We start from the raw sequence: 72,089 nt of genomic DNA, 5'->3' as shown, positions 1-72,089 counted from the left end.
CATCTGGATAAAAATCTCTGCAAAAGGAATTTTAGCTTATAGGATTCTCCCTCTGCTACCGAGAAGGAATTCTGGTTTCTCTTCCTGACTCAGCCACAGCATGCCTTAAATTGTGATATCCTCACATCTCTGCACTCTACAGTTGTTCACACAATGCCTGATACATAGCAGGTGCTCTTAATTCTGGTAAAGTAGTCAAAGCTTTGAATATTTTCACTGACATTTAATTGTTTTTTTTAACACAGAAAGACCTTAATTGACTACTAATGATGACTTTATTTGCTTTGAAAAGAAATTTTTCTATATTACCATTTTTATTTCTATTATTTTATATTTATTTAGTAAGAAAAAATAAATGCTTCTTGATGGGGTGTGTCTATACAGCGCCTAAGGAGATTCGGCCTGAGCGGCCTACGGCCTAAGGCAAAACTTTAAGTAAAGTAATTCAGCAAAAAAGGGGCAAAGATGGCGCCTGGAGGAAGCTAGGAAGGCGTGGTTTCCCCATTCACTATGGGTGGGGAGACTGAGTGGTTTTTCCCTTTCTACCTTTAAAGGAGCTTTCCGCACACATGAATGGCTCATGTACTGGCCTGGGATTGGCTGTAAAGTACGTGCTAGTGATCTTTATCCCGGATAGGCTAGGCTATTTCTCATGGAAATTCCCCTCGTGGCTTGGTGCTATATAAAGGACTGCTTGGAGAGAAATAAATGAGATCTCGCTTGACTTGACTCCCGGCTCGTGGGTTTGTGTTCGAGTCGTTGGTACTCATCATCTCGCCAAGCCCCGCCAGCTGTCGGGCTGGATTCCTGATAGCTTCTTTTTTTGCTTTTTTTTTTTTTTTTTTTTTGGTGGTACTGGGGTTCCTGGAAGCCCTTCTACCTCCGGGCTACATTCCCAGACCTATTTTATATTTTTGAAACAGGGTCTCTTATGCCAGCAAGGCTGGCTTCGAACCTGTGTGATCCTCATGTCTCTGCCTCCCAAGCGCAGGGATTACAAGTGTGCACCACCATGCCCGGCGATTTTTTTTTTTTTTTTTTGCCAGCACTAAGGTTAGAACCCAGGGGCATTTTACCTTAGAGCTCTGCCCCAGCCCTATTTTTTATTCTTTATTTTGAAACAGGGTCTCACTGAGTTGCAACTGGACTCACTAAGTAGCTGAGGCTGTCTGAGAACCCAGATCCTCCTGTCTCAGCCTCTCAAGTACTGGGATTACAAGCATGCACCACTACGCCCAACTAAAATGCTTCTCATTTTTAAAAGATATCTTTCTATATTATTGTGTCAAGAGGTCAGATGCAAAAAATTATAGTAAAGTTATGGTTGTTTAGGTGCCTTTGTCTGAAATTATATTATATACATAGATTGTGTTTATTTACTAAAATTTCTGGAAAATTAAAAAAATTGTAATGTTTAAGTAAACAATGGAATAGTTTTGAAATTGTTTTTAAAATGTTTTACAGTTTGAGGTATTATTAGAAATATTAATACTGCTTCTATAATACATGCTTTTACATATTTAAGTGCAACAGAACTCTTAAATAATTTAAAAAAGCATTACACATCTTTTTTTTTACTGTTAGAAATATAGAGAACATCTTCTAAGAGTAAGATTCTATTTTCTATGTGGTCTACTCTTTTGATTATAGTTTGTATTGATACCTTCACTTCAATGACTGCCTCTTTTATTTTCTTCAGAGCTTCTTTCTGGTTCCTGTTCAGGGTGTCAGATTCTTTATTTGTTTTTTTTATTATTCTCAGGCTCTTTCTAATATTTTTTCAGAAATCCTGTATTATTTCCACTGTTAAATTTATTATTTGTTTCTCTAGAGATCTTTACAATTCTGTGTAGGCAGGTTCTGTTTTTGTAGGGTTGTGGAAGGTCAATGCTTCTTTGTGCTTCCTTCTCATGATTTCAGGTTTCTTAAGTTTGTGTCTTTGTCATTTTTGATAGCTTTCTTTCACTCTGTACAGCAAGTTGTGTTATATTTGATGGTAAAGGTTTAGTGAGGAGAAATGTAATAAATTAGTAAATGCAAGAATAAGGTAAAAGAGAAGATAAGATAAAAAATAAGAGTTTGATATTATTAATATATAGTAGAAATTAAATATAATGACTATGTGGGAGAATTCTAAGAACCAATGTATTTAGTATAGTAATATGAAGTAGATTTACTAGAAGACAAAGAAAAAAAGAAAAGAAATGGGGAGAAGAGTGTATATATGAACAAGGTAAGAAGCTTGTAAAAAATGGAAAAAAGATCAGAGAGACAAGCACACACACAAAAATTTTTTTTAAATAAAAAAATTTAAAAAACCCTACAAATATATGAATAATGAGAATACTTGGCCTCTTTGGTCCTTCTGAGTCTGCATGGATTTTTTCAGCCATTTAAGGTTCACATTATATAATAGGTTCTAGAGCATGTTCCAAAATGAATGTATAGTGTATATATATATATATATATATATATATATATATATATATATTTTTTTTTTTTTTTTTTTAAATTGGCAACATGAATTGAACTTCAAAGAAATATAGGCCCATCTTAGAAGAGCTAACTTAAGAATAATAGGCATAGAAAAGGAAACAAAAATTGATACCAAAGGGATTAGAAATTTTTTTAAAGAAGCATTCTCAGAAAAATTTCCAAATATAAAAAGAGGTTGATACAAAGGTACAGAAAATTTATAGAACCCCATTGAAACAAGATCAGAGAAAAAGCTCACCATACCACATAATAGTCAAAGTGATTAACATAGACACTAAGGAGAGAATCTTAAAGGATAAATAAAGCAAAAGGATCAAGTGACATTCAGGGATTAACCAATTAGAATCACTTTAGACTTTCCATTCCAACTCATGAAATCCAGAAGGACTGAAGCAACATATTCCAAACTTTGAAAGAAAGCAGTTTGCATCCAAAACTTCCTACCCAGCAAATCAATCTCTCAAATTTATAGGAAAATCTTCCACAAAAACAGAAGCAAAAAGAATGTATATCTTCCAAACCAGCACTAAAGAAAATACTCAGAGATTAATTATGAATGAAAAATAAGTAATAAATGCCAGAACCAGAGAAACAATGTTTGATCAAATAAATAACTAAGCAAAAAAAAAAAAATTACCTCAAACAGAAGTTAAAACTCAAATTGCGGAAATTAAAAATCATTCCTCAATAATTATGCTGAACATAAATGGCCTCAACTCCCCAATAAAAGGATATTAGGTGGCTACATGGATTAAAACCCAAAATTTATTTATATGCTGCCTGCAAAATACACAACTTACAAGTCAAGATAGTTGCAAACTAAAGGTAAAGGGCTAGAGCAAGGTAATCCATGCTAACAGACCTTGAAGAGAAGCAGGAGTAGCAAGTATGCTAACAAACATGTTAGACTTCAAACCAAAATTTATCAGAAGAGATAAAGCAGGTCATTTTCACAAGTAAAATGAAAAACTCTTCAAGAGGAAATAATGATAGTCAACATTTATGCCCCAACCATAGGTACAACTACTTTCATAAAACAAACTCTTTGTGATATTATGTCACATATAGATTCCAATACAATAATCCTGGGAGACTTTAACACTCTTTTCAACCAACTAGACTTATTTTTCTAGAGAAAAGATAAGTAAAGATGCCTCAAACCTAAAATACATCATAAACCAAATGGATCTATTATAAACATATGGAATATTCCACCCAACTACAGCAGAGTTCACATTTTTCTCTGCTGCTCATAGAACCTTCTTCAAAATAGAAGTGAGCCATAAAGTGAGTACTAGCAAATTAAAAATATGTCGCATACTTTTTTTAGATCACAATAAAATAAAACTAGAAATCAGCTATAAGATGACCATGTGGAGACTGAACACCACACTGCTAAACAAGGAATGGATCATAGAAGTAAGGGGTGAAAGTAAAAAATTCCTAGAAACAAATGAAAATAGAGACACAACAGATAAAAACCTCTAGGACACTTTGAAGTCAATACTGAGAGGAAAATTCATAGCACTGAGTGCTCACATAAGAAGAACTGAAAATCACCAAATATATAACATAATGAAACCCCTCAAAGACCTTTAAAAACAGGAAAAGTCTAACCCCAGAACCATTAGAAGACAAATTATTAAAATCAAAGCAAAAATCAATGGGGTAGAGAATAAAAAGCAATACAGGAAATTAACAAAACCAAAAGTTATTTTCTCAAAAAAATAAACAAGATAGATAAAGCACTAGTAAACCTAACCAAGAGAAAAAAGAAAATCAATTCAAATTACTAAATAAGAGATTAAAAAGTAGATTTAATCTCCAACAGTATAACATAGGATTACTACTTTGAAAAGCTATACTACAAAAACTTAAAAAAACAGAAGAAATTGAAAATGTAAAGACACATACAACCTTTCTAAATTGAACCAAGAAGATATAGAATTTTTAAATTGAACAAAAGCAGGTAATTACCATCAAACAAAAGCCCAGGACCAGATGTATTCCCAAGTGAAGTTTATAAAACCTTTATAGAAGAGTCAATCCCAATACTTCTCAATCTATTTTATAAAATAATAAGAAACAAGGTATTCTGATTTTATTCTTCAAAGTCAACATCACATTAATACTAAATCCAAATATAGACAACTGTAAAAAAGAAAACTATAGTCTTATATTGTTGATGAACTTAGACACAAATTGGTATGCAAAATCTAGCAACATAGATTCAAAAAGCACATCAAAAAATTATGCATGATCAAATAGGATTCATTAAAGGATCCAAACCTGGTTGAACATATAAAAAATAATACATATAAATTAACCCCCCCCAAAAAAAAACAAAGATGGAAATTTCATGATTATTTCAACAGATACTAAAAATGTATTTGAGAAAATCCATCACCAATTTATGCTAAAAGCACTGCAAAAAATTGGAATAAAAGAAACATACCTCAACATCATAAGGACAATATACAAAAGGCCCACAGCCAACATCATATTAAACAGAGAAAATTACAAGAATTCATTCTAAAACAGGAACAAAGTAAGGATGTCCATTATCACCACTTTTTTTCAATATAGTATTTGAAATGCTAGCCAAGAGAAGGAAATTTAAAACATACAAATGGGAAAAGAACTAAAACTTCCTATTTGCAGATGACATGATAATATTCTTAGAAAATTCGAGAAACTCAACCAAAAAGCTTATAAAACTGATGAACAAATTCAGCAATGTGTTTAGCTATAAAATCAGTTTTTAACATGTAGAAGCTTTTCTCTATGTCAACCATAAATCCAGTGAAGAAGAAATCTAGGAAACACTTCCACTTAAGATATTCCACACAAAAGAAATATACTTAGAAATAAACCTAACCAAGGAGGTAAAAGAGTTCTACAAAGACAATTATAAATTATTGAAAAAAGAAATCAAAGAAGAATAGGAGATGGAAAGATTTTCCATTTTTTTGGATAGGTAGAATAAAATGAGCATTCTTTCCAAAGTGATCTACAGATTCAACCTACTACCCATTAAGTTACCAAGGTCATTCCTCACAGACATTGGGAAAAACCCAGAATAGTCAAAATAGTTATCAGCAAAAAGAACCGTGCAGGAGGCATCACAATACCTGACTTCAAACTATACTACAAAGCCATAGTAACAAAAACAGCATGGTATTGGCATAAAAACAGACACGTAGACCAATGAAACATAATTTAAAAAGCTTAGAAACAAATCTGCACACTTATAGTAAATTGATTTTTGACAAAGGGGCTAAAAACAAACACTGAAAAAAATAGCCTCTTCAACAAATGGTGTTGGCAAAACTGGTTAAACATGTACAGAAAAATGGAAATAAATCTCACTTTCTCATCCTGTACAAGAGTCCGTTCAATATGGATCAAAGACTTGGAAATTAGACTAGAGACATTGAGGCTCTTTGAAGAGGACATAGGTCCAACAATGCAACATGCAGGCACAGGTTAAAACTTTCTCAACAAAACCCCAAAGGCACAAGAAATTAAAAGAAGAATCAATACATGGGATTTCATGCAACCAAAGGGCAGCAAAGAAAATTATCAAGAACCTCAAACAAAGAGCCTACAGAATAGAAGAATTTTTTTGCCAACTATTCCTCTGATAGAAGACTAACATCTAGAATATACAAAGACTCAAAAAACTTGCATCTAAGAAAATAGATAACCCAATCAAAATATGGGCATGTGACTAGACACTTCACTAAAGAAGACATTCAAATAAATAATTTTTTGAAGAAATAAATATTTGTCTTATATTTCTAGCTAGGTTTTCAAGTACTATATTGAAAAGAAGTGGTGATAATGGTCAATAAATGTATAAAAAAAGTTCAACATCATTTAGCAACCAGAGATATGCAAATAAAAACTACCCTTATATTTCACCTAACTTCAATTAGAATGACAATCACTAAAAACAAATACTGGTGAAGATATAAAGAAGCAGGAACTCTAATTCATTGTTTATGAGATTGCAAATTAGTGAAACCACTTTGGATAACAGTATAGGGGATCCTCAGAAGAATGGGAATGAACCTACCATATGATCCAGCAATACTATTTCTAGGTATTTATTTAAAAGAATGGAAACAAAACTAACAAACGAATGCATATGTATCTATATTCATAGCTACACAATTCACAATTACCAAACTATGGAACCAACCAAGATGTCCATCAACAGATGAATGGATTTCTAAAACTATACAGTATATATACAATTGAATTTTAGTCAGCCATAAAGAAAAACACAATTATGTCATTTACAAGGAAATGGATGGAACTGGAGAACATTATGTTAAGTGAGATTAATCAGTCACAAAATATAAGAATTCATATGCTTTACCTAATATGTGGAAGCTATGAAGGAAAAAGGTCATAGGAGGAACTATAGATGAAGAGGAATAAATCTTAGATGAACAAATAAGACGACCTATCTGATGGGGTTGAAGGGGGAAGAAGAAACTTTTCTAATGTCCATGATGTACATTGACAAACATATCAACTACTAAGCCAAACAAAAGGAGACTGAAAGAGAGAGGGAATGAGGTGGGAGTTGGAAAAGTGCTCAATGAGTGATGTGTGCATGCATGCTCCTACCATCTTGTACTCCATTAAGTCTGACTACAGTGCACCAATTAAAAGAAGAGCAATATAGAGAACACAAAAATACATTTTATTTCCTGTCTATAAAGAAAGTTAAAGCCTAATCGAATTGCCAAAATAGACACCATTACTAAGCAAGTACAAATTAAAAAAAGAAGATAAAATTAACTCTGCATATATATACAAAAATCATATAAAGATAATAAAAGATCTTTTAGTTATTGTTTAGTTATTTCATAGGGTTTCTTTTTTCAAATGTCTATATTGCTAATTGCATATAAAATCAGAAACTCTTGATGATCTTTTTATTTAAACATTAGTTGGTTCCTCTCTTTATGTATATGATCAAATGTATTGACTGTGACAGTTGCAGTGATTACTAAAATTAGCTTTAAGATACCTGCCAATGCAATAAAGCAAGTAAAAGAAAAAATAATAAATTTTAAAAAATAAAATTATTTATGGTCATGGTTATGAAGAAAACATCCAAAAGTAATAACAGACTATTAAAATTAATATGATAATATTACCAAAGCACTAGATGAAAGTAAATGTTTATATTTAATAATATAAAATTGATATTTTCACAGGTTCAAAAAATAGATATTGGGTATTTTACATAGTTCAATTCAATATACTACTCAATTTATTTCTGTATAACAAAAGCAACATATAGAAAATAAAATTTACGAGAATACACTGTTCATTAGTACATCAGAAAACACAACTGCTCATTAATAAATTAATAAAACATATGAAATGTGCTTAACAAAAATGTATATATTTATGTACTTATAAATAATATAATATTGTTTTATTACAAATATATAAACATATGTCTATATACATTTGTTTCTATGTATATAGACAGAAAAATAGAAAAATATAGTGATATTTATAATAAGATAAAAATCATTTAGATCTCTAAGTAAATGAGCAATAAGCCATACCTTTTAATAAACAGAGATATGGGTGATGTTAACTAGTTGGAAGATACAGTATTATAAATAAAACAGTTGTTTCCTCATTGGTCTTCATATTTGTTGTAATCTCAATCAATTTCTGTACATGTGTGTGGAAGTTATTAAGATGATATGAATTAAATTGTAAAGGTCCAATAGTGTCTAACACAACTTTGAAGAATCCAAACACTGAAGAACTTAAACTATCCAACATCAATACTGTACTGCCTTAGAATAAAACTCTGACTTACTACAAAATTGAACTGGCAGAAGGCTAGACAAATAGAGCAATGGCCCATATTTACATATACAAGATTACTTCAGTTGAATAATAAATGAAAAGCCATTTGAGACTTCTAGAGCTAATAAATTAGTAATGTATCTGGATAAAAAACATCTTACAAAAATTATTAGCGTTCTATATACCAATCATGAGTACAATGAAAGAAATGTGGAAAAAATCCCATTAACAATAGCCTCAAAAAGAATAAAACACTAAGGTATAAACCTAACCAAAAAAAAAAAAAACTATCTCCATGATGAAAATTATAGAACATTGAGGAAACATTGAGGAAGGAAATTAAAGAGTACCTTAAAAGATGGAAAGACCTCCCATGTTTTTGGATAGCAGAATAAACATCTTGATCTAAAGCATCTACAGATATAATGCAATCCCTATAAAAATATCAATGACATTCTTCACAGAGCTAGAAAAAAAGTGGTAAAAATTCCATATAGAAGAACAAAAGACCAGAATAGCCAAAACAATTCTGAACAATAAGAACCATGTTGGAGACATTACAATATCTGATTTCAAATGATATCACAGAGCTATAGTAAAACAAACAAAACCAGCATAGTATTGACACAGAAACAGACACATAGACCAATGGAATAGAATAGAAGATACAGAAAGAAGATACTTATAGCCAGTTGATTTTTGATAAAGGAGTCAAAAACATATGCTGGAGAAAAAAACAGCATCTCAACAAATGGTGCTGGGAAAACTGAATATCACATTTAGAAGAATTAAATTAGATTTTTTTCTCTTACCCTGAACAAATGATAACTGAAGATTAATCAAAGCTAGAAATTAGATCAATCTGGGCGTGGTGGTGCACACTTGTAATCCCAGCATTCAGGAGGCTGAGACCAGAGGACTGCAGTTCTTGGACAGCCTCAGCTGCTAAGTGAGACCCTTTGCAACTCAGTGAGATTCTGTTTCCAAAAAAAAAAAAAAAAATCATTAATAGGGCTGGGGGTGTAGCTCAGAGGTGGAATGTCCCTGGTTTATAACCCAGTGCCACACACACACACACACACACACACACACACACACACACACACACAAAAAAAAAAAAAAAAAAAATAGACCAGAAACTATGCAATTACTAGAAAAAAGCTTAGGATCAACTCTCCAACATATGAGCACTTGTAGAGACATTCCCAATAAGGCCTCCAAAGATCAGAAAATATAAGAGAGAATCCATAAATGGGGTGGCATCAAATTTAAAAGCTTTTTTGCAGCAAAGAAAAAAAATAAAGTGTCTGAAAAGAGAGTCTACAGAAGAAATTTTTGACAGCTATTTACTGATAGAGGATTAATATCTAGGATATATAAGAACTAAGAAAAGAGAAGAAATAATAAACAGACTGAGATTTCAAATCCCACCTAACTCCAGTTAGAATGACAAACACCAACAATACAAACAACAAATGCTGGTGAGGAAATAGGAACCATAACAAAGTGGAATTTAGCTTTGGAATGTAAGATTGCTTCAATACATACAAATTGACAAATATGATATACCACATAAACAGAACAAAGTAGAAAAATACGTGATCATCTCAAAATTATTTGACAGAACTCAATATCCTTTGTATTAAAAGTCCTTTCAAACTAATCATACATAGAAGGAATGCACAGTGATATAATAATGGTCATATATGAAAATCCCATGGTTGTCATCATATTCAAGATTGAAAAATTGAATGCTTATTCTTTAAGATCATGAACACACAAAACAAAGGAGCCCAGCATATCACTTCTATGTACATACGACTAGAAATCCTCAATTGAACATTTAGGCAAGAAGACAAAAATAAAAGTTATACAAATTGAGAAGGAACAAGTTACAGTTTTCTGTTTGCAGAGGATATGGTTGTATATGTAAAAAAAAAAAAAAAACTTAAAGAAACCCTTAGAAAACCTCAAATTTCTATCAGAAAATTGAACAAATAAAGAAATTCAATACCTTACAGAATCAAAGGTGACATTAAATCAGTGGTAGTCCATGCAGTAATAATGAGCTATACAAATAAAATTTTAAGAAAATAATCCCATTTATCATATAATAACATATTTTAGTCCTCTTTATAAGTTTATATGTAGTCAGGAACTTTAGAAAAACTAACAAACTGCCTTATTTATCCCAGTGCAAAAAAAAAAAAAAAAAAAACCAAAAAACTTAAAGAGACATAGATGAAAACAATAAATTTATTTAGACATATTCCAGAAGAACTGAGAATGTTCTCTGTGTTTTTTATATTATAATATGTCACTGGTATTTCCCATAGTAATACAACTTACACTCAAAAGGTTACTAACTGTTGCTATACTACAAACCTGTTTCTAACTTGTAAAATAAATTTTCACCAAAAAAATTAGCATATTGGTAAACAGACAAAAAGCAAATCTGTGAAAACTGCATATGGCATAACACTTAAATTTTAACCCTAAACAGTGGGGTTTTAATTATATAGTATTTGTATTATATGCACTTACATATAATATCTGTATATATAAATAAAACAATATTTATTAATTTTATTTATATAAATAAAACAAAAGATCTGGAAAATATACCTCAAATTTCTCAGAAGGCTCATCTCTGTTCAGAGAACTAAGAGCCTGGGTCTGGGGTTGGTGCTCAGAAGGGTCATGTTGTTTCTCTGTTCTTTGAAATGTTTGAACTAAGTGTTAAAGGATTTATTGTTTGTTACTAATCATAATACGTTTAATAGAGGGTCATTTTGGGACCCCATACCCTACTTTACCAGAAGAGAACAAGTCATAACCTGCATCAACATAGAAAGCTTGAGCCATTGAAGTTTGTCTTGGGAAATCTATTCATATTCTATAAAGTCTCCCTGAAAATTTTCAAGTAACATGTGAGCCTTAGACCAGCAGCATCAGTTCATCTGTGAATTGTTAATTATGAAAATTCTTAGACCCCTTATCCCACAGCTCCATGATCAGAACCCTGGAAGGAGGGTACAGAATTTTAATAACCTGTGTTTTAATAATCTCTCTAGGTGCTTCCAATGCACAATAAACTTTGAAAATCACTGCTCTAATGACTTAGAATTCGATATTATAAATACCTTTTCTTGGAAAAAATCTGTACAATAAATCAGGGACATAATTCAATATATTACAATTTAACTATACAATTAAAAGAAGGTGTAGAAATAAATACTAAATCAGCGGGCCACTGCAGTACATAGCAGTTGTTAACCCAAACTCCACTGCTTCTTACTAAGGAGAATTCCAACTGATTCTCAGTCCCACTAATCAGGGTGGCAGTGTAAGCCAGCTCCGGCCAAAGGAAAACCAACAGATTCAAGCATTTCAGAAGGATGAAGCCTTAGCTGACATCCAGTCATTTTAGAAGCATGAGGAAGAAGGTCATATACTAAAGGTAGAGAGCGAAAGTTGCAGCTGGCTGGGACATCTTTGACATAGTGGGCCTAGAACCATTTCACCAGGACCAGAAGGGTTCATCTCCATACTTCAAAAGCAGACTCCTATTTAGTGAAGCTATTGTTATGTCATACATTTAGATATAATTCTAACTGAAATAGAAAATTATGCAGAAATTTCAATTTGGGTCAAATGAATTGAGTGAAATAAAATCAGATATGAAAAAGAAGTGAGAGATATGAGATGTATATAGGGCAAAGGAGTCTTGCTTGGCAAAGATCAATGAGAAATGGCATTCTATTCCATCTATTCTTAAGATGCTCTAAATTTAGATCTGAGTTTTTCTTACCACTCTATTATAAATGTGCCTGCCATATCTGGCTCTGTGCTTGTCCAGAAATTGCCTTCATATTTCTATTATCTAGGACACCATCTGACAGCATATATATATATATATATATATATATATATATATATATATATATATATATATTTTTCCCCCCCCCCCCAGGCAAATTCCCCAAATAGACGTGTGCTTCTTGTTTAGAACACAGCCACACTTGCAGACACATAGAACGTTTTAGAAAGATAAGTAACAGGGCTTCATTGTGGTTTACAATGAACTCTTTTGGATCTTTAGTAGGCTTCTAGCCAAACCCAGTAGCCTCTTTGTACACTTGCTTACAGAATTTGAAAAGAGGATGGCAAGTCCTTTGATATTTTAGTCTCATGATTCTATCCCAATTCTTTTGCTAGGAAAATGACTCTCCTCGGCACCCCCTGGCTCTGCTCTCCAGTAAGTGACAGGAACTGCTCTTTAGATAGACAGCTATCATTCTCTCACACTTGGAGTTCTTGATCTTAGATAGAGCCGAAGCCCAGAGCTGAACAGTACTTTCCCACCTGGCTTCTTACCTCTGATTTACAAAGGTGGGCTCATTTACCATGCTCTCTTTGTGTAGCCCTGTCCATTGAAGGCACTGGTGATCTTCCATCTGCCCTGGAGCCAGCAGTGTATTCATTTCCAAAGAAAGCTTTGCCACTTGTTTTGCCTTTTCTTATAATTGTGGCAACAATTCCAGCTTCTGGCATAATATAGAAAACATTACTAGCTGTTAGATCTCTGCCAACTTGCTACAGCCTTTTCTGTTGTGCTTCTACCTATGGGACAGTAGAATAAATAAATAGCTTTCAGTAACACTAATACCCATAGTCTGGGAAGAAAGAATTTCCATCACAACTAAGTATGTGTGGTGGGAATTTTTTGTTGTTCAACAGTATTTGGAAAGTACAAATAAAAAATAACCCATTCAGGTAGCATTTATTAACTTTATTTCCTGACATCTCCAGGACTATAGAACTAAATTATGTTCCATGGATTGTCTAGGGGTACAATCTAACTCCTTCCTTCCTTCCTTCCTTCCTTCCTTCCTTCCTTCCTTCCTTCCTTCCTTCCTTCCTTTCCTTTCCTTCTTCCTTCTTGTGCTACTAAGGATTGAACCCAGGGGTATTCTACCTCTGAACTATACCACCAACCTAGTTTTTTATTTTATTTTAAAACAGGTTCTCACTAAGTGGCTGAGGCTTGCTTTGAACCTTTGATCTTTCTGTTTCGGAATTCCAAATACTGGAAATATAAGTGTGTACCACCACACCCAGAACAATCTACTTTATCTAAACTAAAAATCTGCTAGAACTTTTTTTAGTGACTTCCCTTGATCATTTTATTTAATTCTGGCCCCTGAAATCGGATATGTTCGGAGTAGACCACACAAATGTCTCATCTTTTATTTATGCATTAATTTGCATATATTTCATAATGGTAAAGAAATTTTATACATTACTAATAAAACCCTGTAAGACAACCAATCTCTCATTTATTTCAGTTTTTTTTAAATGAGAAAGTTGAAACAGAAGGAGGATTTGATTTCTGTACCAATGTTTAAAGCTCCCAATGAACACATTTCTTCTCCAACACAGCAAATGGTTATTTTGATCATTATAAATTTCTGCAATTCCAAGAGAATTAGTTTGAAAGGGGGAACAAAAACATGGTTCCCTGAAAGTGGGGACCTGGTTTTTAAGTGTTCTATGCTTTTCTTCTGTTATTAACCATTCAAGCTTTGCTCTTCAATTTCAAGTGAAACTATGCCAGTTCACATGATGCTGAAAACATCTTAGGAAATTTAAACAAGTACTTAGAAATTTAAGATGTTTCTATGAATGATTGTATTCTTAGTGGTGACTTGCTAATCTGTGTAGGTGGCCACTTGATTCACAATGCACTTTGCTCAAGGGTGACCTTTGACAGGCAGTAGCAGCCTTCTTCATTTGAGTGCACATCAGCACAGTATGCTGTGTATCCAGTTCTTTTAGTTCTTCAAAGCATCCGGAGTTCCAGGAATAGCCCTGATATAGTAAAACCATCCCAACATTTGACTTATGCTATGAGGGAGTCTCTAAAAACAGAAAGAAACTGTTGAAAGAATCTTCAAAAATTTAATATTCTTATTGGTACAGTATAGCCTCACCTCACGATGTAGTTTATAGAGATTAGAGTGTGCAAGAAAGCTATATCTAGTAATTTTTACTTCTTTACTGATATTGTCTACTGACACAACTTTTCCCCACCAGGCAAAATATCTGAAACACAACTCTAAGATATTGGAGCACTGGTCTGCTCCTCTGTGCATGCCACTTTGACTTTATTATTATTATTATTATTATTATTATTATTATTATTACAGTTACAAACTTATATTTAGAACATTTTAATATATTTTTATTGGTGCATTATAGTCTCACATCATAAGTTAATAGTGGTAGTGTTTAAAAGCAGTGGTGAAGTCAGGACATAGTGGTGTAATCCCAGTACTCGGAAGGCTGAAACTGGAGAGTCGCAGATTTGAGGCCAGCCTCACAAATTAGTGAATTCCCCACCAACTTAGGGAGGCCTGCCTCAAAATTAAAAGGGATAGAGTTGTAACTCAAATATAAAACACTCCTGGATTCAATCTTTAGTACCAAAAAAAGTTATTGCCTCAGGTTAGCTTGGCTTTTCTCCCCCAGTTTGGAGAATCTACCTTACAAGCTCCATTTTATAAACAGGTGAAAAGTCAATCAGGCCTCATATTTATGGTGATGTCATGTGGGTAGACCCTTTATCCTATGAGGAGTCTGGAGAGAAGAAGAGATACCCACCTCTCACTAATTGCAATCTGGTAGTTGGGGCAGGTGAGAGATGTTGTTGTTCTGCCCATACCCACAATGTCTCATTCTGATGGAGAGACAGGGAAACAGAAGCCCTGTACTCTTGACCACACCAGTCTACAGTGAAGCTTCCATCATACTTAGTTGGATTTGGAGAGAACTGTCAGTTCAAATATCACAGACCTCCTATTATTACTGAATTTTAGTATAATTTCTTCAATAAGCATCTTCATCTGTTATGTTTTTAGGCTATGCCTTGACATAGGAAAGGGGGAAAAGAGCTCACTGCTAATTAGCAACAGAAAAGGGAAAATAATATTAAAAGGAGACAAATGAAGCAACTGTGGCTTTATATCTCAAAACTCCCTGATCATACTTTTCTTGCCATAGTTGGCTAGAATCTCCAACTGGACACTGGGAAGCCACTTTCCAATAGACCAGAATCCCAAGGGACAGGGCTACTCCCAGGCTCTCTCCAGCTTACAGTAGCAGAAAGACCAGCAGACATTCTCTGCCCTTCCAGCATTCAGAACTCCTACTGGCATCATGGAGGCTGAGCACCAGGGGGTATTTGATATTTGGATGCAGTGGGGGCATCGATACACAAAGGAACCAAGCTTAAGCTCACGTCCCTCTGTCCTCTATGATCACTTTTTGCAAAATTTTCTATAAAAGAGCCTTGTCCCCTCCTCCCAGAGATGTCTCTCTGCCAGCCTTTACCCTCCTCTCTTTCTCTTTCTCTTTCTTTATTTTCTGTCTCTTTTTGTCTCATGAGATGGCCCACATTCTTTAAACATTTCTTCCCCTAAATAAACCTATTTGCATCTCTACTCTTGTCTTGAAAATTATTTTCTAGCCCACATCTATGGCAGAACAATATGGACATCAAAATTATTTAGAACATAAGTTGAATATAGCACAAACATTTCAACTTAAAGTTTGTGGTGAACAGCTAAGGCAGTACTCAAAACATTACCAAACTGCAAACATTAGAAAAATTAAATTAAAAAAACCCTGGGAAGGTAGTAATCTAATAAACATACATTTTTAAAATAAGAAAGTAAGAGCCAGACATGATGGCACATACTTGTAATCCCAGTACTTTGGAGGCTGAGACAGAAAGAGCACAGGTTCATGGCCACCTTCAGGAACTTAGGCCCTTCACACAATACTTAATGACACCCTCTTTCAAAATAAAAAATAGGACAGCGGATGTGCCTCAGAGGTAAAATGCCTCTAGGTTCAATCCCCAGTATGAGAGAGAGAGAGAGAGAGAGAGAGAGAGAGAGAGAGAGAGAGAGAGAGAGAGAGAGAGAGAGAGAGAGAAAGGGAGAATAAATAGAAGAGATGAAGTCAGAAATCAACAAAATAGAGGAAAACAATAAAAAGTAACAAAATCAATATTAACAACACCAAAATTAGTTTTTTGAAAGTATAAAAACAAAATCTATGGCAAATAAAGATCAGAAATGAAAGAAAAAGAAGGCAATAATCAAAACAAAGAGAATAGGAGAAACAGTGGCCAACAAAAAAGAAGAAAAAGTAATAACAGGGAGTTCTGAGCCAGGTGTAGTAGCACAGGGTTGTAATCCTAGCATTTGGGAGGCTGAGACAGAAGGATCACAGTTCAAAGACAGCCTCAGCTGCTACTTAGGGAGGCCCTCTGCAACTCAGTGAGACCCTGTTTCAAAATAAAGAATAAAAAATAGGGCAGGGGGTGTAGCTCAGAGGTAGAATGTCCCTGGGAAGTTTTGTTTCTCCTCAGGATATAGAAGGACACAAGAAAACATTGCTGTCATATAACAAAGAAACGAAATCAAGTACTATAAAAAAATGTTACTTTTTGAGCCCAAAGTTTGTCTGAGGTTACAAGGAGACTAAATTCCAAAATATCCAAGTGCTTTTTTTTTTTGTTGTTGTTGTTGTTTTGGTGGTACTGGGGGTGGAACCCAGGGGCTTTCTATGTCTGGGCTATCCTCCCAGACCTATATTATATCTTTACTTGGAAACAGGGTCTCACTAAGTTGCTGAGAGCCTCACTAAGTAGCTAAGACTGGCTTCGAACCTGTGAGATCCTCCTTTCTCAGCTTCCCACGCACAGGGATTACAAGAGTGAGCCATCACACCAGGCAATTTCCAAGTTTTTAAAGATAAGACCAAATAACTTTCACATTTAAAATGAGCTCTGGAAAAAGTGCCAGCCATGAAGAATGGTGAAAAGGAAAAATAAAGCTTTTAACAAATTTTAAAGACCAAGTGTGGGCTAGTGCCTTAGAGGAGAATACCTGAGAGCTCTGACACAGGATGTATCTACTCTGCTCACTGGCTAATTTTACAATGTTCACAGGTTATGTGTGAACTGAAAGAATATGACTGGAAGGCGGTTATCAACCAATTCAATTATAAAAATAGTATAAATAATATGCCAATGATGGCTATAAAATAATTTAAAAATGCTCACAGTAATTTAAAACAAATTCTAAAGCGAATAAAAAGAAAAACAATAACCAGGTACTACAATTAGGAAACAAACCAAAATTAATTTTAAGCCTCATTATAAAACAACACTACTAAATGTAGGTGGTCTTTTTCTAATACTTGTATTATTGCATTATAGTCTTACATCATCATGTAATTTATAATGACAGTGACATAAATGCATATAGCACTTGGTGGGCTTCCCCTGGCTTACTTCCCACTCCTCTCTTTCCCAAGGCAATACCAGATCCTTACTGGTATTCTCACATATGTATACAATGTTAATGGAAGTGATTTCTTCACTGAGCCCCACCCTTCCTTTCCCTAGACTATCTCCCTAACTCCACTGGGGTTTCTCCTTCATCATCTAAAGTCCCTCTGGTATTCCAATTACTCCACATATGAAAGAAAACATATGACCTTTTATATTCTCTGACTAATGTCACTTAACATAATGTTCTATAGCTCTATTCATTTCCTACAAATGACATTCTTTTTCTTTATTGCGGAGTAGAGGCCCATTGTGTGTGTACCTCATAATTTTGTAATCTGTTCATCTCTTGATAGACACCTAGTTTCATCTCATAATTTGGCTATTGTGAATTGTGCTGCTACAAACACAAATATTATTAAGCTGGATCATACAGTAGATCCATTCCCAATTTTATGAGAATATCAACACTGATCTCCACTGCAAGTATATAATTTACAATCTCACAAACAGTGTAAAAGACTTCCTATTTCCCCACATCCTCTTCAGTACTTATTGAAGTCTGATGGTTGCCATTCTGATTAGGATTAAATGGAATCTCAGCATAGTTTTGATATGTATCTCCCTGATTGATAATGATGTTGGACTTTTTAATGTATTTGTTGGCCATTTTTAGCTCTTCTTTTGTGAACTGTCTATTTAGATTAATTGTCCATTTTTAAGTTTGTTTTTAAATTTTGGTATGAAGTCTTTTAAGGTCTTTGCATATTCTAGATATTAGTCCTCTGTCAGAGGAATAGCTGGCAAAGATCTTTTCCCATCTTTTAGGCTGTCTAGACTCTTTGGATGGTCAGAAGCTTTTAAGTTTTTTTTTTTTTTAGATAAGAATATTTATAGTATTTATAATGACAAAAATATACACAAAAGTGTGTCTTCATATCAATTCATAGGAGAATGAATGAGCAAGTGGAAATGCATTTATAAATGGGATACTAGTTAACAGTGAAAAAATCCCATTCAACTGAATGGAGGAATCTGAATACTGACTGAATTGCTTCTTCAACATGAAATTCTGTGGCAGGCAGAAGTGATTAGGAATAGAAAAGAAGCATAGGAGTGAGTGGTTGTTGCAGGGGATGTGAGGGAATGTTTTGGCATGATGGATATGTTTTTTTTTCTCCCCCCCGCCCCCTTTTTCTCCCCCCCTGCCCACCAATGGTTGTCCAGGTTAACCATGTCTTATTCATAATTTTACACATGTTCAGGTGTAGACCCTCATTAATCAAGATCGGCCTTTCTCCTCTCCTATCTTTCCATTAAAACTTAGCTAGTATTTCCCCTCTAATATCTGGGGTCCTACTGGTATCCTTTGTGTTTTCTAGTTTGGGCATATTAGAGGAAACATGTGTATCTTCTCCTTCTGTGCTTGGCTGATCTCACTTAACATGATGCTCTCCAGGCCTTTCCATCTTCTTGCAAATGATATAATTTTGTTCTTCTTTATGGCTGAATAGAATTCCATTGTGTGTATTTCCCACAGTTTTGCTATCCATTCATCTGTTGATGGTGATCTGGGTTGGTTCCATATTTTGGCTATTACAAATTGTGCTGCTATGAACATAGGTATGCATATGTTGCTGTAGTTCTCTGAATTCAACCCCTTTGGAAAGATACCTAGGAGTGGTATAGCTGGATCATATGGTGGATCTATTCCCAACTTTCTCAGGAATCTCCACACAGATCTCCATAGTGGCTGAACTAGTTTGCACTCCCACCAACAGTGTAAAAGAGTTCCTCTTTCCCCACATCCTCGCCAGCATTTGTTGTTGTTTGATTTCTTTATGCTTGCTACTCTGACTGGGGTTAGATGGAATCTCAGTGTAGTTTTGATTTGCATCTCCCTGATGGCCAGTGATGAAGAACATCTTTTCATGTATCTATTAGCCCTTTGTATCTCTTCTTTTGTGAAGTGTCTATTTAGTTCATTTGCCCATTTCTTGATTGGGTTGTTTGTTTTGCTAATGTAGAGCCTTTTGAGCTCTTTGTATACTCTGGATATTAGCCCCCTATCAGAATGGTGGCTGGTAAAGATCCTTTCCCATTCTGTAGGCTTCCTCTTTAGGTTATTGATAGTTTCCTTTGATGAGAAGAAACTTTTTAGTTTGATGTTATCCCACATGTTTATTCTTGCTTTAATTTCCTGAGCTTTGGAGGTTTTGTTGAGAAAGTTACTGCCTGTGCCAATATGTTGTAGTGTTGAACCTATGTTCTCCTCTACTAACTTCACCATCTCAGGTCTAATTTCTAAGTCTTTAATCCATCTTGAGTTGATTCCTGTGTTAGGTGAGATATAGGGGTTTAGATTCATCTTTTTACAAATGGTTAGCCAGTTCTCCCAGCACCACTTGTTGAAAAGGCTGTCTTTTCTCCAGCGTATGTATTTGGCCCCTTTGTCAAAGATTAATTGACTAAAGATGTGTGGGTTTGTTTCTGTATCTTCTATTCTAATCCACTGGTCAGTATATCTTTTTGTGCCAGTACCATGCTGTTTTTACTACTATTGCTCTATAGTATAGTTTGAAATCTGGGATTGTAATGCCTCCTGCGTGTTTCTTGTTATTGAGAATTGCTTTGGCTATTCTAGGTCTTTTCCTTCTCCATATGAAGTTCATGATTGATTTTTCTAGGTCTCTGAAGAATGTCACTGGTATTTTAATGGGAATTGCATTGAACCTATAGATCAGTTTTGGCAGAATGGCCATTTTGATGATATTTATTCTGCCTATCCATGAGCACGGGAGATCTTTCCATCTTCCAAGGTCTTCTTCTATTTCTTTCTTTAATGTTTTATAGTTTTTGTTGTAGAGGTCTTTTACATCTTGGGTTAGGTTTATTCCTAGGTATTTTATTGGTTTTGAGGTTATAGTGAATGGAATTGTTTTTGTTTCCTTCATTGTGGGTTCGTTGTTGGCATAAAGAAAGGCCACTGATTTCTTTAGGTTGATTTTGTAACCTGCGGCTTTGCTGAATTTGTCAATCAGCTCCAGAAGTCTTTTGTTTGAGTTCTTTGGGTCTTCCAGATAAAGGATCATGTCATCTGCGAATAAGGATAGTTTTACTTCCTCTCTTCCTATGTGGATTCCTTTGATTTCCTTCTCTTGTCTGATTGCTGCAGCAAGAGTATCAAGGACTATATTGAAAAGGAGTGGTGATAGTGGGCATCCTTGTCTTGTTCCTGACTGTAGCGGAAATTCTTGCAGTTTTTCACCATTCAATATAATGTTGGCTTTGGGTTTGCAGTATATTGCCTTGATGATATTGAAGTACTTTCCTTCTATCCCAATTTTTTGCAGTGTTTTTAACATAAATGGGTGTTGGATTTTGTCGAATGCTTTTTCAGCATCTATTGCTATGATGATGTGGTTTTTGTTCTTGGTTCTATTTATGTGGTGATTAACATGTATTGATTTGCAGAAGCTTTTAAGTTTAATCCAATGCCATGTGTTAATTATTGTTTTATTTTCCTGAGCCTTGGAGTTCTTACTGAGGAAGTGTCTACCTGTTCATATATATTGTAGTGCTGTAACTATACCATTGTCTAGTAACATCAAAATCCTTCTTCTAATTTCCAAGTCATTCAGCCATCTCAAGTTGAGTCTTGGGCAGGGTGAGAGGTGGAAATTTGATTTTATCATTTTTACAAAAGTATAACCAGTTGTCCTAATACCATTTGTTGAAAAATATATCTTTTTTATCCAATGTTTGTGTTTAACACCTTTGTCAAAAATCTATCAGGTATAAGCATATGGCTTTATTTCTGTATTTTCTATTTTTATCCATTAGTCTCTGTGTTTGTTTTTTGCCAATACCATGCTGCTTTTAGGACTATTGCTATGCAGTATAATTTGGGTGTTTTTTTTTTTTTTTTTTTTGTGTGTGTGTGTGTGTGTGTGTGTGTGTGTGTGTGTGGTACTGGGATTCCTGGAAGCCCATCTACCTCTGGCCTATGCTCCCAGACCTATTTTTTATGTTTTTATTTGGAAACAGGGTCTCTTAAGCCAGCGCGGCTGGCTTTGAACCTGCCCGATCCTCCTGTCTCTGCCCCCCAAGCACTGGGATTACAAGCATGCGCCACCACACCCGGCTCTATGTTGTATAATTTGAACTTAGGAATTGTGATGCCTCCTGCATTGCTTTTTATTGCTGAGAATTATTTTGGCTATTCTGTGTGTTTTGTTTCTTCACATAAAACTTATGCCTATGCTGGGCATGGTGGCACATGCTTGTAATCCCAGCATTCAGGAGCCTGAGACTAGAGGACTGCAGTTCACGGACAGCCTCAGCTATTTAGTAAGGCCCTCTGCAACTTAGTGAGACCCTGTTTCAAAATAAAGAATAAAAAATAGGCAGGGAGTGTAGCTCAGAGTTAGAATGCCCCTAGGTTCCATCTCCAAGCCTGCAAAAACAAACAAACAAACAAAAAAACAAACAAAAAAACTTATGTCTGATTTTTTTAGGTCTGTGAAGAATTACATTGATATTTTGATAGAGATTGCACTGACTCTGTAGATCACTTTTTGTAGAATGGCCATTTTGTTAATGTTTATTCTGCTTATCCAATAGCAAGGTAAATATTTTCATATCCTAAGGTCTTCTTTAATTGCTTTATTTAGTGTTTTATAATTTTCATTGTAGATATATTTATCTTCTTAGTTATATTTATTTAAAAATATTTTGGGGGGTTATTTTGAATAGAATTGTTTTGTAGATTTCTTTTTTGGAGTATTTATGGATGGAATATAAAAAGCTACTGATTTATTTATATTGTTTTTTGTAACCCACTATTTTGCTAAATTTGTTTATCAGCTCTCTAGAAATATTTTGAATGAGGTTTTGGAATCTTCTAGATATAGGATTATGTAATATGCAATAGAGACAATTTTGTTTTTCTTATTTATTTAAATTTCTTTGATATTCTACTATTGTCTTACTACTCTGGCAAGAGTCTCAAGGCCTACATTGAATAGAAATAATGATAGTAAAAATTCTTGTCTTGTTCATGATTTTTTTTTTCAGGGACATCCTTTCTTTGCTTTTATCTAACATATTTTTATTGGTCCATTGTAGTCAAACATTACAATGAATACAAGACTTGTGAGGATATCCAAGTACAAATCATCCAGTTAGCTTTTATCCAATCGCCAAATCACTCTCTCCCTCTCCCTCAATCTCATGCTTGATTTAGTGATTAACTTTGATATATTTGTTTATGTACATCATGTGTTTTAAAGAGATTCCATCTTCCCCCATCCCATCCCCTCTGATTGATCACCTTCGTTGCTTCTCCACAGAGCCCTTTCTTCCACTAGATTTCCTCCTATTACCCATTTCTTCCTAGCTTTTGCATATTAGGGAAAGCATCTGATTTTTAATTTTTTGTGATATTTTTCTGTGTATGCGGCATTGCAAGTTCCAATCCCACTCTTGAAGGCCCCAACACCGGTCTGGCCACCCAGCAGACTCTGATCCCGGCCTCCCTGGCTCCAGCTATGACCTCACCGAATGGCAGGCTCCAATTCCGGCTTTTCTGGCCCCAGCATCAGCCTCACCCCTTGGCAGGCTCCGATACTGGCCTCAGAGGCCCCAGCACCAGCCTTGCCTCATGGCAGGTTCCGATCCTGGTCTCCCTAGCCCCGACACAAGCCTCACCCCTCAGCAGCCTCTGATCCCGGCCCCGGAGACCCTAGCACCAGCCTTGCCTCATGGCAGGCTCCAATCCAGGCCTTGCTGGCCCCAAGCCAGCACTGGCCTAGCCGCCTGGCAGGCTCCTATTCTGGCCTCAGAATCCCCAGCACTGGCCTTGCTGTCTTGCTGTACATCCAGCTCTGGTCTCTGCTACTATGAGCAGGTCATCTACAGATGTTCCCTCTTTTCTTCCTTTTTTTTTTTTTTTTTTTTTTTGTACTGGGGTTCCTGGAAACCTTTCTACCTCCAGGCTCTACTCCAGAGACGCATTTTTTTAAATATTTTTATTTGGAAATGGCTCTCTTAAGCCAGTGAGGTCGGCCTCGAAGCTGTGCAACCCTCCTGTCTCCTCCTCCCAAGCATGGGGATTACAAGTGTGCGCCACCACGCCCGGCATTCTTTGATTTTTTTTTTTTTTTTTTTTTTTAATGAGAGAACAGTACATGGCATCTGTGAAAGCTGGGACCTGAATACCTAGTGGCAATGATGTTTTTCTTCCCTCCAAGGGCAGACGTCCACAGCTTTACTTTGGAGAGCAGGCTCTGCTGCTCCACGTGTACCCTGGCCTCCCATTCTGTGCAGAGGAGCACGGTGTGGCCATGAGGGCTGATGACTCCCAGAACACACAGTGTGACGGCCCATCCCAGCTATGCAGGGCTCCTTCTGAAACCCCCCGAACCCTTTTACCACTTAGTATGTTGTCCAGAATTCCGAGCATGTGTGGCAGGAGCCGTCTACTTTTGGGGAAATTTCCTCAATAGTTCAAGTTGGACTGGACTGGATCTGTCTGCCCCCTCCAAACTCTGGTCACCACCACTGCTGCTGCTGCCAATGCCATCTCAGTTCTCTCCTGAGCACCTTTCCCACACAGTTTGTTTTCCAGAATTCTGAGCATGTGCAACAGTAGCAGTATACCTTTGAGGATATTTCTTTAAAATTATGAGGTGGATTGGATTGAATCTCTGCCTCTACCAAATAGTGACCACCAGTGCTTCTGCCATAGCCATCTCAATTCTCTTCCGAGCACCTTATTCACACAGCATGTTGTCCCAAATTCCTGAGCATGCACAGTGGTAGCATTCTACCTTTGGGGCAATTTCTTCAAAAGATCAAGGTGGATTGAGTCACATATCTGCCTCTCCTAAATACTGGCCGCTGCCATTGCCGCTGCCTCCACCATCTCAATTCTCTCCCAAACACTTTTCCCACACTGCATGTTGTCCAGAATTCCTGAGCATGCATGGAGGTAGCATTCTACCTTTGGGGCAATTTCTTCAGAAATCAGGGTGGGTTGGATCAGATCTCTGCCTCTCCCAAATACCAGCCTCCACAGTCACTGCTGCTGCCGCCGCCGCCGCCACCTCAGCCTTCCTCCTGGTTCTCTGCTGAGCTCCTCCCTTACATGGTAGGATTTTCAGAATTATTAACATGTGCGACCGGAGTAGTTCCCCTTTGTGGGGACTTTTTTCCAAAGTTCCAGGGGAATTGGATAGGATTTGTCTGTATCTCCTCAATCCTGTCTGCCACCACTGCCATCTTGGCCTCACTCCAATTTTTTTTTTTTTTAATAAGAGAAGAAAATATGCATTTTTTGAAGAGGTTGTGGGACCAAGCACTCAGCAGCAATGAATTTTATCTCCCTTCCAAGAGCAGAGGCCACAGCCTCACCGTGTAGAACAGGATCTGCTGTTCTGAGCACAACACGAACCCCAGCACAGCAGAGTAGCATGGTGGCCAGGTGCACTGAGTTCCCCGGGATAGGACGTGCAGCTGGGCTTCCCACCTGGCACTGCTTGGGTCCCTCCATCATGCCCAGATCATTTTTCTTACAAGGTATGTTGTTGAGAGGCCCCAACATGTGAGGCTAAAGTGGTCTTTTCTCTAATCTCTTCTGGGATGTTCTTCCAAAAATCACTTTTCTTGTGTGGCATGCGCCTCCTTGTCATCTTGCTTCTAATTCTGCCATTATTCATTCTCTCTCCTGTATTCTAGATAGGAAGTCAAGGTTGGAAATGTCTCCTTAAGTTGTCCCAATCAAATATTAAACCAAAATCTGGTGTCCAGGGCTTCTCCAAGGAATACATGTCCTTTTCGGCAGCCGCAGTCACCACTGCGACCGTGGCCTCTGCCATCTTGGGCCTCTCTTGTTCACAATTTTAAAGAGGATTCCCTTAGTTTTCTCCATTCAATATGATTTTGACATTGGTTTTTTGTATATTGCCTTAATAATGTTCAGGTTACTTTATTTTATTCCAATTTTTACAGTGTTTTTTTTTAATGAAGAGCTGTTCGATTTTGTCAAATACTTTTCAGCATATGTTGAGATGGCCATGTAATTTTTTTTATCCTTAGTTTCATTAATGTGGTAGATAATGTATATTGACTTGAATATGTTGGATCAGACTTGTGTCTCTGGAATGCAACCTACTTGGACATGATGTACAATTTTCTTGAACAGTTTAATATGTGTAACACTAGTATTTTGTTTAGAAATTTTTTTTATCTATGTTCACCAAGGATATTGGTCTGTATATTTTGTTTTTTGAGGAATTTTATTTATATTTGGTATCAAGGTGATACTGGACCTATAGGAATATGAAGTATGAAAGGAATTCATATGTTGCTATTTTATGTAATATCCTGTGAAGTTTTCGGTTTAGTAAAGGTATTGTATTCAGCTGAGAATCTATCTGGATGTGGCCTTTTCTTTGATGAAAGACTTGTTATTGTTGTTTCTATATCTTTACTTGTTGGTTGCTTTAGATTTTCTGTATATCCATGGTTTGATTTAAGTAGGTTGTATGTGTCAAGAAATCTGAAGATTTTTGCTTTTTTAAGTATTTTGTTTATTTAATTCAATGAATCATTAAAAATCACACAGAGTACTGAACTTTTTTTTTTTTTTTTGGCATGTGAGTGCTACTGAGAATTGAACCTAGGGGTTTTCTATCTGAGGTACTCTCACAGGCCAATTTTATTTATTTGAAAACAAGGTCTTGCTATGTTGATGAGAATCTCACTACTTGCTGCAGCTATACTTGAACCTGCAATTCTCCTGTCTGAGCCTCCCAAGTACTACTTTTATTATACCCATTATGCAGGTAGACCTTAGAGATAGTAAAGATATGGTTAAAATCTCAATTTTTTTATATTTTTCAGTTTTTTTGGAGTATACATTTTCAAAACAGTTTCTGATGATCCTCTGGATTTCCTTATTTCTTGTGGTTATGTCTCTATTTTCATTCTAATTTTTATAATTTGGATTTTTTAAATTGAAGTTAACTAATGCCTTACCAAATTTGTTAATATTTTTAAAGTAGCTTTTTAATTTGTTTTTGTTTTTTTGTATATTTTTGTTTTTGTTCTATATTTCATAGATTTTGGCTTTGATTTTTAATTATCTTCTGCCTTCTACTGGCTTTGGGGTTAGTCTGTTTCTATTTTTCAAGTTACTTAAGGTGTGCAATAGACTGTATTTGGTGACCTTCATTTTTTATTTGAGGTATTGGAAATGAAACCCAGGGGCATTCTACCTCTAAGCAACACCCCAACCCAATTTTTTATTCTGTATTTAAAAACAGAGTATCACTAAGTTGCAAAGGGCCTCACTAACTTTATCACAAACCCTGACCTCCTGTCTCAGCCTCCCAAATGCTGGGATTACAACCATGCACCACAGAGTCTCCCAATATTGCTATACTTTGAACTATTTGAGACTTAATCTCCCAAAGAGTTTGTTTTATAAAAGTGGATACACCCACAGTTGGGGCATAAATGTTTAATATTATTACATTTTCTTGATGAATAGGTTTTTTTTTATTAGTAAGAAATGATCCATCTTATTTCTTCTAAGTTTTAGCTGAGTCTGCTTTGTCAGATATGAATTTTGAAACTTCTGCTTTTTTGCATGGTATAGCTTTCTCCATTCTTTCACATTTAGCCTATGGATATCTTGTTTATAATGTGAATTTCTTGCAAGTAGCATAGTAGATTATGCTCTTTATTTCACATTAACACTCTATGACCTTTAATTAGGGAATTCAAATCTTTGGCATTCAGTGTCAATATTAAGAGATGATTTTTGTTTCCTGTCCTTTTGAGTTATATTTTTATTTTTATACAGTGCTATTTCTACTTCACTTAGTTGTCCATTCAATGGAGTTAGCTTTTGTCTTAATAAAAGGACATTATTTGATTTCAATCTGAATTTGTTGAGATTTATTTTATGGTTCAGAATAGTCTATCTTGCTATAGGTTTGAGGTGCTTTGAAAAGAATGTGCATTTGCTCTTATTTAATATGATATCTTATAAAAATATAATAAGGATTATGTTGATAATTTTGTTCAATTATTTTATATTTCTATTGTTTTTTTTGTTGTTGTTGTTGTTTTTTTTTTTTTTTTTTTTTTTTTGGTGGTACTAGGGGTGGAATGCAGAGGCTTTCTACTTCCAAGCTATGCTCCCAGACCTATTTTATATTTTATTTGGAAACAAGGTCTTACTAAATTGCCAAGAGCCTCACTAAATAGTTGAGGCTGGCTTCAAACCTGTGTGATTCTGTCTCAGCCTCCCAGGTGCGGTGATTACAAGTATGCACCACCATGCCCAGTGATAGTCAATCAATTTCTAAGACAAGAGTATTGAAGACTTCAAAAATTTTTAATTAATTTATTTCTTCAATTTTATTCATCTTTGTAGCCTTTATCAAAACTCTGTTATTGATGGAACACACATTCAATTTTGTATCTTCCTGAATAATTCCAGAGACATATAAACTAAATGCATATTTGTATGTATATATACATATAAATGTATTTTTTATTTCTGGTATTATTTTGTTCTAAGATTTCTCTAAGTAGAGAAATTGAGGCCCTATATCAAAATCAAAAAGACACTTTGAATGCAGGAATTCTGTACAACACATTATTTAAAAAAAAACGTCCATGACAAGTCTGAGGGACCACCACCCATATTGCTGGGTCGATTTGCTCTGCTGGGTGTTCTGGAAGACCTCAGCTCATGGCCACTGTGCTCTTCTGCGCTGAGCTGGGGGTCAAGTTGAGCCTCCACTTTCAGTGGGGAGATAAAATCCATTCCTGCTAGGGACTTGGGTTCTCAGCTTCTGCAAATGACACGTGCTGTTTTATACATATATATATATATATATATATATATATATATATATATATATATATATATAGAGAGAGAGAGAGAGAGAGAGGGGGGGGGGGGTGGAGGAGAGGGGGGAGAGAGAGCGAGAGAGCGAGAGAGAGAGAGAGAGAGAGAGAGAGAGAGAGAGAGAGAAGAAAATGGGAACCTCTGTAAACATCATGCCCACAGTGACAGGAATCAGAGCCTGCTGGGCCAGGGTGGGTCTGAATCCAGTGAGGTGGATCCGAAGCCTACATGGGACAAGGCCAGGTCTGAAGCCAGTGAGGCTGGGCCTGGAGCCTGCTGCGGGGCCAGGCCAGGTCTTGAGCCAGCAGGCCGGCCCAGAGCCAGCAATGGGGCAAGGCCAGGCCTGGAGCCTGTTGTGCTGCAGCCCTGGAACTGTGGCCTGATTCACAGCAAAGGGCTTGTGGGTTTCTTCAACTGTGTGTCCAGAAAGCACTAGAAGCTGCTTCTGCCTCTCCTAATCTGTCAACAGATTTCCAGATCCAAGTGACCTCTATTAAAAAAAAAAATTGGTTGTGAGTGTGTCATCCTGTCAAAGTTACTTCCCTTCCGGCTTTCAGGTTTTCAGTAAGTGGGAATAAGTGTGAAGAAATAGAAGCTTTAATACATTGTTGGTGAGATTGCAAGTTGGTGCAACCACTTTGGAGAACAGTCTAGAAGATCCTCAGAAGAAGGAAAATGAACTTACCGTATGATGCAGAAATACCACCTCTGTATATCTACCAAAAAGAATGAAAACCAAAACACCAAACTAATGCATGAACAACCATGTTCATAGCTGCACAGTTCATCATTGCCAAACTGTGGAACCAGCCAAGATGTTCTTCAACCAATGAATGGATTTCAAAACTATGGGATATGTACACAATGGAATTTTGCCCAGCCATAAGGGAGAACAAAATTATGGCATTTACAGTGAAATGTCACAAAAAATAAGAAATTAGATGCTTTTCTTAATGTGCAAAATATTAGGGAGAAATGGGTAACAGGAGGAACTCTCATTAGATGAAGAAGAGACCCTATAGAGGAGCAATGAAGGTGACATATCTGAGGGGATAAGAGGGAGGATAAGGGAAATTCTTTAAAGCACATGATGTACTTAAACATATCAAAGTCAATCAGGAAGCCAAGCATGGGTAGGAGGGGGTGAAGGGAAGGGATTAGAGATTGGATAGGGGCTGATTGGGTGATGTGTGCATGTATATCTCCACAAGTTTTTATTCCATTGAGATGGATGACTACCATGCACCAGTAAAAATTTATTTTAAAAAAAGATTGACATCTGATCAGACTGGTCAAGAAAAAAATAGCTCAAATTACTAAGATTAAGAAAGAGAAAATTCTCCTAAACACTCAAAAGACAGTGAAAGAATATCTGGATATTATTGTTAATTAAATGTAGCAATAAATTGATAACATAGATGAAGTAAATAAATTATTTAAATGAACCAAGTGAAAAACTTTTCTAAAGAATAAATAAGTACTCTAACCTCCTTATATTTTTAAAAAATATTGAAACAAAGTTAATAACCTTATTCATAGGCACAGACTTTATTAATCAAAAGTTCTACAAATTATTCAAAAAGAAACAGCCCAATTTTACTCTAATAGTAAAGAAAACATAAAACATTTTCAATTTATTTTTTTAGTTCAGCATTATTTTGGAAGCAAAAGCAGGCAGATAATAAAAAATAATAAGAAAAAAGATAAAAAACTGAGACCAACATTGCCCATAAACTTAGGTAAAAAAAGGTCATAAATACAACATTAACTACACATTGGATTCATGGTCTCAGCCTGTGGAATAAAACAAGATATAAATTATATAAAGCAAAAAACTTAGAAAATAAAAGGTAAAATCTCTTTATTTGTAGACAATTATTTTATCAACATTGAAAGACCTGAAGAATATAACAGACCCGAGAAAATACATTTAATATAAAAGCAATTATATTTGTATATATTAGCACTAAAATACTGTAATTAAAATTTAAGACAAATTATTTCCCAGAAAGTTTAAGAAACTATATAGTTTCAAATACATGCTATTTGCTCTAAAAAAAATGTTTTATACTCTCGGTATTAGTGAAAAATGCATGGGACAAGTTTTTTTTAAAACTACATTATCATATGAAGGTCACTTTTATACTCAACTTGATATACACTGTACTACTTGGTTTCTGTGGGTTCTTTAAAGTAAAGATAAGAATGAAGACATTTTAACATTGTTACCTAAATTTCATATGAAATTACTTTTCTGATAAATTAGTTGTGAAAATAATATACTGGTTGAGCTTAAAAAGTATAGATTCATTTTTATTTGATAAATCTCCAATAGAAATTCTCTATTCCCAGAAAAATTTAAGAATCTTTGCTATGCTTTCTCATGTCTCACAACAAATTTTATCTTTTCAAAGAGGCCTACCTCAAGAGAATTTGAATGTGAATCAAATTGGTACAAAGTATTTGCATGCAGTGTATCCAATAAAAGACTGCTATCTAAAATATACAAAACCACTTTACAACTCAACAAGAAGAAAAATAACTGGATTAAAAAATATATAACAATGTATAGTATAAGAACAAAGATATTAACAATCGTTTCATAAAATAAGATATGCACATAGCAAATAAGTACATAAAATAATGCTCCATTCCATATGTTATTAAGGAAATGCAGACCCAAATAACAATGAGATGCTACTTTACACCTATTAAAATGGTCAAAATTTAGAATCTAATAATGTCAAATACTACTGAAAATGTCATGTAATAAGAACTCTCATTTAAGTACAAATGCAAAATGGTATAGCTATTTTGAATAACAGTATGGCATCTTAAAACAAATAGCATAGCCTTATTATACTATCCAGCAACTATGTTTTACTGTTATTTACCAAAATTTACAAATATGTGTTCACACAAACACCTGCACAGTGATGTTTATAGAAGCTTTGTTCATACTTCAAGAATGGAAGAAACAAAAATATTAATATGTGAGTGGATAAATAAACTATGATATATCTATACAATGGATTGTTTCTCAGCTCTTAAAAATGAACTGCCATAAAAGATGTAAAATAATGTTAAATAAATATTACCAATGAAGGAAATGGAGCTGAAAAGGATATATATATATATATATATATATATATATATATATATATATATTTATAAAATGATTCCAGCCATATGGTATTTTTAAAAGGGAAAAACTATGAAGAGAGTAAAATAGAAGTAATTTCTGAGAATTAGAGGGAGAGATGAAGAAGGGTGATTATGTAGATTGCAGAAATTTAAGAAAAATGTATACAGTGCTATAATGAAATATGTGCAATAATATAATATTAAAGACATAACTTTTGCCCAAAATCAGAAGATATACAACATCAGTAAGCCCTATCATAAACTATGGACTTTGTGTGATAATAATGTGTTAATGAAGTCTCATGAATTTAAAAAAACATACCCTTCTGACGGAGGATGTGCCGAAGGAAGCTGTGTATGTAAAGGGAGAAGTGGAACATGTAAAATCTCTGTCACTATCTCCCAGTTTTTCTGTGAATCTAAAACTGCTCTAAAAATGCTGTAAGAGAAAAGAACTAAAATAAAAAGTTAGAATAAAAACAATTTTTGTTTTATTTTTGTTTAGAGTATACATTGCTTTCTGTGATCACACACACACACATACACACACACACACACACACACACGCACACACACACACAGCCATGATGTTTATCATCTGATCATGCATCTCCAGATTTTATTATTATTTATAGCACTTAGGAGGAACGTGATTATTGTTCTAAAAATCTAGAATTATCTGTAAACCTGTGTTTACAACTAGGTAGTAAATTTCACTTTTTAAAATCTTCTAACTCTCAATAAATAATTAAGTGGTCTTATAAAAATCTCTGAGATAGTAATGGTATTCTTAAAGTTGTCATTTAACTTCATAAATGTTTCTTTTTGTTTTAGGTAATATGTGAATTGAATAAAAAGGTTGTTTATAGCATTTCTCTCAGGGTAGACTGGAGTTAATTAAATTGGCTTAATTCCCAGTTTTTTTATTTCCAAGGAATTCAATTGTGACTTTTAAAATTAAGATATCCTGTACTTCATTTTAGGCAACACGTAATTATTTTTAGGTAAATATATAAACTCTTTCCCTCTCAGACGATTTCTTCATCATTTTTTTTTAAATTGTATAAAAAATACTAATTAGAGACTTCCAGGAAAATGGAGACTAAGGGAAACAGTACATATTTGTCCTGCTGACACTTGGTCTTCATTGCCATGAATACAGCATTCTGACAAGAAAAGAAAGCACCATAAGCCAGGCGTGGTGGCGCACGCTTGTAATTCCAGCGCTCAGGAGGCGGAGACAGGAGAATTGCGCAGGTTCAAAGCCAGCCGCGCTGGCTTAAGAGACTCTATTTAAAAAAAAAAAAAAAAAAAAAAAAAATATATATATATATATATATATATATATATAATAGGTCTGGGAGTGTAGTCCGGAGGTAGAAGTGCTTCCAGAAACTCCAGTACCACCAAAAAAAAAAAAAAAAAAAAAAAGAAAGCACCATAAATTTAAAAAGAGCATAATACGTGAAAGGCAGCAGGAAAAAAGCCTGAAGAAAAGTACTCTGCACAAATCCAGGGGCTGTGGCCACAGGCACTGAGGTGGCTCCATCTTGCCTTATCATGTTGATTGCCAGACACTCTCAGGGGGTTGGGGGACAATGACTTGAAACTAAGTGGCTCATCAGAATTGTAAGCCTTCAGTTTCTCCTGCCCAAACACTGGCTATGACTTGCAGGAGTGGCAGCTGAGCTTGCCATGCCCTCCAGATAACCAGAGAGATGCTTAACAATACTGTAAGTGGACCCACTGTCCCTGTGTGAGACTAACCAGCCGGGCCATAGGGTCTTGTGCAGCCATGATAAAATTTCAAGGTCTGAGACTTTGTGGCTTAACCTGGCGAAGGTAGAGTGGAGTCTGCTGTTGAACATATCAGGGGCTCGAAGAAATTCAGGTGGAAAGTGTGGAGGGAGACTTATACTTAACATTAGATCCAACTAGTAGGATCTTTGAGATCACTACAGACCACCCAACTGTGGTGAGTGGGGAGAAGTCAGACTAACTCAGCTGTAGCTGTGTAGAACAGGAATTCTTACATATACACTGGGTTTGGTATTAATCTATAAAGCGAATTGCTACCAGATTTTCCATTTTGTTAAAGTGTAGTTTTTCAAAGTAGTTTCTGATAATCTGCTGGATTTCTCTACATTGTTGGTGGTAATATCTTCTTTTTCATCTCTTATCTTTGTAATTTTAATTGATTCTCTCTTTTTTCCAGTTAAGCTGGCTAGTGATTTATTATCTTGTTAATGTTTTCAAGAAACCTGCTTTTGGTTTTGTTGATTTTCTGTATTTTTTATTCTCTACTTCATTGATTTTTGTTCTGATTTTTAATAATTTTCTCTCTTCTACTGACTTTGGCTTTATATGACTGCTGTATTTTAGCCTTTGAGGTGTGTCATTAGGTTACTTATTTGGTGCTTTTTATGTCATATGTTCTACATATGTTCAACATACAAAAATTAAAAAACACTGAAAAAAACAAATGGAAGAAGACCTTAGAAGATGGAATGATCTTTTATGTACTTGGATATGCAAAATAAATATCATCAAGATGGCTGTACTTTCAAAAGTGATCTACACTACCCTGAGATTTCACCTAACTCAATCATTTTCAAAACACAAACAACAATAAATACTGGTGAGGATGTGGAGAAGTGGGAATTATAATACATTGTTGGTGGGATTGTAAATTAGAGCAACCACTTTGGAAAACAGTATGGAGGATCCTTAGAAGAATGAGATCACACTTACTATATGATCCAGCAATACCACTTCTGGGTATCTACCCTAAAGAATGTAAAAGAAACTACCACACTAATGCATGTGTATCTATGTTCATAGTAGCACAACCCAGAATTGCCAAACTATGGAACCAGCCAAGATGTATTCAACAAATGAATAAATTACAATACTCTGGAATGTGTACACAATAAAATTTTACTCTGCCATAAAGAACAAAATTATGTTATTTACAGGGAAATTGATGGAAATGGAGAACAGTATGCTAAGTGAGATTAGTCAGTCACAAAAAATAAGAAACCAGATTCTCTCCCTAGTATGTAGAAGCTAGGGAGAAAATGGGTCATAGAAGGGAACTCTAGATGAAGGAGACACTATAGATGAGCAAATAAGGTAACCTAACTTGAGGGTGATTGGAGCCGGGAAGAGAAAACTTTTCTAATGTATATGATGTACATTCATAAATATATCAAAGTCAATCAATAAGCCAAACATAAGAAGGAAGGATGGGAGAGAGAATGGAATGTGAATTTGGTTAAGGGCTAATTTAGTGATGTGTACATGTATGCCTCTGCCATCTTTTACTCCAGTATGATGTATGACTACAATTCACAAAAAAGAAATGTTAATTAGTGAAATAATACAAACATTTTCATTACAGATAAGCATTTGTATGGTGCAAAAATGCCAATAAGCATGTGTTTGTCAAACACTTTGTGATCAATAAAGAAGAATAATTGAGTCTACATTAGGAGACAATAGAAATAATAAGCCATTACTCTCTTTGGAGCTCATGGGCACTCAGTGAATCACAAATCATAAATCACAAATAACCCACAGGCTAGACAGGTGACAATGAGTATAATAATGTCATCAAAGTTCAAAGAAGTGGAAACCAAAAACAGCAATGTATACAAGTTTAGCCACATAAATATTCTTGAATGACAAAAATGAGTAATCATACTTTGACATACAGAAGGGTGATTATTTTTTCTGTGAAATCTACCTTAAACAGAAAATATTTTTGATATACCAATATGCTTGTATTGGTGCATTATAGTCTCACATCACAATGTAATTCATATTGACAGTGTCATACATGTACACAGCACTTGGCGCCTCCTACTGACTCCCCATTTTCTCTCCTGATGAGTTTAATTTGAGGAGATAATCATCCATATGTGACTATTAGTCAGGGTATAGGGACAAGCCAGAAAGAAAGAGTTTCACTTTGAACCTAGAACATCCATCTAGAAGCTAATGAGAGATTGTGAAATTCTGTTATTGTGCTAATTAGCTCAATATCTTACTGATTTCTCAAAGAATAAAACTTTTGTTATTAAAAGTGTACTTTGACAAGTTTGTTAAAACAGCTTCTGAAGCCAGTCCACGTTGAATATTTTCAGCTTCAGTGAAGCACAACTGTGATAGCTCTGGCTGAGTTTTGTGTTTCTTCCTTCTTAATGTTATTCTAATCTTTATATGGTTTTAGGAAGTATTAAATTACAGGGAAGCTGAAGTTACCATAAAATTCTGTTTCTTCACAAAATATAGATAGCACTGTCAGTGTGGTGCCTTGAGAGGAGGACGGTTTTATGTACTTTCCATTATATTCCTGAACCTCTTTTATTCTATACCTCAAGGTCCTTAGCTTGTAAAATTGATAGTTCCCTTCAAGAGTGGATTGTCTAAGATACTATAGTCAATCTCCCTTCTTGAATTTATAAAACACATCTTTCCATGAAAGCCAGTTATATTCACATCTACATGTCTACCTCGCTGCACCTACATGAAAATGGGCATATATGCCCCATGTTTTCCTTATTAAGAATTCTGACACCGGGCGGTGGAGCACCCTTGTAATCCCCACGCAGGATCGCACTGGTTCAAAATCAGCAGCACTGGCTTAAGAGACCCTGTTTCCAAAAAAAAAATAAAATATATATATATATATATATATATATATATATATATATATATATATAATAGTCTGGGAGTGTAGCAGAAGGACTTCCAGGAACCCCAGTACCACCAAAAAAAAAAAAAAAGAAAGAAAGAAAAAGAAAAAGAAAAAGAAAAAGAAAAAAAAAGAGTTCTGATAACTTAATGCCATCTTATTTACTTACACTGTAACCCCTCAAAACAAATTTTTAAAAGTAATTATAAGCCGGATGTGGTTGTGCAGGCTTGTAATCCCCGCACTAGGGAGCCTGAGACAGAAGGATCGCACAGGTTCAAAGCCAGCTTCAGCTACTTAGTGAGGCTCTCAACAACTTAGTGAGACCTTGTTTCCAAAAAAAGATATAAAAATTGGTCTGGGAGAATAGCCCGGAGGTTGGAAGTCCCTGGGTTCCACCCTCAGTACCACCACCAAAAAAAGTAATTATAGACATAGATTCCAGTAACTAAAATACTATACCCAGCCAGACATCGTAACACATGCCTGTAATTCCAATATTTGAGAGGGTGAGATAGGAGAATCTCAGGTTTGAGGAAAACCTCAGGACCTTAATGAGACCCTTAGCAACCTAGCAAGACTCTGTTTAAAAAATAAAATATAAAAAAGGTGAAGGTTTAGATTGAAGCTAGAATGTTCAATTCCTAGTATTCTTCCCCCCAAAATATCATGCCCATTTCCTCCAGTCTTCTTTGTTAATTGAGAGATAGAGAAAAAAGTAAAATTTATCCTGTTAGAACTATAAGAATACAAATTTTAAACAATTGTTCCCTTTTATAAGTTATAATGGAATAGAATGTTAGGTAATTAATCAGGACATGTCATTTCATTGCAGTTTTTTCCTTAATAATGTGCCTCTGAGCAGTTGAGTTAAAAACCTAGATTATAAAAACCACTTGTCAAAAATATATTTCATTATTTCTATCAGAAATATCTAAAAGTTATGCTTACTCTTGTCTCAATGAACCCCAATTACTTACTCCTTGTTTTATACCTATTTTTCTATTGTTGCTAATATAACTGAATCAACCCATCATTTGGCGCTAGATATGATTGGAAATTACTTACTGAGAATCATTTGTGAAAACATTATTTCCTCTGAGACTTTATTTAGTTATGTATTTATTTATCCATTTATTTATTTTGGTGCTAGGGATTGAACCCAGAAGCATTGCATCTCCAAGCTATGCTTCCAGCTCTGTTTTATATTTTATTAGGAAACAGGGTCCTGTGAGGTTGCTCAGATCCTTACTAAATTGCTGAAACTGGCCTTCAACCTGTGATCCTCCTCTCTCAGCTTCCCAAGTACTGGAATTACACAAGTGGTTCATCAAACTCAGATAAGAGGCTTTATTTTTACATGGTTTGGAAACAGTTTTCCTTTGTGATAAATATCAAGACAATTGCTTTTGAACTCAATGTTTTTAAAATTCCCAATGGCAACAACTCAGAACTTGGCTGTAAGTCCTTAGGAATACCTTACCTCTTCATTATTTTGCCCCTAGATCCTCTAATGGTCATCTCTATAGAGCTAATTAAATGTGTGTGTGTGTGTGTGTGTGTGTGTGTGTGTGTGTGTGTGTGTGTGTGTAGCAATGGGAGCCAAAGTTTTAGTGCTTTGGAATAAATAACTTTTAGTGGTGGGAAGCTAACCTTACAGTTACAGAAGTCTAGACATGGGATTGCACTGATTGATATTGTAATCTTTCAATCAAGGAAAAATTAAAATAGGATGGAAATATTAATATTGATTAGTTATTGAAATAGGCTGTAAGATCAATATTCTAAGACTTTCATGAATCCTTCATGTAGTTTGCTTTGGATATTTTCTTCTTTTTCTTTCCACTCTCCTGTACACATCTCAACTGGTATATTTCAGTGCTTGTTTTGTATGGTATATAATCTTTCTCTTTGTTGGAGTGAACTATTACACCTATTTCAGGTTCTTGAGAGTCATCTAGTCTCTTTAACCCTTCATTCACAGATTTGTTTTGTTACGGTTGAGTATTTATTTAATATGTTTATCCATTCTAATTTTATCCCAGTAGTTCCTTAGCTCTTTAATGATTTCTGTTCTTCATAACAGACATATTAAGATACCTGTTTTTTTCATTTCGCAGAAGCTAATATATCATTATCTCTGTAGGTTAAACTAATCAATTTCTCTGCTTGAAGCTGTGTTTGGATATTCTTATTTTATATACTTGTTTCACTCTTATTTCTTGAAGCCTGGGGGAAAAGAAAGTACTAAGTAATATAACAATTAGGTGGGTAAGTTTTTCATTCAATAACTTTTAGTAGTTAAAATATTTTTAAAACATTTTTTTCTATTTTCTTAATTTCTGACTCCCTGCCACACAAGAAGGGTACAAAGCTTCCAAATAAAGTTTAGAACTGTCAATGAAAAAAAAAAGGCTAGATAATTATGATATTTCCTTCATGTAAAAGTCAATAAATATGTGTCACTGAAAATATATTGCTGGTTTTCATAGCAAGCTAACTGACAAAGGACAAGAATAGAAATATGCAGCAATAATAATCTAACCACTAGTATGACTCTCTTGCAAAATTCTGTTATAGCATCAATAAATAATTATTGAGTAGAGTTTGAAGAACAGTTGGCTGAGCACTTAGAAACAGTAATGAAGAAAACTCATGTTTGTAGATAGCTGGTTTTATGCTCAGCTACTTCATAATAGGGTCTCCTCAATTATCATTGAAAAGATACTAGAGTGCACTTTAAAGTAAGATAATTGAGGTTCAGACTTACAAAGTGACATCTACATTAACATTCAGACATTTACACAACTAGTAAATGAAGATTTAGTGTTTGAACCCACTTCTGTCTGATGGCTCATACTGTGTTCTTTTTATAAACAGCAATGCTTCCTTAATTAAAACTTATCAAAAGAATGTCCTCTAAACAATGTGTGGTTTAGTAAACAGACAAGTTAATGAGTCATGAATTCACATACGTGCAACATAAAATTTTGGACCAACAAACTATGTGTACTACTAAATATTCAAAAAATATTTCTAGAGGTTATGTGATTAAGAAAGAGAGTATATAAAGTTTTCTCAAAAACACTGATCTTGCCAGGTGTGGTGGTGCACGCTTGTAATCCCCGCGCTTGGGAGGCAGAGACAGGAGGATCGCGCAGGTTCGAAGCCAGCCACGCGCGCTGGCTTATGAGACCCTGTTTCCAAATAAAAATGTAAAAATAGGTCTGAGAGTGTAGCCCGGAGGTAGAAGGGCTTCCAGGAACCCCAGTACCACCAAAACAAAACAAAACAAAACAAAACAAAACAAAAAAACCACTGATCTTACAAAATAAATTGTTTAAAATGGAGTTGAAAATAAAACTCAAATTAGAGCATTTTGAAAGTCTCAAAGCAAAAATAATTATCTCGTCACCTAATATTATTATGAATGTTTTATCCAACTATTTCTAGGCTTCTCAAAGCTTAATCTTATTCCCCAATCCATTTTCAGAATAGTGACTTGGAAACACGTGTGCAGCATTTATTTAGAGTCACAACTTCTAAGTATAAAAACTATGCTATTTTAACATTTCCTATCGCATTAAACACGACCAACAGTTGCTAAAAGGAGACTGGCAAGAATCAGTGGTTGCAAATGACTAATGTCAAAAGGGCTTCTTTCTTCATCAGCTTTTCTTAATTAAAAACATGTTAGCACAGATTATATATATATATATATATATATATATATATATATAGTATTTCATTAGGGCCTGGGGCTGGCAATTTGGTTATATTGTATAGAATTTATCTGATTTGTACAGAAATTTTACATTTATAAGATAATAAAATTTTAAAGTAAAATTAATTAGCATTTTCTATAAATCCTGTATAGTTTACAAAGACTTCTAAATTTTGTAGATCATGAAACTTAAGTTCCAACCAGCATCTGCTGTTCTCTTTTAACCCCAAGTCCCATTAGGCTAAGAAAAGAAATTGACAGGTGACCTCTTGTATTTTTCTGTTGGTATTATCAAGAATAGCATCACATCTAAAACAATGGAAGCATGGAAATTTGAACTTTTGCAAAAATTCATGAGTTTGAAAAGATACAGCTTAGCTAGTGGGTGTATTTATAACATATAATATATATGCATCATTAACCTTTTTGTTTACATTCTATTTGGTTATCTATTTTCTTCACATATTATTTCCTTGCACTTTTTCCTTGGTTGTATTATATTTTTAAGTCTCTAATTGAAGGGGTTACCTGTGGATGGTGCCTTCTGTCTGCTAATAGTGCCTTAAAAATTCCTCCTCAGTTTGGGTTTCATGTAATTTCGCCAGTCTAAATTATTTTATTTTCACTGAAAAATATAGGCTTCCAAATAGAATAAAAAATATATTTCAACATACATATAAATCTGAGTTTGCATAATAAAAATGCAGCAATGTGCTAAGAAAGTATTTTTTTACTTCTTACAGAAATGATATATTATACCTTTTATACTTTTATCAGTGCCGTATTATGCATCATAGATCCAAAGTGATGCAAACATACATGAATCTCAGAAATCCAGGATTCATTTAAGTAGTCAAGGTAGGTCTGTTATATAGAGTCCCCATTAAGAAAACCAGAGGCTCCTAGAATAGAGACATCTAGCAGGTTCTCCTGAGAATCTCTTTAGACATGTTACCCCTTAGAACTTTCATAGGTAGCCCACTCGTTCTTGTTTAGAATTATTAAGCCTCCAATTTTAGAAGACAAGGTAGAGGGATTTCTGCAACAGAATAATTGATCTCTTTCTCAAGATATGCATTCACCTCCTCTCTTAGCTGCTAAGGCTAAATTCCAGAATAATCTGGCTGGGAATAGGATGGTTATGATAAGAGAGGGAAGATATACACTGAAGTAGATGCTAAAATTAATACCTCTAGGGTTGACTTTGAGGGCACTAATCATGAGGGGTACATTACAAGTTTTTACTAACAGAGATCCATTTATTTGAAAGGAATAAATGGATATAAAGTTTTTCAGGACATCAACAACTTCTTCTTCTCCTTCTTCTCCTTCTCCTCCTCCTCCTCCTCCTCCTCCTCCTCCTCCTCCTCCTCCTCCTCCTCCTCCTCCTCCTCCTCCTCCTCCTTCTTCTTCTTCTTCTTCTTCTTCTTCTTCTTCTTCTTCTTCTTCTTTTGGTGGTACTGGGGCTCCTGGAAACCCTTCTACATCCGGGCTACACTCCCAGACCTATTTTTATATTTTTATTTGGAAACAGGGTCTCTTAAGCCAGCATGGTTGGCTTTGAACCTGCGCTATCCTCCTGTCTCTGCCTCTCAAGCACGGGGATTATAAGCATGTACCACCTTCCCCGGCGGGACATCAACTTTTATATACTGGCAAGATACTCAGTAGATAGGGTGAAGTTGCTGCTAAGATAACTCTTAGAAAGCTGGAGAAAGCAATATCTAAAGCTGAAACTCTGGGATGATAATATCCCTTAAGGGAAGTAGCCAGCCACTTTTTCATTCTTTGAGAATTAACACAGGGATATATACCTATTTGAGGTATGAGTTTTCTTTTTCTTCTTTAAGAAACCTAGGCAGCATTCCAATGCAGTTACAGAATGCCTGATCCACAGGCATAGAATACCGCACAATGTATATGACTCTAGCAGACACAAAAAACAGTCATCATCTGACATGAGTAATTCCATGTCATTAACAGCAGGAGGTAAGAATGTTTTTGTATGAATCATTGGGGACTTTTCAGAGACTTAGATTATCCAAGTGTGCATCTCCTAGTAACTCTTTGACCATCATGAGTATAAATGGTCATGTGCAGCAATAGTTGCCTAAAAAAGATATGACTTAAAAAAGATATTATTTTTTAAGGCTGAACCCACTGAAGAAAGAGATCTCGTATCATATAACTAAGTAAGTCTTTACAGCATGCCCAGTGATAACTGAAGTTGGAGAAAATTTAGAATGGAGAGTAGAAAGAAAGAAGAGTACCAACTGCAGCCCTGAGTACAACTACAAAAATATTAGTCCTACTTTTTTTTTTTTTTTACTAACTTCCTTCTTCTACATTGTCCCTTAGAAATAAAAGTCCAGAGGAACTGTTTCTTGATAATAGGTGGAGAAATAGATGGTATTCAGCTAACGAGTGGACATTGTAGCCATAAAAATGAGCTTTCTCCAGACTACTCTTGCAGGTAAAATAGTTAATTGACAACCCTACACATTCCCTTCTACAACCCACCATATTCTAAACATGGTTGGCAGTACTAACGCAGACTCCTTTCTGTGAAATATAAATTCTTTCAATAGAAAAAAAATTGCCTTCAGAATTCTTTATCAACTTAAATGAAACAAAAGAACTTCTCTGCAGTCCTTAAGGTTTCCTGTCTCATATTTTCCTTCACAGATATCTGAACTGGCTCGTCATGTGGAGCCTCTCCCCTTCTTCTCTGGTCCCTTCCCCTTTGTCCTTTTCAAGAATCACTTGTGTACATATTCTTGCCTCAGCATTGGGTTTTTGGGGGACTTAACACAGCGATAGACAGGAACTGAAACAGCAGAGTGACTGGAAAGCAGAGGAAAAGACAGTCCCAGATTCGTCACAAGATGCATGTAGGACCCATATCATAGGCCTACATATGGACTGATGTTTTAGATTTTAATCTTTGTCTACAGAAAAATGTGATATTTTCTAACAGTATAATGACAAGGAAATCCTGGATGTTTACTTGAAATATTAACATTTGACACTATGTGCATGTACATACTTATGAAGGGTACACATTTGTATTTTTTTCTTCAGGTAGAATTTCTACAATAAACTTACAAAGAAATTCAACAGACAAACTTAAGTTACATGGCATGATCTTTACCAACAAATGGTACCGTTAATAAAACCCTTTATAAAATGATGTAAGTTGATTTTGACTGCAAGAGAAAAGCAAAAGAACCTATAAAACTTGAACAAAATAAGAACGTCTTTGAAACAATATCAGTAGTTTTCATCAGTCTGTCAAATTGGTGATAATTCTAGAGACTATATGAGGTATCTGGGAACACACCTTTGGAGCCACCTCAAGGTTCACGTTAGACTGTGTTTCCTTTAAGCTTCCAAAAAAATGACTAGAAATCAGAAAGGAACTCTAGATAAGCTGTGTCATTTCTTCTCAATGTGGGATTCCTCTAACGTGAAACTTCTGTTCAGAGCATTTCATTGGCCTTTTCAAAATTCACAGCCATAGTCAGTACTGACTTCTCTATTTCTCGTTCCTTTCCTGTGTGTCAGATCTACATCTGTCTGAAGACTTTCCGGTTTTATTCCTGCTTCCTCTTTCTGTTGTCTTTTGGACATCTTCTCCACTAAATCTTTTCCATATCTCATCCCCTTTGTTGACTTCTTGAAAGTTACTAATGATAATGACTAATCCACAAAATTGTCACTAAGTTCAGCCCACAGGGACAGCCAGCCCAAACACTGTTGATGGCAGCACTGCTATTGCTTTGCTCAGTAATCTGCATCATGAACAGTTTCCATAACTGCATAACTGTCACTAGACTCCTGATATTATCTCTCAGCAGCTAGCCCTATCACAGCAAGTAGCTTCTTTGCTGTTTCTTTACTCCCTGGACCCCTTCTGGGTAGAGCCAGGGAGAAGCTCACTAAGTGCTGTTGTGTGAGACTACAGTGCATCAATAAAAGTATTTAAAATACAAATAAATAAATGAAAGAAAAATCCCAGGAAATAGTAAATGATTGGCTGTGCCTGAGTACATGTCTGAAACACCAATGACAGCAAAATAAACATTTTTCTTTAGATTATTTTAGAAGGAGGCAATATACTACATTCAACAAGTAATTTATTTGAGGAGAAGCTAAACTAAGTGTGATGAATTGTAGACATTTGAAAGCAAAGAATATATATATATATATCCTTAAAATAAATGCAAAACAAAATACAAAAATTCTTGAAAAATGGTGAAAAAAGATTTAATTAGGTCTAGAAAAGTAAAGTTTGATTTTTAAAAAATGAAAGCTTGTTTGGTCATACATTAAAAAAATTATGTTGCACATTAAGTTTGGGAAATCATTAATTTTTATATGTGATTTCATATAAACCCAATATAATATTCTTTTTTTTTTTTGCGGGTCTGGGGATGAAACCCAGGGGCATTTGACCTCCGAGCTACGCCCCCTGCCCTATTTTTTTATTCTTTATTTTGAAACCGGGTCTCACTGAGTTGCAGAGGGCCTCACTAAGTAGCTGAGGATGTCCGCGAACCACGATCCTCCAGTTCTCAGCCTTCTGAATGCTGGGATTACAAGCGTGCGCCACCACACCTGGCCCAATATAATATTCTTGAATTTTAACTTTTTCTTGTGGTACTGGGGATGGAACCCAGCGGCATTTTACCTCCGAGCTATACTCCTAGCCCTGTCTTTTATTCTATATTTTGAAACAGGGTTTCATTGACTTGCAAAGCACCTCGCTAAGTATCTGAGGCTGTCTGTGAACCACAATCCTCCTGTCTTATCCTCTGGAATGCTGGGATTACAAATGTGCACTACCATGCCCAGTGCATTTTAACCTTTAAAGCAATAAGACAGACGGCAATTTCTGCAAATTATGCTAGTACCATATATATTTTCACAACAATTTTCTTTAATCTACGTAATTCCCTTTTAGAATAGAGGTTATATCATTATTATTTCACTTTTGTTTTTGACTGGTTTAATTCTGTAAGCTCAAGATACACTAGATGGTGTGTGGTCTAGTTCACATTGCCTGGACTTAAGGGCTAGTTTGTGGAATTTGAGCTAAATTACAGAGGCAAATTATTGACTTCTATGTGAATTATATTTTTATAACAATGAGGATATAGATTCTTCTTTATAAGTTTGTTTTAAGTATAAAATATGTATGTATTTTGGAACAGTGCCTAACACATAACGAGTATTCAATAAATATGAATTGGTATTATAATTCTATTTGGCAATATTTTGTCTGATATTTCAGAATGTCTCTAAATTCACTTCCTAGAACTTTCTGAAACTAAGGATAACTTACAAGCTTGACAGCTTAAGTTTTCAAATAATTTACATTTTTATAGTCATTCTGGATGCTCAAGATAAAAAGACATTTAAATGAGAGAAAATAGACAACTATGTATGCATGCACATTAGAAGAAATTTATTCAAAAACTAACAAATTAATTGATATAATGGGTAAGGATAAATGCTATATTAAACTAAGAGGAATATCTAAGTGGGGACTAATTAAATAAGTGCTAGTTTAATTAGCAAATATTTTTATTTATGATTATGTTTGCATGCATTCCAATACTAGACTTGTGGAAAACAGAATCACAGTTACATAAAGAAAGAGGATTTTAAAAAGGGGGGTTCCAAAGCAAAGTTGCACCTAATTTTTTTAAAATTACTAACCTATTGTTTCTTAGTTACTAATTTGAAAGTGGCTTTTCTGGAAAGCAAACATTTACTTTCTATTTCAGAGTCAGCAAAGATGAATTTAACTTTAAAGACCATTATCATGATTCTGCTGAGAAAAAGTTTAGAAAATATTTTTATGCATTTACATATATTTTTGAACTCCTTAGCAAATTTTATTTAAAAAATATTTTACTGTATAATTTCGACAATTGGAAGAACTTTGGAGTTTTCTTAGGATAAAGACTAAAGTTCCTATTACATTGTGCAAAGGCATCCTAACCTCTTCCTCTTCATTTCACAATCATCTTTGTTTTCTGCTTTTCAAAACAATGCTTGTTACAGTATTCTCTTACAGATCAAGTTGTCGCTTTCCACATGGCCTTTGCACATGCTATTTGTTTCCTAGATGACATTTTCTACAATCTCACCATTGCCTAGATTGTTTCTTCAAATCTCAGTCAATTTTTATGGCCTCAGGGGATGCATCATTTTTGTAATACTCTCAGAGAACTAAGTGTGCTCTTTTCCATTGACACAATTCTTACTCATTAATATGATTGTTTTATGAACGTCTTTTACCTCCCCACAGATCATAAGCATCATAAAAATACAAAACATGTTTTTATTGTTCCTGTTTATACCCAGTGCTAAGCAAAGCTCTTATCAATAGGCATCTTAGGATATTTGATTTTTACAACATCTTATGAGCTTATATAATATTATTCTCCCTGTTTTTTTTTTAAAAAGAAAACTAAAATATCACTAAGCTATTCAAAATCAAATTTCTACTTAGGAGATAAAAAAAATTTTGTTTTTGACTGGAACTTTTGGTACTGGATGTTTGAGGGTGGGATTGTCTCAATACACTTAAAGGCATTAAATAAACAACATTTTAGTATAATAGAAGATTTCAGTTTCCAGGCTGCTAAACAAAGAATAATCTTCTCATTTTAGTAAAAAATGATGATAATGATCATGATGCTATTACATATTTTGTAATAAAAAGGATGACATTTTAAATATAATAACACAGGAAATCTGTTCTTGGTGCATTTTCAGCCTACTACAACTGACCAATGGTAGATATGTTGGTATTTTTTTTCAATTACTTTGCATTGGGTATGAAAAAATGTGCTTATATACTGAAGACCTCTCTTCTTGTAAATATATCGGTCATATGGCTTCTTTTTGTAGTTTTTCAAGGGAAGGAAGGAAAGATGGAAGAAATGAAGGAAAGAAGGAAAAGAACCAGTCTCCAATTAAAATAATAAGGATAACTGTTACATCCAGTTCAATTCATATCATGTCCCAGAGTTAGGTCTATTTCTATTTCTTAGACTCATCAGTAAACTTCTCCCCTCTTCTTCCATGACTATTCAAATTCCATATGCTTGCAATGTCTAGCATAACTCATTTTCTCTTTGATTAGTATTCAGTTATGGATGCAGGCCCATAATGATCTCTCTCCAAATTTTTTTGGGTCTGTATCAATGATTCTCAGTCTATTTTTATACAAGAAATAACAGAGATTTGCATTGACAATCTACTTCCTGGGTAGATCCATAGTATGATAGCTTAGAAAATGTTGGAGAATATAAAGCAAAAGGTTGTACATCATTTTTATATAGCTTGACAAAGTAAGAATATTAATTACCTCCATTTTATAGATTAGAAAATTAAAAAAAAAGTTAGATGACTTGTTAAAGAAAAGACATTGGTAAATTACCAAATCAGGGCTTTAATTCATGTAATATGATTTCATAATTTATGCTTTCAACTAAGAGCTCACTCTTAAGTTTTATTCATAATTCCTGGGCCTTACCAGCTGTAACTGTAACTCCTTTCCCAGCAGAAAACAGATGAAATTGAGTGAAGTAATATCACTGTAAATATTATAGTACATGAAAAAGAACTCAACTCACAACTCTGAATGATTTATCTTTTATGAAAAGAAAATGCCTTATGTACTGCTTGTAATAGATAAATTCATAAGTGTAAACCTACACCCAAACCACACTTTGTCACTTGGTCATAAAATACGTTACATTCTTTAACAAACAGTTAAGGTCCAAATGGTTACTAAATTAGATTTTAGAAATTACTATTTTATAGCAGGGCATGGTGGTGCACGCTTATAATCCCAGAATTTGCGGGAGGCTGAGACAGGAGGATCTCAGTTAGTAGACAGCCTCAGCTACTACTTTGGCCCTTTGCAACCCAGTGAGACCCTGTTTCAAAATAAAGAATAAGTGCCTGGCATAGTGGTGCATACTTGTAATCCCAGCATTGGGGAGGCTGAGATAGGAGGTTCGCAGTTTATGGACAGCCTCAGCTACTACTTTAGGCCCTTTGCAACCCAGTGAGACCCTGTTTCAAAATAAAGAATAAAAAATAGGGCTGCGGGCATAGCTCAGAGATAGAATGCCCCTGGGTTCCATTTCCAGTACCACAAAAAGAAGAAAGAAAGAAAAGAAAGAAGAAAGAAAGAAAGAAAGAAAGAAAGAAAGAAAGAACAATTTTATATTACATTTTTCTTTTCTTTTCTTTTCTTTTCTTTTCTTTTCTTTTCTTTTCTTTTCTTTTCTTTTTCCCCCCAGGACTAGGGGTTGAACCCAGAAACATTCTACCCCTGAGGTACACCCTAGCCCTATTTTTTATTCTTTGTTTTGAAACAGGGTCTAAGTTGCCGATGTCCTCACTAAGTACCTGAGGCTGGCCACAACCTCTCAGCCTCCCAAGTACTGGGATTACAAGTGTGTGCCACCACGCCGGCTCTGTATTTACATTTTCAACTGCAAATTTCTGAGCTATGTGAAGGCTCAGGATAATATCTCACAGGCGGCATGGGCTATAGCTGTTTCGTAAGAAGTTTCCAACTAACCTTGTTAACCATATGTAAGAAGGAAGTTTATTCAAAATTGATCATATGTTAAAATCAACAAGAAGAGTCTCTGAAGACAAATCTTAGGGCTGTAATCTCCTGAGATTGTGATTTAATTTGCCTTGGGTCATAATAGAGTTTGGATTTGGAGTGTCTTCCTGGACCTCACAGAGACAAGGCAGCCATGTTGGAGGTGTGGCCTGGTTGCTGGCAAGGACTCCGAGTTGTGGGGTTGGAGATTATATATGGTCTCTCCTCCCCTTTCTTTCTCTATGTTTTTAGCCTCAGTGATGTGAGAGAAGAGCCCCTTATCCTATGCTCTCTCCCTCTGCCTCGCTGTGCCATGCTCAGGTGTCCACAAACTTCACCTGGCCTAACATGGACTTAACCCCTGAAATTTCCATCACTGTGAGAAATGAATCTTTCTCTGTGGTGGTGTTCTCAGGATTTGGGAGTCTCATAGTAAGAATGTGGGTTGAAATGGGTGGATATACTCTTGTTGACTCAAATGTGCAGGGAGTCTGAGGACTACAGATCTGGCATATGGTTACTTTCAGGGTAACTGATAATAACAAAAGGAGAGATGCTCTTATTCTTTCTATCGCTACAAGAAAAATGCCCTCATGCTCATCATTATCTTAAAATAACTCTTGTAAACAAGACTTTATTCCCAGTACTTGGGAGGCCAAGACAGGAGGATCGCAGGTTTGTGGACAGCCTCAGCAAGTAGTGAGACTGTCTTAAACCTAGTGAGAGCTTGTTTCTTTTGCTTGTTTGTTTGTATTGAAGCATTAGGGATTAAATCCAGGGGCATTCTACCTCTGAGATATATTCTCAGCCCTATTTTTAACTCTGTATTTTGAAACAAGGTCTTATTAAATTTCAAAGGGCCTCACTAAGTAGCTGAGGCTGGCCATGAACCTGCAATCCTCCTGTCTCTGCCTCCCAAGTACTGGGATTACTGGCATGTGTTACCAAACCCAGTTTAGAGACATTGCTTCAAAATAAAAATAAAATAGGTCTAGGGATGTAGCTCAGAGGTAGAATGCCCCAGGGTTCGATCCCCAGTACCAGAATGAATGAATGAATGAATAAATAAATATTTATTTTAATCAATTATGTTTTTCCCATGAATGATCTTTTTTTGTAATCATGCATACCTAATATATTCAGGTAATATTAAAATATATGCAATTTTTATCTCAAAATAGTACCCCAAACTATAATTTCAGATTAGAGGTAACATTGGGGAAAATTACTTTTAAGCTGTGTATTAATATTATCCTGTCTTAGATTATACTCCCAGGAAAATTTTTATTTGCTTGCTGACTATATGAAAGCATAAAAGCAGGAATAAAACTTAATTTTATTGGCACTTGATTTCTCTGTGATTTCTGGGCCTTTTTTTCTTGTGAAGTTGGGTTCTGACCATTGTTAAGCTCAGACCTTTGTGGGCAGGTTCACCAGTCTTCAAAGAGAACACTGGTGTGTACACACTTACCCTCCTATACACATTGACCCTTCTGGGTTTGCATTTACCAGTCCCATTCTCATCTTGCTAAAGTATGTGATTAATTTCCTACAGTCACATTTCTAGTTTCTGTTGGGTCACTAATCCTCTATCTAGTGTATAAATTACAATCTTTTTTTTACCATATTTTGCCCCTTTTTATTGCTTTGTTGGCACTGACATTCCAAAGACCCTTAAAGTACTTTCCTTTTGTGTCAAAGGTCCTTCAAGCTTCTTCCTACACTGTTTTGATGAAGTGGCTTGTTTTCTAATGTAGGTTGGTTTTATTTGGAGGCAAAACATCATCCAGAAATTGATTAGGACATTTTTAAAAATTTGGTAAATTTTAAGAAGCATATCTATGATTATTTCAAAAATCTATATCTTGTTTTTAACTTAAAATCTCACTGATGCAATGGCTTTGAGGCATATAGCAATAAAACTAAGTTTGTTCTTAGGGGAAATAATTAGACTAGATGATAAAACAAAAAATTTATTCAGTACATCTCCTTTTCTGTTGCTGCATATTCATGAAAAATCATTTTGGTGGTTTCAATTAGATTTAGATATTAAGCAGATAGTGTTATTTATTGTTATTTATTACTCATAATTCTTTGTTGTCATTAAAAACATTAAATTTGTTGCATTAGCTAGAAAGAACTGATCCATTAAGCTATGGAATGATCAGTTTACTTTCATTTATTTTTCTCAATCCTTTTTTGTTATTTGTTTTATTGTGTATTTTAATTTCTTTGTATATTCTAGGTATTAGACCTCTGTCAGAGGGATAGTTGGTAAAGATCTTTTCCCATCCCACAGACTTTCCCCTTAGACTCTTGATGATTTTTTTTGATGAGCAGAAATGTCTTAGTTTGATGCCATCACACTTATTAATTCTTGCTTTAATTTCCTGCATGTTGGAGGTCTTGTTGTGGAAATTATTACCTGTGCCTATATTTTGGAGTACTGAACCTATGCCCTTTTCTAATAGCTTTACAGTCTCTCATCTAAACTTTCATGTCTTTGATAGATCGCGAGTTGATTCTTGTGCATGATTTAATTCCATTTTTCTACAAATGGATAGCAGTTTTTTCATTAATATTTGTTGAAAACAGTATCTTTTCTCTAGCATATGTATTTGTCCCATTTGTCCAAGATCAATTGATTGTAAGTGTGTAGATTTGTTTCTGTACCTTCTATTCTGTTCCACTGGTCCATGTGCCTGTTTTTTGCCAATACCATACTGTTTTAATTACTATAGCTCTATAGTATAATTTGAATTCAGGAATTGTGATGCCTTCTGCATAATTCTTATTAATGAGAATTGCTCTGGCTATTCTGGGTCATTTTTTTCTCCATCTGAAATTTATGACAGATTTTTTTAGGTGTATGAGGAGTGACATTTGTATTTTTATAAATTGCATTGATTCTGTAGATCATTTCTGGTAGAATGGTCAGTTTGTTGATATTTATTATGCCTATTCAAGAATAAGAGTAATCATTTAATCTTCCAAGGTCTTCTTTAATTCTTTAAGTGTTTCATAATTTTTATTGTCGATGTCTTTTACCTCTTTGGTTAGGTTTATTTCTAGGCACTTTATTAGATTTGAAGTTATTGTGAAGAGAATTGTTTTCTTTATTTTCTTCTTTGTGGATTTAAAATACTAGCCATGTACCTTTAAAACCACATCAAGAAAATTGTACACCATGACAAAGTTGATTTTATCCTTGAAAAGCAAGGCTGGCTCAACATTCACAAATAAATACATGCTATTCATTATATAAATAGGACTAAAACCAAATATCACATGGTAATAACAATAGATGCTGAAAAAATATTTGATACAATCCAACACCCATTCATGTTAAAAAACATTGCAAAAAATTGGAATAGAAGAAACATATCTCTAGAATTCCCACTTCTCCACATCCTTGCCAGTATTTGCTGTTGTCTGTGTTTTGAATGATTGCCATTCTAGTTGGAGTTAGGTGAAATCTCAGGGTAGTTTTGATTTGCATCTCTCTGATTGCCAATGAAGTTGAGCATTTTTTCATGTATTTATTGGCCATTTGAATTTCTTCTTTCGCGAAGTGTCTATTTAGTTCACTTGCCCATTTTTTGATTGGATGATTTGTTTTTTTAGTGTTGAGTTTCTTGAGTTCTCTATATATTCTAGATATTAGTCCTCTATTGGAGGGGTGGGTGGCACAAACCTTCTCCCATTCTGTTGGCTCTCGATTGAGGTTTTTGACAGTTTCCTTTGCTGAACAGAAGCTCTTCAGTTTCATGCAATCCCATGTATTGATTCGCCTTTTGCAAATTAATGCAACCACTTTGGAAAACAGTATGGAGAATCCTCAGAAGAATGGGAACAAATCTACCATTCGATCCAGCAATACTACTTCTGAGTATCTACCCAAAAGAAAGGAAACCAAACTACCAAACTAATGCATATGCATCTATGTTCATAGCTGCACAATTTACCATAGCCAAACTGTGGAACCAGCCAAGATGTCAATCAACAGATGAATGGATTACAAATGGAATTTTACTCAGCCATAAAAAAAAAAAAATACAATTGCGGTATTTTCAGGGAAACGGAAGGATCTTGAGGACATTAGGCTAAGCTGTCGGGGCCCACTCGGCTGGACCGAGATGGCACCCAGGCTTATTGCCAGCGTGGACTCAAGATGGTGCCTAGGCTTGCAGCCAAGTCATAAGACTCACAAGATTGATGTCTCCTTGAGCATGCGCAGTGTGCCATATTACGTGCCTGCAGAATAAGTGACGCAGCACCTCGTGCTACCACCAGCCTGCCTATGAGAGAGTCAGAAATGTGCATGCCCTAGCTGTGGGAAGCTTGGGGTTGGTAGGGAATAGAGGGAGGGATTATGATGCTGATATATATTGTGCTTGCTGTATGCGTTGAGAGAGAGAGAGAGAGAGAGAGAGAGAGAGAGAGAGAGAGAGATTAAGAGACTTGTAGAGAATTAAGGATCCATTAAAGAAGAATTCATGTTTCAGCTGAAGAGGTGTCTGTGTCGTTCTCTAAGTCCCTGTGGGTCGGAGTCTTGGGGAACGATACTAAGCGAGATCAGTTAGTCACAGAAAGTAAGAATCAGATGCTTTCCCTAATATGTGAAAGCTAGGGTGAATGGTATCATAGGAGGAACTCCAGGTAAAAAAAGAGATCTTATAGAGGAGCAAATAAGGCAACCTAACTGTGGGGATGGGAGGTGGGGAAAGGGAAATGCTTTAAAGCGCATGATGTACTTATTCATAACGAAATCAACCACTAAACCAAGCATGGGAGGAAAAGATGGGGAGGGAGTGAGGTGGGGACTGGGTGGGGGCTGGCTGTGTGATGTGTGCATTTATGCCTGCACAAGTTTTTTACCCCATTCTGATGTATAAATTCAATGCACCGATAAAAATTTAATTAAAAAATAACATTCCAAAAACAAAGAAACATATCTCAATATCATCAAGGAAATATGCAACAAACCCAAAGTTGACATCATATTTAATGAAAAAAATATTGCAGGGATGTCCTCTAACATCAGGTACAAGACAAGGATGCACACTATCGCCACTTCTTTTCAATATTGTCCTGGAGACTTTTGTCAGAACAAATAAGACAAGAGGATAGCAAAGAAATTCAAATAGGAAAAGAATTATTAAAATTTTTTTTGTTTGCATATGATATGATCCTACATGTAGAGGACCCAGAAAACTCAATCAAAAGACTACTAGGGCTGATTAACCAATTCAGTAAAGTAGCAGGCTACAAAATCAACATAAAAATTCAGAAGGTAGAGATCTTTGACGGTTGTATTTACTGCTCTAACCTCAATGAACAGAACTATATCTTTCTCATTGTAAGTACTCAATAAGTTAATAAGATTTTCAAATATCTCAAACAGTAATCTCCTCCCTGTAGTTTTAAGTTTAATCCTCATATTTTCTGTGGACTTGCACATGAGTTTTCTGCATATCTTCATGATTTCCACTCTTAACTGACAAGGCAATTTTTCTAACTATGTCACTCTACTCTTAAAGCTCTTTATTGAGTGTCCACTATGTTGTAGTGATTTTCAAACTCTGCTCTGTTGGAATCTACAAAGTAAACTTTTCGTTGTTCAAAAGGAAAGAAAACAAGGGGGGGTAAAATATAGCATATAGTCAATAACACAAGAACTGAGCCAATCCCCCACTGTGGCACTAGTGTTTCTCTAAAGTAGATTATTAGGATAACTATTTTAAGTAAGGCAAGGAAGAATGTGAGAATGTTAAAGATATGAGATAATAAATTTTAAATAGCAATGGAGAATGAGTGAGAGAATATATCAGAAAAATTAATAAGTAGTGTATGACAGCTTAAGCACTGTTTAAGAAGTTCAGAATATACACTCATATTAGTATCAGTCTTAATGATTTTTGACTCATATCCAACTCAGTTTGTCTACCTAAGAGAAGAGAACTAAAGGACAGGCAATTGAATTCACTCATGGTTGATTTATTGTCTGCCTAGATTTGTCCTGGAAAGGTAATGGGACAAGTGAGCTGAAGTTGTTAAGATAACCTGGGATAGACTGACAATGCAAGAGGAAACAAGAAAGCAAAATAAAAAGCAAGAAAGATAAGAAATTAAACCCCAAGGTAGAGCTAATAGATGGAAAATATAGAAGTTATGAGATGAAAAATATATCACATTGTGGTCCATACATTTGTTTGCCATGTATATCGGTGAACATTTTAAATTAAATAAAATAGAAAAAAACAAGGCTTATTGGATATATAATAAAAGTAAGTGATTCTCTTTTGTACCTGAGATTGAACTGAGAAACATTTTATCTCAGAGCTAAAGTTCTAATTTTACTTTTTTTTTTTTTTTTTTTTTTGAAACAGGGTCTCACAAAGATGCTAGGCTGCCCTCAAATTTACTATCCTCCTGCTTCAACTTCCCAAGTATTGGAATTACAGATGTACACCATCATGCACTGCTTAAGATATTTTTAAGAAAAATAATTCAGGTATATACATATTTAAGTGGTTATATTTAGGCTTATGATAAAAAGTATAATTTTTATTATGGATTACTAAAAATACTGGAATATGGTTTCCTATGCCATTATAGAACTAAAAGATGGAAAGAATTGAGAGAAAAGATTCCTGTTAAACTGCTATTCTAGAACTTCAAGGTCAGTTATAAAAATATATAGGGAATAGGAATAAAAAATGAGGTCAGTAAAGAACAATTAAAAGAAATTTGGGCCAGATATGGCGGTACACACCTGAAATTTCAGTACTTGGGAAGCTGAGACAGGAGGCTCACAGGTCTGTGTACAGCCTCAGCAACTTAGCAAAACTCTCGGAAACCTAGTGAGACCCTCTTTCAAAACGATTTTTGGTATATTTGTGAATGTGCATCATGTACATTAGGGAATTTCCCTCTTCTCTCCTTCCATCTCACTCAAGTTGTCTTATTTGCTTGTCTATGGTTTCTCCTTCCAGGAGAGTTTCTTCTATGACTCATTTTCCTTCTGTGATGTATTTTCTCTCTAGCTCTTGCCTATTAGGGAGATCATCTGAATTTTTACGTTTTGTGAATCTCACTTAGCACAATGTCAGTCACTAAGTGAAACTCACTAAGTGAAACATGAGAAGGAGGGAGGGGGAGGAAAGTGAGGAAGGGCTAAATGAGTGATGTATGCATTTATCCCTCTACCATTTTGTACCCCATTAAGATGCAGGACTACAAGGCACCAATACAAATGAATTTAAACAAATTTATAAAGGGCTGGGGAGGTATCTCAGAGGTAGAATGACCTGGGTTCAATCTCCAGTACCAACCCCCCCCCAAAAAAAAAAAAACATGGATATATAATTTTTACCTAGATTGGGAGAATATTTAGGATGTAAGAAACTTTTTTTTTTTTTGTGGTACTGGGGTTCCTGGAAACCCTTCTACCTCCAGGCTACACTCCCAGACCTATTTTAATTTTTTATTTGGAAACAGGGTCTCTTAAGCCAGCGAGGCTGGCTTCGAACCTGCATGATCCTCCTGTCTCTGCCTCCTAAGCGCGGGGATTACAAGAGTGCGCCACCACGCCCAGCTGGATGTAAGAAACTTTAAAGAGAAAAATAAATTGAGAAAGCACTTCATCCAATATGTAATCTGTCACAACTAATGTGAATAGGTGTGAGTTTGAGTGTGTGTATGTATTGAAGCAATAAAATAATTGGTTGGAAGAAAACATTAAAGGAATTTTGCTCTTCTTGCAGATTGATTTGGGACTACCTTGCTTGACTTAAATTTAGTGAGACTCTAGAATCTTCTAGGCATATCTGAACATGTCTTTGTGAATCTCTGTTTTAGAACAAAAAAACCCTACTAAGTCATTTTATCAAGAACTTTCCTTCTTTGATACTTGATTATTTTTTATATCTGACCAAAATTCCTTGCTTCTCTGTTTTGGTCTTTGATCACTCTGTTCTGCCTTTTTTCTGCAGACTTAATGAATCCTTTTAGTAGTTTTTCATACATACACTAACATCTCTGGTGTTAGCTGTAAATCCCTGCTCATCTCTGGAGCTCATTTCTACACACTCATCTCTTACTTTCCCCTTCCCCTCAATTTCAACACTCATGAATGAAGTCTGCTTTCAACACTTTAATTTCTGCCTGGATATGATTTTCCCTGATATGACATCACATAAACATCAAAATTCCTGGCTATTAGGATTCAGGGGTAAAATTAGTGCTGTGCAAAATCTATACCATAATCAGAATCAATGAAAGCAAGTGCAGACAGGACAACATTTCTCAAATTGCCATTCACCCATTTCATTTGTCCAAACTCCATGTCTGGAAATTTTGACTCAGTAGGACCACCCTGGTTTTCAATATACACCACTTTCTCTCTCTCTCTCTCTCTCTCTCTCTCTCTCTCTCTCTCTCTCTCTCTCTCTCAGGGAATGTGATTGGATGAAAGAAAGTAAACTAAAATGCCATCCAAGGCAAAATTATGGGACAGGAGAAAACACAGAAATAAGGATTAAGAGCAAAAGATATTGTCTATTTTGAAAACAGTGGTGAAACAGCGTACAGAAAGTACAAAGCCAAAGTTACAGGCATGGTAATCTTTTTAAGTTAACTAAGAATGTTAATGTAAGGTTGGGAATGTACTTCAGCGATTCACTGCTTGTCTAGCAGGTGCAAAGCTTGAGTTCAATCCCCAAAAGATACCCATAAATAAATTAAAATTTCATTTGTGTGAAGAATAGGTGAGTCATGTGCAGAGGTGCATGTATATATTCCTAATACTTGGGAGGATGAGACAGGAGGATGGCAAATTCAAGACTAGCCTCCACAATTGTAGGAGACTGTTTCAAAACATAAAAACAAAAAGAGCTGAGGTGTAGCTAAAAGGAAAAATATCTCCAGATCAAACTCCTAGTTCTACAAACATAAGATAGGGGTGAGAATTGTAGGTAAGAAGTACAAAATGTCTTAAATTTTATATTTAATAAATAATATCTAAATAAACAATATTGTTATATATCTATAGTTTGTGCTTATAGAATTAGTCAGCAAGTAAAAAAAATGATTAAAAGTGGCCTCCTCTGGGGAAAAGGACTAGGAAGTTTTCAGAATAATCTGGAGCTGCCAGCTGCTAGTTTCTTATTGTAGCTTTTCTGTCATTTTTGTTTTTCACTTTGTGCATATATAAATTTATTTTCTTATAACCTATATATCAGAAAGGGAAATATTTTTCTTAGATATGTATAAAAATTATCCAGCCCTAATTTAGTTGCCATTCTCTCTAGCTACAGTGTTGGGTTTTCTAGGAAAGAATCAGGAGTCCTGTGAGCTACTCAGCTAAGGTGGATACCTTATGTATGAAGCCATGCTGAAGTTCAGAGAGAACAGCTAAAATAGCGGAGAACTGGTTGGTTGATATTTAAAACCCATAGGAGTGGGGTAGAAGCCAGGAAAAAGCTCACAAAGTTCTGTGTGCATGTATATTTCTATCACTCTGAATTTTATTATGATGTATGATGTATGATTGCAATGTACCAATACAAATTAGAATAAATAAATACAATAAACTCCATGCAAAATGGAAGAGACCAGAACCCATATGACAGGTATTTGAAAAACATGACTATATAGAAGGAACTCTGTCAGGGAAATATAAAACTATGTCCAAAGCTTTTGTCCACTTACTGAATTCTCGAGGCGAATTGTAGCCAGAAAAGAACACAAAAATCTTGCACTAAATAAGTACACATGCACACACAAACACAGGCACGCACACACACATGCACACACACACACACACACACACACAAAAAAAAATGTAAGAAAATTCAGAAATATTAGCAGGTGCATTTTATTTCCCTGATACTTTTTCTGCTGACATTTAGGCAAAAGAACTATTATTTTTAATGTGATAACAGCAAGCTCTTTGATTTAGCCAGGTGCAATTGACATAAATTTGAATTTCCAAGTGGGGCAAGTGCCTTGGAGGTGTTATTACATTGATGATGGTAGTCATAAAATATTTTATGCAGATTTTTCATATAAAAATTAACAGGTGCCTTTTACATAACTGTCTTATAATTAATGCCATATGTCTTCTTTATTGAAAAGACAGTTTAGAATGATGTATCAGGAGAATATTCTTGTATGCCTGTTCTAAATTACATTACTACTTACTAAAAACATCATTTCCTGCAAACACCATTGTGACATTGTCATTTTTCTTTATAATCAGATTTTATTAATACACAACATATTTAGTCATTGTTTATATGAAAAATTATCTATTATATACAAATATATCTATTTTTCTATACTTCTTTTTGTTCTTTTTTTCAGTCCATATCTTTTATACTGACTTTAGCATATTCAGTCGTCTTTTAGACAATGTTTACGTTATTTATTTCTAAAATAACAGTGCTTAAATGCATCCATAATTTTTTAGCTCCTGCATGCTGATTACTTTATTGTGTGTATTTTGGTCACTACCTTTTCTTTCTTTGTAAACATAACTTTACTGAATAAAAAATTATAGAAATAAAATGCATTTATTTTTGTTTCTATTTTTGGTAGGGACAATAAGTTTTTATATCTTAAAACTCTTCATTTTAAAAAGTATAGACTCAAAATATGTTGAGAAATGGTGCACAGGTTCCGTATGCCCCAAACCCAGTATCCTCCAGTTGAGATACCTTAAATAACTCTACTCAAGACATTGATTGGCCCAACAGAGTAGAACTAGACTACAGACTTTACTTGGTTTGTATAATATTTTGACAAAAATGAATAATTTTAAGTGTATAGTTAATAGACTTCAATAAATACTAGTATATTTGATATTAGGATACAAAACATTTCTACTACTAAGCAAGGCAATTTTTAAGCATCTTATTGCAATCAGTCTTCCATAGTCTAGCCACTGGAATTTAATGCTTTCCTTTTTATTATTAATAATTGCCTTGTCTATCATTTTGTATAAATGGATATATGCAATATGAAGTTATGTTAGATATTCATCTGTTCTGTTTCCTATATGGGTTATATGTTTCTTTCTATTCTTTACTGGTGTTCTTTTATATAAATTTATTTTAAAAAAAAAAGAGCCAAGAATGGTGGTGGACACTTGTAATCCCCGCGCTTGGGAGGCTGAGACAGGAGGATCACACAGGTTCGAAGCCAGCCTCAGCTACTCAGTGAGGCTTCCAGCAAATAAAATATTAAAAAGGTCTGGGAGTATAGCCCGGAGGTAGAAAGCCTCTGGGTTCCTGGGTTCCACCCCCAGTACCACCAAAAAAAAAAAAAAAAAATTCTTATTAGTTTACCTGCTAATAAATATTTGAGTTGTTTTTAGTTTTTAGCTCATTTGAATAAAACTATTATAAAAGCTTATGATCAAGGTTTTCTTTTTTTTTTTTTTTGTGGTACTGGGGATGGAATCCAGGGGCATTCTACCTCCAAGCTACACCTCCGGGCCCATTTTTTATTCTTTATTTTTAAACACTGAGTCTCACTGAGTAGCCGAGGCTGTTCGTGAACCATAATCCTTCCTTCTTAGCCTCCTAAATGTTGGGATTATAGGCATTTGTCACCATGCCCAATTTATGATCAAGTTGTTTTTTTTTTTTTTTTTTTTTTTTTTGGTGGTACTGGGGTTCCTGGAAAATCCTTCTACCTCCGGGCTACACTCCCAGGCCTATTTTTTATATATTTTTTTATTTGGAAACAGAATCTCTTAAGCCAGCTAAGCTGGCTTTGAACCTGCGTGATCCTCCTGTCTCTCCTCCCAAGCGTGGGGATTACAAGCGTGCGCCACCAAGCCCGGCTTCAAGTTTTGTTTTTGTTTTAATGAACAAATGTTTTTATATTGTCAATATTTAAAAGTAAATTTCATGTTATAAATACTTAAAAGTCAAATTGTTGAGTAAGAATAACATATGTTCACATTTCTAAGAAACTGCCAATTTTTTTTTTTTTTGGTGCATTGTAGTTATACATCTTAATGAAGTACAAGCTGTTGGAAGCATATATACAAATCACTTTAGCCCTTCCCCAGTCCCCACCCCATTCCCTCCCTCCTTTATCTGCATGTTTGGCTTAGTCATTGACTTTGATGTTTGTAAATGTACATCATGTATGTTAGGGAGTTTCCCTCTTCCCCCTTTCCCATCCTGCTCAGTTAGGTCCCTTATTTGCTCATCTATGGTTTCTCCTCCTTCCTCAAGAGTTCCTCCTAGGTTCTTTTACTTTCTAGCTTCCACACATTAGGGAGAGCATCCAATTTCTTCCCTTTTGCGATTGACTGATTAATCTCACTTAACAAAGTAGATTTATCATTTTAATCCCCATTTAATTGTAAATTAAATGGTTGAAGATGTTCCATATCCTTGTCAACATCTGTTGTCTTTTTAAGTTAGCTATTTTATTGGTTGGGAAATTGTACCTAATTGTAGTTTTTTTCTTATATTTTGTGGTACTGAGGATTAAACCGAGAGGCATTTTAGCTCCAAGCCACATCCCCATCCCTATTTAATTTTTTATTTGAAACAGAGTCTTGCTGCGAGCCTCACTAAGTTGCTGAGATTGGCTGAGAGCCTGTGGTTATCTTTTCTCAACCTCCCAGATATTGAGATTACAGGTGTATGCCACCATGCCTGGCCTAATTATAGTTTTAATTTGGCTCTTACTATAACTAGCAATAATGACCATTTCTAGCGCATGCTTGCACCTCTCTCTCTCTCTCTCTCTCTCTCTCTCTATATATATATATATATATATATATATATATATATATATATATACTCTTGACAAATATATGTTCAAATATTATGCATTTTTTTCTTTCTTTTTTTTTTTTTTTTGGCGTTACTGGGGTTCCTGGAAGCCCTTCTACCTCCGGGCTACACTTCCAGACCTATTTTTACATTTTTATTTGGAAACAGGATCTCCTAAGCCAGCACACGCGGCTGGCTTCGAACCTGCGAGATCCTCCTGTCTCTGCCTCCCAAGCGCGGGTATTACAAGTGTGCGCCACCACGCCTGGCTATGCATTTTTTTCTATTGTGTTGATATATTTTTATTCTGATGAATACTTTTTTGTTTATGTATATGACACAAATCATTGTCAGATATACCAATTGTGAGTATTTTTCTCAGTTTATTGATTTGCTGTTAGTTCACTCAGGTTTCTACAATTATATATCATAAACTTATTTTTTAAAAGACTAGAAATTTATTTCTTACATTTCTAGAGATTGAGTTCAGGATCAAGGTACTGTCAGATTCAGTGCCGGGTGAAAGTCTCCTTCTTATTCTTTATAGCATGTTCTAACAGAAGAAGGGCCTAGCTAGCTTCATGGAATATCTTATTTTTAAAGGCACTAATCAAAATCATTATAAACCTACTTTATTACTTATTTTTTTGGTCAAAGGATCCCACCTCTGAATACCATCACCTTGGGGGTTTCAATATACCAATTATGGAAGAGGACACATATGATCAGATCATAGCACTTTACAATTTCATTATGATCACTTCTGATAAGCAAAAATGTTCAATTTTCCTGAAGTTGAATTTATCTATTTTTTCCATTTATTATAGTGTCTTCATAATTTGGCTATTGTGAATTGTGCTGATATGAGCATGCATATGCATATATTACTGTAGTTCTCTGATATAATGTTTTCAACATTTCTTTAAAAAATTGTTTAGATATGCTTTCATTCAGAATATTTATAATCCTAGCTTTTATTTTTAGGCCAATGATCTACATAAAGTTAATATTGTTAGGTAAGAATTTTAGCTTATTTTTAATTGTAAATAGACATTTGTTTATTGTTCAGTAATCAAATTGGTGAAAATATTGTCTTTCTCATAAAAATATTTTGACAGTTCTCTCAAAAGTCTCTTAACCATAGATTTCTGAAATCATTATTGTGTTGAATTAAACTATATGTTTATAACTTTGCAAATACCACAGTAAATTTTAAAATCATAGTAGTATGTCTTCTGGCTTTGTTCTTAATTTACAAAACTACTTATTTTCTGTGATGATGAGAATGTAACCCAGGGGTCTTCTACATCTGGACTATACTTCCAGCTCTATTTTATTTTTTTTATTTGGAATCAGGATCTATCTAAGTTGCTGTGAAACTCACTAGTTTGCTTAAGCTGGCTTTGAACCTTCAATATTACTGCCTCAGCTTCCCAAGTACTGGGGTTATAGGAATGCACCACCATGCCTGACTTATTTAATCATTTTAGAATTTTTGCCTCCTGATATAAATTTTAGAATCAGTTTGTCAATTTCTATCATAAGATATCTATTTTCTTTTTATTTAACTTATCTGTAGATGATTTAGGAAACAATAAGACACTAGCAACATCAAATCTCCCAATACGTGTACTATACCTGGCTCACCACCTGCTCTGGTTTTCTTTCACATCTTCAGCATTACTCTATGCTTGTCTGTATACAAGGCTTGGATATTAATCAACTTTTATAAGTATTTCATACATTCTTATGTCATGACTTTTAAGATTAGCTTCTACAATCATTTTATACCATATATTTAGAAGTAGCCAAACTTACAGGGGGCATAATTACAGAGATAATCCAAATATCTATTAGACCATCTACCTATTCTATAGCCTCACAACTCAACGACTATTAAAATGTCCCTTGAGCATTTCCAGGGCTAAATAAAAGCGATTCTAAATAATGAAAGAGGTTTTCTTTATGTTAATTCAGTTGTTGCCTTGTATTTTCACCTTGTCTCCTATGATCTGAAGGTCTTGAAAAGTAAGCCGAGTTATTCTTTAAACATTAATCCTTGGAATATACTTATTTGTTTTTCTCTTTTCTGATAGTAATTTTCTCTACATTTTATATCATTGGCTAGTCCATTACTTAATCATATGGTATAATCCAGGTAGCTCTCATCCATACAAACTTCAGCATATAAATATCCCCCTTAAAAGGTGATGTCCAAAACTCAAAGCCTATAGTCTGGATTTAGTAATAAATGTACTGGAAAGATTATCTCCCCAAACTCTGACAATTTGCATTTACTAGATCTTAGAATTGGATGTTCAACAATTAGATGAATCACTTCTTTGGATAAGCTTCCTAGGAACATTTGATCAATAGGAATTTTGTATATTTATCAAATTTCTCATAGTTTTATGATGCACTGAGTGAGAGTGGCAATGATGCACTAAGTGAGAGTGGCAATGCACTATTTATTCTTGTACTAAAGAGATATTTGCTAAAAATACTTTTTGTGCCTTGTTTTATACTACATGTATTAGACATATCTTTCTGTATTTAAACTAGCTATGTACCATGTTAGGTAAACATGAAATGTGTCTACAACTATAACTGTATACAAGCTTAGTTAATCAAGAGAGAAGGTCAAAAATTAACATAAATGAACATAAACACTTTTCCCCTGATGAAAGTCAGTTAAAATAAGAAGTTTATGCAATCAAAGAGGAACATAAATCCATATTGTTAATTAACCCTTTGCCCAACTGATAAGTTCAAAGTTGTTAGTTGTATATTTTCAAAGAGAAATGTGAATAGATAGCTAAAAAGGCAGGGGCTTCAAGAAACAACAAATACTTGGCAGTCAGTAGTATTACTTTTCAATAACATTGTACATTGCTTTAATAATATCTAACTCGCAAAAATAATCTGCATTTCAGATAATTCAACTTTTACTTGTTCTTAAATGGATATTAATTTACAAAAAGATTCCTTATCATAGTTTTGCTTATAATAAAAAACTTTTAATATAATTAAATTATTGTTTATTATTAGTGTTTCAGCTAATCAATCAGTGGTCCTTGATTAATATATATCAAATCAAACTAGGAGCATTCTTTGGTTCCACATGTGATGGTAAACTTGGGCAAAAAAAATTGTTTTCTTAAACCTACTGTTTTTCTATACTATTTAAAATACTTTCTTGAATATTGAAAACATGTTGAAAGAACATAAACTAAGAATCATCATCCAAGCCAGGCATGGTGGTACATGCTTATGAAGCCAGTATTTGGGAGGCTGAGATAGAAGGATCATAAGTTTGAAGCCAGCTTCAGAAACTTAGTGAGACCCTTTTTCAAAATTAAAAAAAAATAGTAAATTAGAGCTAGGGCTATAACTTAGAGGTAGATTGCCACTGAGTTCCATCCCTGGTACCACAAAAGAGAATAAATAAAAAACAATTTTAAAGAAACATTACATAAAGATAAATGCTTCACAAATCACTATATTCTAAAATTGGAGGTCAACTATAAGACACCAAATTAGAATATAAAGATATTAAAGGTGAATCTGGCCTTTAATATTCTTATTAGAGATAATATCCAATACTTACCTACAAAGATAAGTAGTTTTGACAAATGGGTAATATTAGTAAATGTAAAAAGAAGAAATAATACTTGAATTAGTTTCAAGTAATGGAGGGAAATGGAAATTTATTGAAAGAAAAGATCCCTTGGTATTCACGGTATTAGCTTTGCTATAACTCTGGAAGAGGATAGTTACAGGAGCTGCACAGCCATTCTTCTGTATCCAGCTCTGGGAGCCAGAACCCTGGAATTCTGATTAAACCAGATAGTCACTGGGTGCCACCCTAGGCAACCAAACACCATGTAGAAAAAATAAAATTATTCTGTTGTTTAAAAAGTGATAAAATGTTCAGTCTTTGACACTTGCTAAATGTTTTACATATATTATTTTCAAGTATTTTAAATTAAAGTGAAAGATATTTCTAACTATAAATGAGAAAATGTGTACATTGACATATAAAGTTGTACAAGTTTTAGTAGGCATAAAGTTTAAAATTGAAAAAACTGGTTGAGTCTCATTTATTGTTAAGGTCTGACTTTTTTATTTAACATTTTTATTAATTTTAATTGACTAATAAAATAACATATTTCTTATGCACAACATTTTGAAGTATGTAGAAGTTGTGAAATCACTAAGCTGAACCAAAGATATGCATTATTTCACATACTTAGCATTTTTTCTAGTAGCAACACTTAAAATATATTCTTTGTATCATTTTAAGAGTACATTTAAAAAATAAAATTAGCTGTTTTTAATTACAGTCACCATGTCGTACAATACATCTCTTGGTCTTACTCTTCTTATATAACTGAAATTTTGTTTCCTATATTCAACATCTTACCCCCTCTCCTTAGTAACCACCATTCTACTCTATATTTCTTTTTCTTTTTTTGTGGTACTGGGATTCTTGGAAGCCCTTCTACCTCTGGGCTACACTCCCTGAGCTATTTTTAAATTTTTATTTGGAAACAGGTTCTCTTAAACCAGAGTGCGCGGCTGGCTTCGAACCTGCGTGATCCTCCTGTCTCTGCCTCCCAAGTGCGGGGATTACAAGCGTGCGCCACCACGCCCGGCTCTACTCTGTATTTTTATGAGATTAATCTTTGTAGATTCTTTATATAAATGAGATTATGTATTATATTTGTCTTTCTGTGCCTGGATTACTTTGCTTAACATAATAATTTTTGTTCTATCCGTGTTGGCATAATGATGAGTTTTTTCTTTCTTATAATTAAACACTATTCCACTTGGTATACATGTCACATTTTATTTACTCTCTCTTCCTTGGTAGACATTTAAGTTGCTTTCATATCTTGGTTACCATGAATATTGCTGCAATAAAAATAAAAGTTCAGATTTCTCTTCAACATACTTCCTTTATTTCCTTTGGATATATGCCAATAGTGGGATTGCTACATTACACAGTAGTTCTATTTTAATTTTTTCTAGAAACTTCTATTTTGATTTTTATAACTACAATACCAATTTGCTTTTCTGTTTACAGTATGCAAGCATTCCCTTTTCTTCACATTCTCTCCAACACTTTTGTTTCTTTATAATAGCAATTATAACAGGTGTAGGAAGACATCTCATTGTGGATTCAACTTGCATTTTTCTGATGATTAGTAATTTTAAGTCTTTTTTCTTATAACTATTGTCTATTTGTATTTCTTTTGAGAAAAAATCTATTCAGATTCTTTGCCAATTTTTAATTGGATTATTTGTTTTTGCTGTTGAGTTCTGTGTATATTATGAAGAGTAATGCCTGATAATATGAAAGGTTTGCAACTGTTTCCTACCATTTTGTGGGTTGTATCAATCCTGTTGACGTTTTCTTGGCTATGCTGCAGACATTTAGTTTGATATAATTCCATTTGTCTCTATTTGTTTTTGTTGCCTCCTGTCTATAATTGATTTTTTTATTTGGGGGTTTATATTCAAAATGACCATTGCACAAAACAATTTCAATGGGTTTTCTTTTTTCTAGTAGTTTTATATTTTCAGGACATATGTTTAAGTATTTAATTTGTTTTGAGGTGACTTTTGGTACATGGTATGAGACAAGAGTCGAATTCATTCTTCTGCATGTAGATATCTAGTTATTTTAGAATTATTTGTTGAAGAGACTTTCAGACCTTTTATAAATTTTCAGCCACTGGATACTGATATGCATTATTTCATAAAGACAGATGTTTATATGACCACTATATTAGCCAGGGTTTTCCTTAGAAATTGATGAAATAAAAATAAAAAGGAGATTCATTATTGGATTTGAACTAGGTAACCACAGAGGCCAAAAAGTATGATGACATGCCCTTTGGGACTGGAAGACAAGGAAAGCCAGGAATAGAATGCAGTCTTTTTTCTAGTAGTTTTATATTTTCAGAACATATGTTTAAGTATTTAATTTGTTTTGAGGTGACTTTTGGTACATGGTATGAGACAAGGGTCTAATTCATTCTTCTGCATGTAGATGGTAGAAAGTGAGAAAAGCAAATGTGATCCGTCCTCAAGAAGGGTGGGCTGAGAAAAAGATGTAGACAATGAAATTATGGAGTAAAGATATTTAAGTGTTAATATGTGAAAAGCATAAATGCTGATGAAAGAAAGCCAGAAGAAAAGGTAGAGATGTAAGAAATAAATGATACAATCAGCAGAAGGGGAAAGGCATTTGGGATTTATTTCCTGGCACTTTGGGGATGGAAGTTGGTGAAACATAGCTTCTAATATAATTAAAATGAAATTTTGTAATGGAAGAAGGTATTATCAAAATTTACTTTAGCAAAATATGCATAAAGTAATATTGTTTGGGCAAACTTGGACTTTTCTACTAAAGAAAAAATGGGTGCAGAAACATGTTTTAGATAGTCAGGCAAAAATATGAGTTTATTTGATAAATTCTATGTACTTTACAAAATATTTAGCCTTCTAGTGAGACTGATAGCTTAGATAATGTTAGGAAGAAGTGACAGTTGAGAGAGTAGAAAAGCATTAAAGTACTAGGTATAGAAAATAAGGGAGAGCTAACTGTAGAAAAAAACAAATTAACTGGTGACATGGAGCACTAGTTTCAAACAGAGAACATACATTTATCATGAAACCAAGATTTTCATACATAGACTTCATTCTAGCAGTGCTCAACAGCCTGGATATGGGTATAGAGAATGCCACTGGGTGGTCTGATTTAGAATCAGGTTATCTACATAGGCAGATTTTAAGAAAAATGAAGTAAAAAGAAAGAGCATTGTCTTTATCTAAAATGGAGTTGTTTTATTGTGGTATTGTAAGAAAATTTTAAAATCTGTATTCCTTTTTGCATTGTAATAATTATTTAATATTTAACCTCGATAGTTATTAATGTCTTTATTTGATAAAATAATTTTTGTGTGTGTGTGGTACTGGGGTTCCTGGAAACCCTTCTACCTACGGGGTACATTCCCAGACCTATTTTTATATTTTTTTTAATTTGGAAACAGGGTCTCTTAAAGCCAGTGTGCCTGGCTTTGAACCTGCGCGATCCTCCTGTCTCCACCTCCCAAGCACGGGGATTACAAGCATGCACCACCACGCCTGGCTTGATAAAATAATTTTTAATTACCACATTATGAGTAGAGAAAAGGATGTGTGTGTGTAAGAGAGAGAGGGAGAAGAAGGGAGATACATGGTGAATGCTCAACTTCTCTTTTCAAAAAGATAAGAATGGTCTGGCTGAGACTGGAGGATTGCACAGGTTCGAAGCCAGCCTCAGCCACTTAGTGAGGCTCTCAGCAACTTAGTGAGACCCTGTTTCCAAATAAAATATAAAAAACGTCTGGGAGTATAGCCTGGAGGTAGAAAGCTTCTGGGTTCCACTCCCAGCACCACCAAAAAAAAAAAAAAAAAAAAAAGATAAGAATGTCGGGCGTGGTGGGGCACACTTGTAATCCCAGCATTTGGGAGGTGGAGACCAGAAAATCGTGGTTCGCAGACAGCCTCAGCTACTTAGCAAGGCCCTTCACAACTCAGTGAGAGTTTCAAAATCTAAAAACAGACTAATAGAGCTGGGAGTGTAGCTCGGAGGTAGAATGCCCCTGGGTTCCATTCCTGGTAGCTGTATAAAAGAAAAAAATAAGAAAAATGTGAAAAGAATACTGTCTCCGAGAGGCTGACAAGACTTTGTATAACTGAGTTATGATTACTCATTGAATTAACCTCTATTTTACAAAATAATAATTTCTTTTTTTTTCAGACTGGGGATAAAACCCAGGGGCATTCTACCTCTGAGCTATACCCCCAGCCCTATTTTTTATTCTTTATTTTAAAACAGGGTCTCACTAAGTTGTAAAGGGCCTCAATAAGTAGCTGAGGCTGGCTGCAAACCATATTCCTCCTGTCTCAGCCTCCCGAATGTTGGGATTATAAGCATCCACCACCACACCCGGCACAAAATAGTAATTTCTATATCAGCATAAATGAAATATAATTTCAACCTTAAAGAAAAGTTGGTAAAACAAATTCTAGAATAGTAATAATAACCAAGCCTTATCTCAATACCTCAAAGACATCTAGAAATACTCTAATCTTGTTTGACAAGACACTCTTCTCATAAATTTATTCTGCAAGTTATTCTACATACAAGAAATAATTCTACATTCTAATGGGACAAAATGTCAATTTGGTATTTATTAGCCTCATGCCTGTGATGTTCAAAGCAGAGACCTGAGTTAGAAAACATGGCTCATTATAAAAGACCAAGGGAATATCTAGAAAACTGAAGTCCTGGGGTTTTCGCCATTTGGTAATTGGATGTATTACTAGAGGAGATGAATGTACTGCAAATGTGCTTAGAGAAGATTGGCAGAAGGATGGAGAGTAAGACTCATGAGTCCTGAGGGGAACTACCTCACCATTGCCTAGAGCAGCGACAATGCCCGCGATGTACACTCAGTGAGCTTTTACACACAGCGAGCTTGCTTATTCACAGGACTGGTGTCATCAGTTTGGTTGCATCTGGCCAATAATCTCTGCAATTCTTCCTCTTGGATGCAGAAGGAGAAGATGAGAGAAGAGCAAAAAGAATAACAGAAGGAGGCAACCAGGAAAAGGGCAGAGATTTTTCCCTATACTCTAATAAAAAGGCGATGTCAATGTGAGCAGAGAGGAAGAGAGTGCACAAAAGCTCTACATACTTGGGGACAGTAGAAGATGCACCCATCACCCTGAAGGAGGAAGAGAGAGGCTGTGGACAAACTTTGAAGACTGCTTACACAGAGTGGAGCCGTTATGGCTTCTAGCAGAGGAGGTACCAGAGCAAGGTCTGGAAGGATAGTGTGGCACAGTGGGTACCCACGGGGTGGTCACAGCATGCAGTGATTTGCTCTGTGTATTACATGCCTTCACTTATTCAACCTCTATAGCAAGATTGAATTATCTCCATTTATAAGCAAAGGCATTGAGATGCAGTGCTAGTAATGAGCAGAATTAGGATTCAAACTCAGTAGTCTGTCCTGAGGCCATGATCATATCCTGTAGCATATTTTACTACACTCTACTACCTTCTGAGAAAAGACTACGGTAGTACAGAATATGCAGAGTCATCATGACCTGCACAGAATGGGATATCCACAGGCTTGTAATCCCAGCGTTTGGGAGGCTGAGACAGAAGGATCACAATTCGAGGACAGCCTTAGCTACTTAGTGAGACCCTGTTTCAAAATAAACGGGATAAAAAAATAGGGCTGGGGGTGTATCTCGAAGGTAGAATGATTCTGGGTTCCACATCCAGTACCAGGAAGAAAGAAAAAAGAAGGAAAGAAGGAAAGAAGGAAAGAAAGAAAGAAAGAAAGAAAGAAAGAAAGAAAGAAAGAAAGAAAGAAAGAAAGAAGGAAAGAAAGAGAGAAAGAAGAAAGAAAGGAAGAACTATGTAAAAGAACACTGTCAGGACACAGGCCAGTTGTCTGTGTGTGGACATAGTCATACAGCATCATTTGCTATAGACCAGGAAAAAATAAGTAACAGTTATACATATTCTGATGATGACTGTCAGATTAGCTGTGTATTCACTAGACAGGAGTAGGAGGCAACATTGGGGAAGTGAAAAACAACAACAAAAGAACGTAGGACTTGATTTCAATAGTGTGAGACTGTCTCGTAGAACTTTTTGAATATTGTTACAGTCTTGGCAGATACTTTCATCAGCGAAGACAAAGACCTTTCCCTCTTAAATAAGACCATTTGAGATTTGAAATTCTTCTATTAAGATTTTATTTCTTGCAGGCTACCATATTAGTATATCACTTTCTTATTTGCTTTGTCTCTATCTCTTGTTGACTAAGTGACAATAAGCTGCTCTCAATTCCTAATGACCTAATAAAAGTCTATTTTTGCTTTACAAAAATCATTATTTCTACCAACTCAGTGGGGAGAAAACTGGAAAACTCTAAGTGAAATATTCTGTCAAAAATCACAAACTTTTTCTACCTTTCTCTTCTATGCCTCATCTGCAGTCTGTTTAGAATTTTAATTCAATAAGAAATCCAGGATGTGTCTAGTTAACCAAGTAATAAGAGGTTACCTGAAAATTATTACCTTCCGTTACATTCTTCTTTTTATTCTGAGTCACAAATGCTAGGAAGACTGACATGAATGCAAATTGACCAGGAGGCCTGTGTTTTTAAGTACTTAACTAACTGGGGAAGTAGATGATTGGGATATTAAAACTTTGCATTAAATCTCAATAGGAATAAGATCATAACTGGATAACAAGTATACTTAATTTTATCCACAGCTGAATCCAGCTTCTAATATGCCCTCCAGCTGGAGGATATATGAAAGGCTTTGACTTTTTCATTTCTGTAGTCTTTTTAGCTTTAAAAAAAAACCTTTTCTCTCTACTGTTGCT

The sequence above is a fragment of the Muscardinus avellanarius genome (genome assembly GCF_963383645.1).
Source record: "Muscardinus avellanarius genome assembly, chromosome: 5".
NCBI classification, from domain to species: domain Eukaryota; kingdom Metazoa; phylum Chordata; class Mammalia; order Rodentia; family Gliridae; genus Muscardinus; species Muscardinus avellanarius.
Note: the sequence above shows the minus strand (reverse complement) of the source record.